The following is a 72,089-nucleotide window of genomic DNA, read 5'->3' as shown; positions in this document are numbered from 1 at the left end:
GTACTGTACAGTTGAAAATAGCACCAGATGCACTAGCTAATGCTTTTCTCTCAAACACTTCTCTATTGGTGTCATGCATTCCTGGGTCTGTGTGCAAGCCTTATAGTCACAGATTACAATGCACGGAAGAACAGGAGAATACAGTTTGGGATGTTAGGAGACCTTTCCTTCAGCGTGTGAATTGATGTGGGTGCCGGAGTCTTTGATAGGGGCATTACCAGAATTTCAGTGCGTAATGTCATTGCGCCACTTTATTGTGTCAAGCATTCATTGTTTGCAATGACGGGTGCTATACAAATGTTGTAATAACATTCCTAGACCATTTTTGAAAACGTGATGCAAAACATTCCATAACTGTTGACAAAACATTTTTCAAAAACCTTTGATTAATCGTTATAAGACCATCTTTGTGTTTGCTGGGTTCCTGATGGGTGGTTCAAACATTTCTTCCTCATGAGTTGTTTTGCTCTTAACTGCATTAAAACCACTTCTGCAAGGTGATAGCTCGACTACACCTTGAGAATGACCGTTGATGACAAGGAGGAAGTACTGGAAGCCCTCAAATCAGAGAAAATAACTTACTGGGCGGGCAGCTGTAATTAATGGCACTCTACTCTGGCATGTGGATTTCCAACATGTGATTCTGTTCTTGCATAGAAATCCAGTGGCGTGCGCAGGACATTGAAAGTGGGTGGGGGGGGGGGGCGGGTTGGAGTCTGATTAGGAGTATAAAATTTCCCCCGAATTTCCCCCGAATGACCAACAAAAGTGGGGGCATGTGCCCCCCTGCCCCCCCCCCTTTGCGCACGCCACTGCATAATCTCCTCAAGAAATGACAATTCCCCACAAACTAGGATAGCTATCTTCTCGGTTATAACATTGTCATAATAATGGTCGGACTCATTATATTTGTCATGATAACTGTTGATTTCTTGGTGTTCTGTATCAGTTATTAATACAAGCTCTGTAAATCTTTTAGAATGTTAGATGTATTTTAGAAAGACATATGTATCATGTCAATGTTCGGAGTTACACCCCAAGGCGGTTAATACTGGTATTTATAAATTACCAGCCAGTGAATTTTGACTGACGTGAAAGACCGGAATATACTGGGAAATTCTAAAGGTGCATTTAATGAGTGTAAGTAATTCACTTTGATAGAGAGTTAAAAATAATAAACAAATAAAAGTATTGTCGATAGAGTTAAATGGTAATATTTGTATTTGATAGTGAAATAATATTTTGAACTTTACTTACACATTAGAGAAATGTATAATTACATGCTTAAGGTTAGCAACTATTTAAAATTTGGTAGTTCACAGCATCTTGTTAATGGTAGTGAACTTTGCAATGATCATTTTCATAGCGAGTGTGTAGAAGAATTCAAATATCACAGATATACTTGTGTAAGTCTTGTGGTTCTTGAGTTATGTTGTAAAGAGGGCTGAAACAAGAACACTCTCATTAATGACAATAAATCAAGCAAATTTTCAAAGTATATGGTTTGTAGAATGAACTTTTGCAAAACATCAAAGTGTTATTGTTCAATAATAATTATGTGACGTTTTATGTCAAAAGGATACACTTTTGGGGAGGATCGTAAATGGAGAAATAGCTAAAAATCTGCCTGGGGTGATTTTTTCACAATTTGGGTTTGTTGCAAATTTGTGATGTTATTAATGTTAAAAATATTCTCTGATAGTTTCAGACCGGAATATAACTGGCATCTTATATTTTTGAGACATTTTTCAAGGTGATTCCTACTCTTCACATTGTCAATAATATTTCTGAAGGCCGATATCTCAATTTACAATTTTGTAGTACCATAACTTACGAACTCAAAATCTTCGCTTAGGAATGTCCGATTTCATTGGAGAAAAGGGTGTTGTGGATCAAAGTATCTCTATATTTAAGATAATTAAAAACCTCAAAATTGATAACCTGCCCAAAAGTGTCTCCTTTTGACATGACACGTCACATATGTTGATTTAGATAATGAAAATTGATTTTTAGGCTGCTTCGACCAACAATACATCGTCTACCCTTAAACAAACGAACAGAACATTTAATCTTATCAACTAAAATGTCACAACTCCAACATATTAGGATACCCTACTAACTACTTCAGACACATGGTCATGCACACAACAGTAAAAAAAACTAAGTAAAATCACAGTTGAAAAGTGTAAAAAGACTAAAACCTATACAATGTATTCCAGATGTGTATAGAGAAGTCAAGTAAAAACCAGATATTTGTGCATTACAAACTTTTAGGAATCGTGTTTATGAATTTCTCAAGCAAAACATATTTACTAATTAACCCAAACATTTTAAATATCAAAACTCGAATTTATGGAAACCTTGGGTCAATTTACAGAGATCTTGATTTATAGTTGAAAATTACAAATTTCAAATTACGAGCACAGTGATTTTTTTTTCAGATTCTGTGTGGAAATTTCTCAAAATAATTTAATTTTTAGCTTGCTCAAAATAATTTAATTTTAGCTTCATATACCATTGGGTTTTGTGGTATATGTATTTCTGCTTCATGAAATGTTACGAAAAGATACAGCACTTTCAAATAACAAGAGTCATTTCAATAGATATCATCATGGTACTATTCTTTTTATGATAATTATATGGTGTGCATTTTTGTGGGCAAAACAATTTACTGGGTGAGAATCTTTTTGGGCCGGTTGAAATGCCCACCCAGTTTCCTGATATTACCTTCCTGTAACAAGAACAAAACAAATAATGGCACAAAGCTAAAGAGACGAGGTGAAAGCGACATACAGTAAGCCAAAAAATTAAGGTACCAGTTATGTTCACCCCTGTATATCCTAACCAAAGACAGATATGTCATAATTGGAACCAGCAGCCAACATGGCCAACAGCTGCATCTTTTAGCTCGAATTTAAGACCTCATTCGTTGAAATTGTTCAAGAAATAAAGACACGACGATCCAACAACCCAAGGAAGATGCCAATTTAAAAGTTGCAGTTTGTACCATTGCATGCCCTATTGATTTGTACACAAAGCGTTCGCGAACAAGATAAGTAGCGCCGTGCTTCCATTGATTAGCACGTTAAAACTAGGGACGTGCTTTCATTGATTAGAACACAAAAGTGCAACTTTTGTTTTCGTTTCTTCGTTACGTTTTAGATCACCGTTTCTTTAATTCTCAACCAATTTCAACCAATTCAACATTAAATCGGAGCTAAAGAGTACAGGTATTGGCTGCTTGTTTTAATGTGACACATTTGCCTTTATTTAGGATATACAGGGGTGAACACAACTGGTACCTAAAGTTTTGGCTTACTGTATATCTCGGAGCATGGGTGGCTAGCACCGAGCATAATTTCAAAAAACGTAAGGCAGCAGTTTGGAGCCTGTATCAACCTAAACCTAAACCACGAGTCTGCTCTTCCAAAGAAATCTAAAGTGCAGGTCTTTAGCACAACAGTGGCATAATTATGTGTTAACATTGCGGATGTGAAGCATGGACTATGATTTTCAACCTCCTAAGTGTACATTATCTAAAGAACTGGATATATCTAAAGAAGAACCGGGTGGCTGTTACACTCGAATACTCAGAGCAGTGAACAATATCCCTTGGAAACAGTACATATAGTAATAAAGTTACAAAAAGTTGTATATGGAGACCTTCCAAGACTCACAGAGAAGATCAGATCAGAGAAAGGATGACACGCTTCGCTGTACATTGCTGCAGGAGTAAGAGCGAACCTGTCATCAAACTGGGTACTTGGACACCCAGTCACGGAGTCCAGACACGGAGCAAGAAACCCTGGACATTGCTCAAGCAGGACACTGAAAACATCTGACCTGGGAACTGCGATGCAGGACAGGAGGATATGGAGAGCTGTATCCACCCGAAATTAGCAAGTAAGGTTAAGATAAGGCCCCTGACAGTAATTTATCCTTGACTGACCCTTCCCAATCTTATTTATTCCCTGTTAAGATAAGGTTAGAGTTATTGAAAGACTGTATAATGTGATGTAAATATGCCTTGCTACCTTTTAATTATGTTAATAAAGAAGTGTGATCACAAATTCATCATGTCATGTATCAGTACATGACTGTGTGTAGTGATCGTAGTATCTATATTGCTATTCGTCGGTCGCAACACATAGTGGCGTAGAGTGATTTTCCAATTTTTCTGTTTCACATAGTGGCGTATAGGTTTAGAGCTACCTATTATTCTCTAATAATTATTCCTTGTTAACTATTTAAGGTACAGTTTTATAATTTGAACCTTAAACTTCAATTTCAAATGAAATCGGGCCACTGAGAGATAACAATGGAGGAGTATCGACTCCGTTTATAGTAGCATGTCCTTCAAAAATGTTTTGCTCGGAAATGTATTTTGTCATTCACGTACGCCACTATGTGTTGTGACCGACGTATTAAATGGCTAATTTTTATGTACGAGGCTGATATGCAAACGTGATATGCACCTTTAAAAGAAGCGCGCTGTCACTCACGTTAAAGTTTACGCCCACGTGTGGTGGCAAATTCCGTCTATTTTATATTTGAAGAACTGCCTCGATTTAAACACGATTTGCAATTCGAAACATACATGAATAACAGTATGAGGCATCAAATCCTTTAATGTTGGTATTAACAAGACATTATCAAAATAATGTACGTATGTATCTGATGATGTTTGTTTCTGCTCCTTAATCGGGTCAGAACACGTCATTGATTTGGTGCATATGGGTCCCTATAGTGGGTGTGTGTACCGCAGTCACGGTCGCCATGTGCAGCACCGAGCGACAAATTTGTGCAAAATGCACTGAATCGGTCTATATAAGTAATATCTTATTTTCGAAATCCTTTTTGTCGCAGTTAAATGAAGTATAAATCCAGCTAAATCATCTCATTTGTAAACAAGATACAAGTTTGAATGGTTGAAAAGTTTGCGAAATGTAGTTTACCAGCTTGACGGTTGCTAGAGCATTTTCCTATGCGCCGTAGAAGAAGTGACGTCATTATCGGATTAACTACCATAGCAATAGATGAATACAATGTTGGGACATCTATGGTTCAATGCATCGGTAACGCATGAACGTTGTAGTGGGGGGGGGGCGATATAGTCAAAATTGTATTCATCTGTTGCTATGGTAGTTAATCCTATTAACTATTGTATTGTAAAAAGTGTACTTCGGTTATAAATGCGCTTTTATAAATACGCACGTGACCACCTCCACGCTCCCATTACAACTTGTACACAGTAAGTCTCGAAGTGACCTTCTACATAGCAGGTGGTCTTCCTATACATTTGAATGCAAAGGCGGAACAACATGAGACTACTGTGCAGCTAAATTGTCTGTTCAACTTTGTGATTATATTGTAAACGTTTCCGTCGTTGAATATTTTTTCCGTCGTCAAATACTTGCAAAATGTTGTTTTGATAACATATTACAAATGAACCCCCACGAAGTCCATGAAATGCTAATCGTCATACCTAAATACAGTTTAACCCACTCATTTGCACGTAAAACTTACCATATTGACCAGGTAAATCTAACTGAAGGAATTAAAATGATACACAGGTTTTTTTTTCTCAAAATCACTTCCCATGGACTTGGGTGGGTTTTGAATTCATGTATTCAATTAAATGTGCTTAACAACGGGGGATTAAGGCCTTCGTAACCGGTAGATTGTTATTTCGCTGTCTAGAAGATTATCTATTCAAATTCACTCTACTGTGAACCCATGCATTGAATATGAACTGAGCTCAAAAAGAAACTTCAGTGGTGTTATAACATGGTTTCAAGCTTTAATCAAGACTTCTGAAAACCATACACTTTTGCAACTGGACTATACATACTGCTAGCTTTGGTAAAAGTAAGGCACTTATATGTGAACTTAATCATAGTAGCGACATAAGTCATTACAAAATGCCATTTAGCAAGCTGATTTTTTACGCCATTATCACACAAAAGTACATACATGCTTGACGTTTGAAACAGAAACATATTTTAATCTTATTCAATCACTAATTTTCAATTACACCTGGCGGGCTTTTTACCAAACCAAACGATATTTACAATATTCTAAATAGATAATGCATAACTTGTAATTTTGTAATACATGAGGAAATGTATAAAATATTGTTCTTTAAATTGACGTATTTTCTCGTTCATAATTAACTGATACTATCGATTTACACGTTTATTTCGGCTTCTAGGAATTTCACGGCAGAGTGATTTTAACAGATATTCTCTAGACATCGAAGTTTTAATATGCTTTTGAACTGCACTTCGCAAACTCTCTAATATGCGAGCCTACACCGCAGTACGCCAAAATGGAGTTTCTAAAAGTGTTTTTAGAATAACAGAATTTTTATTATTTGTTGACATTTTATTTGCGCCATTGTTATTATTTTTTTTAATTTAGTGAAAATGAAGACTGAAGAGTTCGTTAAATGTCTATTTAAAAATCCCAAGTTCTATGGGGAGTTTTTGTGTAAAGTGGAAATATATGTTGCCTCTTCACAAGACAAATGGTACTTGTATTATGCACTGGTATTTTCGTATTTCTATATGGTACATACACGTACAATCGGGACGCAGAAACACACAATATTATCCATAAATACCGTCTAGCACTTATAATCCCAAAATATGGTAGGCTTTCAGTCTATCTATGCTTGTCATAATATAGTTAATTCTATAATAGACGATATGTTGGAGTTGTGTATATAGTGGGGTATATACCCGGGGGGGCACTTCCATGACAGATATGCATCATGTGCCTCGGGATAGACCCCCTTTTTCAAACCGGCTTGTACCCAATGACCCCCTTTTTTGTGTTATGGTCCTACCTATTACCCAATGACCCCTTTTTAAAAATTCATGTACTCAATGACCCCTTTTTCTATTTCCTGATATACCCAATGACCCCCTTTTAATTCCCAAATTTAGATGGTATTTGTGTTTTATGAGATTTTTCACATTTTTACGCAGTTTGGCACTTATTTATGTGTACTTAATGATACTCTTTTGGCAATCCTGTACTCAATGACTCCCATTTTACTTTTTGTTACCCCAATGACCATCCTTTTTTCAAAGTTTCATACCGAATGACCCCGTTTTTATCAGGTTGTGTACTGAATGACCCCATATTTTTGTAATTGTACATTTGACCTGAATGCCCCCTACTTTTAACACGGCCGAGGCACATCCCTGCCATTTCAAATTTCCAATTTCAAGATGGCTTCTCATGTATAGCGGCACGGTTGTTTGATGTGACCATTTATTAATTTTTTCTAACAAAACATTATATTATGTTCAATTCTCGACCTTGATCATGTTGATAATGCCAGCAGTTATATTACACACATTATTTTATAGCTATTTTTTATTATAGATTCTTATTTCTATAAATTATTCATTTTTTTCAGCTTTTTTGTGGTAATTTTTTATTCTAAACTGCACATGCATGTACAAATTGATGACGCTACTTACATACCGTTTAAATTTAAATTAGCCACATGATGAGTTGTTCCTTACATCTCATGATAAAAAGTTTTTTGAAAATTTCCTTGCTGTTTGTTAGTTTTTTCTGATGTTCTAATGTCATTATTCAAGTGTCTACCCCTTTTAAAGATGCAAACAAGATTTAAGATAAATAGCGCCATCATTGTTCACCTTTCCTTTAAAATGACTACAATTTACATGCCATCGAACAACCGTGGCCGGCTGGTCTAAGACTGATACTATACTGACATTAGTGTATTTTTATAATAGCGGCAAGGTGCGGTGTTGGTTCGAGTCGATCCTCTGCTAAACTAGTTTCCTTTTTGAAAGTTACATTTTAGGGAAATTGGACTAGGCGAATTTATAATATAGCGTAGGGTGATGTACTGCAAACCCACCCCTGTACAATTGGTTGATTTTGCAGTGAAATATTGGACAGCAATGTTAAATCACAATAAACTAAGCTGCTTTATTTTGGCATTGCCAGATATCAGGCGGTTTGTTTAGTGCGGTTTGTTTAGCGACGAAGGAACATAACCCGATTGAGGCCGAGACTAGGAGCCTGAATAGGTTGCCTGAATGGGGGTGGGGGGGGGGGGCTCCATTTTAAATCTACACCTCCTGCGTGGGAGATCAGGTCAGGTCTTCCATGGGGAATATGGATTTCAAATGAAACAGTCGTAGCAGATCCAGGAAGCGGGTGGGCTGTGTTTTATGGAATTAAAAGCCTTGTGCGATTGAGGCATTCCAAAAAAGCATTAAATAAGAATACTCCGGCAATGTAATGGTGACACCAGGGCAAACAGCTCATTCTGTGCAATGTAATCATGTATCTGGTATAAGTATTGAAACTGATCACATAGAAAATCGGTTAAGACGCAAGGATAACAACGAAATGACTTGTCTCCTGTTAAGTATCACAAGATGAATGACGAAAGGATGAAAAAGGCGACGTCATTTTACCTTGTGTAGCCACGCGTGTTTTGTGCTCTACTTTTATAGTAGGCATATCTTCAGGTTTGGCATGTATACTGCGCCTATAAAGTATCCTTACACTTGGAAAAATAATCACAATTTCAAAACTGGACAATATTGGGTTAAATTTGTTTTTTGAATAGATGCACTATCTAATCCTGTACGTTATGACACCACATTGAATCCAATGTGACCTCAAGAAGTAAAGTTACACGCAATTCCATAGACGAAAGTCCAGTTTTAAAAGTGACAAACTGGTCTATACAAGGCGCAAAAAGATTCCAACAAGCGAAACAAAGAGACATCACAGTTTCTTCAATGAAGCGTTATTTAAAGCAGTTTTTATTTCAGTTTTTACTTCTCTGTACTTTTCATAACTTTCATTTTATTTGCCAGTTCTTTTATTTTATTTTTATTTTGTTCCTTTTGTTTTAAATTAAAGCCAAACGCATACATAGGCCATTCACCACTCTCAAACCAGATGTCTAGTCTCTGTGGAGTTTTGAATAGGCCAGTTTGTCACTTTCAAAACTGGACCTTCGTCTAATCAAATGCTTGTAACTGTACTTCTTGAAGTCACATTGGATTCAATGGGGTGTCATAAATGTGCAGGATTAGCTAGTGCATCTATCAAAAAAACAAATTTACCCCAATATGGTTCAGTTTGGGAATTGTGATTATTTTTCCAAGTGTAAGGATATTTTATTGGCGCAGTATATATAAATGTTCTTGGTTAGGTATTATGGTTATACCAGATGCTACTGGACCGATACTCGGACTGTTTGTATTTGTTTTATAAACGCTTTATTCGAATCCACTATGAAGTATCTTATTTCTATGAATTATTTTTGTCAATGTGTAAGCTAAAGGTTAAAAGTGATTACATACCCATGTGCTAAATTGTATGAATATTACAAATGTTGTTATTAATTTTGATAAAGAGGTTACCGTAAGGTGATTATAACGTGACGAACTGATAACGGTATTATAATAATGCCATTTTTTCTTTTTTTTAACTTTGGAAGCGCACTCACATGCTCATGTAGAATACACGATTATAAGGGACGCACTAACGTAAAAAATCGATAGTTAGCATATGCGCTTACTATCGAGCACTTTAAAACATGCAAACATGAATTGCCCCATCCACAAAAGTGTAAAGGGGTTTGAGCAAATTATCGATACACATGCACATAGTTGTACGAACAAATAAACCTGCAAATTTGTGTCTCAACCCCACCCCCCCCCCAATATTTTTAATTGGAGTCCTAGATTTTACGTGGATGCTAAAAATCAACACTAAAAGAAATTTCCTATAGAGTTTGAACTTCTTAGAGGCCTACTACAGTTTGGAACCCATTTTATCCCTTTCGTAAATAAAACGGGTCTACAAAGAATAATTTTCCACAAAATTGCCTGGTTCTATTAGAACGAGTCCTTCTTGGTTTTTTTAATCTTCCAAAATATAATGATATTGTTGCTCAGGAAGCTTTATTGATTTTTGAATTTTTGAGTGTTTTCCCCAGATAAAAACAAACAATTTTTTATAAAAAAATACAAATAAAATAAGTATGAAATTATTGATTGACATCAACGACAGCGGGAATCAAATAAAGAATACTAAAAACAATTATATGATCAAAAAGAAAATATCCTTGCATGACAGAGGACCATTCATTATTGCTGCACCTTCGATCTTTAACCAATTCAATAATAAATTATATTGGGATGGTTCTTCATTTAATAGAGAGTGGGTGGGTGGGTTCGCCCGCGCGTTCAATGACATATTGGTACCCATAATATAGGATGTATCCTCAGGAGTAAAGGTACTATCATATACTCGAATTGAAGATGTACGCGCAATCTGTGCAGAAATGCCATTGACCTGCTACCACGAAAGGAGCGTAAAGTCGCAAATTGGTAGTTTTGAGACATCCTGACTGAGTGAGTTGATGATCTTTGTTTGCCGTGAATGGTTCATTGTGCCCCCATTCACAATGGACATACAGACATACTGCTGGCTTGAACAGGTGCGTGTGAAACAAAGAACACCAGCGCAGTAGCCAGGGCGTCTCAAAACTACCAACTTTCGACTTAATACTCATTTGGTGGTAGCAGGTCTCAAATGGAATTTATCTCTGTATATCTGTTATTTTGATGATAGTGCATTGGGCATACGGGTCTGGTTTAAATATCCCATTAACTTGATTGAAAATCTTTGGAACCAGTCACGTCGGAAAATCACCACGGGATTCACATCCAAATTTATGACAGAATTGCATGTTTACAGGGTCCGCACGCGCAAATCTTAGAGGTTGAAAAAAATGCAACTCTGTACCCATTTGGATGATAAAAATTAAATAGGTGAACAAACGTTAACGCTCCGTGAACGTTTGATTTTAATTCAAGAATGCTGATTGGGTAAAGTAGTATCACGTGACATCGCATGTAAAGCGTTCACGTTTGTTCACCTAGCGTTGCCTAGTAAAAATGAGCCTTTTTAAAACCCTAACCCTAACTCTAATACTAACCCCTAACCCTAACCCTAACACCCGTAACCACTGACCCTAATTTGCATAATAGTGTCGGTCTGTCTTAAATGAGACATATACCCTTTTAAGGGTATACGAGGTATTGTTGGTCGAAGCACCCAAAAAAATTGATTTTCATTATCTAAATCAATATATTATTGAAAAATAACACTTTGATGTTTTGCAAAAGTTCATTCTACAAATCATATACTTTGATAACTTGCTTGATTTATTGTTGTTAATGAGTTATGTACGTTTTACAAAAGTGTTGTTGTTTCAGCCCTCTTTAACATAATTCAAGAACCATAGGACCTACAAAAGTATATTTGTGATATGTGAATTAATGCAATATTTGCCAAAGCTCACTACCATTCGCAAGATGCTGTGGACTACCAAATCGCAAGAGTTTAAAATAGTTGCTAACCTTAATGCATGGCGTATACAAAAAGAGGGCAGTTATTCAGGTGAGTAAAACGCGAGCAAATTCATAAAACTTTCCTACTTCGTATAGCGCCTCCTTAATGTGTCAGTCAAGCTTCGAGGCAATAAGTATTATAGTTCCTTGTTCCAAATTCAAATATCTGTGTATGCACGCTATTATAATCATGCGATGGAGGTAAATCGGTTTCTAAAACAGATTAATTTCCCAGAAATATAAATACGTCCATATTATTTTTCAGCAAAACTGCAATAAATTTTCATTTACTTAAACAGCAAAAGACCATTTCGCAGTAAAAACAAAGAAATTCATATCCTATAACATCGTATATGATCAATCAAAATCAACCGATAAATATATTGAACCCAAGTATTTGTTTTTAAATGGAGTCCTAGATTTCACGTGGATGCTAAAAATTCAAACTAAAAGAAACTTTCTATACAAAAAAGAGATTTAACTTAATATTCGGTTTGGAACCTATTTAATCCGTTTAGAAAAAAAATGGGTCTAGAAAGAATAGTGTTCCACAAAATTGCCTGGTTCTATTTAGAACAACGAGTCCTTCCTGTTTTTTTTAATCGTCCGATTGCTCGGGAAGCTTGATTGATTTTTGAATATTTGCGTGTTTTCCCCAAAAGAGAGGAATGTTAAGCAATGATAAGCAAAATATATACAAATAAAATAAAAATAAATTATTGATTGACATCCACGACTGCGAGAATCAAATAAAGAATGCTAAAAACAATAATATGATCAACAAGAACTGTCTTTTAAAAAGACTGTCCTGTTTCAAAAATTAAATGGCTAAGCTAAGGGTTAACTACTAATATCATATCTATGTCTGTGGGCAAACTATGTGAAAAATTGAGCAATTTTAATGAATTACATATCAATTAGTAGGCCTATTAACAAAATTGATTTAAACACACGCTTTCGTCAATGGAAAAGACATTGGTCCACAAACATTTAAGAATATAAGGACATTTTCAATGTATAGTCAAAGTGCAACCAATAAGGTAAGCCACGTGGGACTGGAGTATAATAAGGCTTGTTGATTTGAGGGGGGTCTGTGTATACAATAGCTACCATCTACTGCTATACTGGGTCATTATTTATGGATTTTCCCTATTACTTCTAAAGGCTTTTCTTACGGCGTTTGTGATTGGTCAGTGAAGGAGGCTGGCCATAGGCTATACTGAACTAACAACAACAAATTCTAAACACGGAATTTTAATTTAATGTTAACAACATTCTTTTGACCATGAACTCGGGATAATAAGGAGTAAAGGATGAAACTGACGTAAACAAATTATATTACTTGTCCTTTACTACTTGGGAAACCAGCGTTATATTCTTTAATAGTCCAATTTAATATGAAGTTGCGGAAATTAACAAAATCGTAATTTTGTTAAAGCCGTTTTTATTTGTCTACCAGGACCAGAGTCGACAATTGAGCTATTCCATTTAAAATCCACACCACCCCTGTGAAAGATTTAGCTTAAGTCTTCCACAGTGGGAGTATGAGTTTCAAATAGAATAGACAGTCGGGTAAATTCCATTTAAAATACTCACTCCAGTTGTGGAAGATACAGGTAAAGCCATAATACAGATGGAGTATGGGTTTCAAAATGATCACCCCTGATTAATTACAGTTGAAAAACATACTCCCTCTGTGGAAAATATTTCCAAAATCTTCCACAGGGGTAGTGTGGATTTCAACTGGAATAGCGCATTGTGCGCACGTAGATTGACACACGAATGTATGCGAGTTGTAAATTGTTTAATTCCGTAATTAGATTGCAATTCAACTTTAACATTATCGTTACCTTTGAAATTAAAAGAAACCTATTGTGGTCCAAGTATAAACTTAGACCTTGGTGTTCTCGTTGGTTGCTGACGATCGACATACAAAATTCCTTCCATTGATCCAATTAGCAAAACCCCCACACTATCGACCATTTGCCCAATTTCATTTTGTTCTACACGACTTTAATATAATTATCTCTAAAAACAAATGTTAATAGCCATTGCTTTAAGAGAAACCCATAAATGGCTGTATATCGTTAAATTCATTGATGACCGTTTCTTACATTTGCAATTGCAGAAAATTAGTCTTCGATTTATCGCGAACGTGGGTTCATAATATTATTGAAATACTAACAAAAGACCAAACTTGCCCACACATTATTGATTACTTGCGTGAAAACATCTCCACGTGCGACAAGTTTTTATTAATTGTTATTATTTTTTTTGTAAATCTTCAAACCCACCCAATTCCTTAATTTTCTGTACATGTATTCATTTATCATTATCATTAGGGACGTTTTCACAATCGCTTCCAGCGTCCAATCGTGGCTAGAGTTGCCTTACGACTTGACGCTAGGACATGCTAGCCACTTATCGATCAGAAATCCGCCATAGCTTTTTGGGGCGCCCGCTACGGCGGGCCCCTTATTTGGATTGACTTTGCAAAATGCTTCTGATTTCGCACAGTGTATTTTACCCATGGGAAAAATCATTCCGTACCATGCGTGTACAGATCACAGACAGCGATGCAATCAACCATTCAGCATTCGGAAAATCGTTGACCCAATGACGTCATTCCTGGATTACCATTGATAAATTTGAAAAATCAATAAAAAACATGATTTCTAATTGCAGATATTTACATTTGTTTGTGTAAGAATGTCAATGTCTATCTCAAATTGACATGGTATATTATAGTAGCGTTGAATGCGCCGAGGCTTATGAGGCGGGTCCGTTGCAAATTTTGTTTGTGTTCTTTTGATTTTTGTGACATTAAAAATCCATCGTTCGCATGGCCGGGGGTGGGTGTGTGGATGGGTGTGTGTGGGGGGGGGGGCGGTGTGAATAGGGATTAGCTATGTGCGCATGGATTCTGTTGATAACGACCTGCATGCAGAAACACTAATACTGCTGGCCGAGTGTACCAGCCATAGCAGGGTGTAAAAATATACAAAAAAAGTCAATGTTTATTCTCAAATATATTATGATGTAAATTGAATCATACTGCAGTTACTGTCCGTTTTCCTATACACAATACACAGTGCTCTCACCATTGACGCGCGACCTTTACAAATAGCGTATGTTAGAAGTATATTGCATTTGCCTAGTTAACATCACTGTGTGAAAAATAACCGGCCAATATTTAAACTATTCTCCAAACTTCTAGCAAATATATTTCTCTAACATGACCTAAAATTACAGCTAGGTTAGATGTTCAGAAATAGTCGCACTTTCGTAGAATATGAGTGAGGGCAAAGCATAGCTAGCTCATAGCTAGCCAACTCCCCGTGTTAATTGAATGGAGATTTGACCGGAAATATTGAGCTATATTGGTAACGGACCGCTCCGTTCTGAAGGATGCCACAAAAAAAACGGTACAAGCTACATTTAAACTATTCTATGAAATTCTAGAAAATATAGTTTTGTAACATGTCCTAAATTTTTAGCTAATTTAGGTGTTTGGAAATAGTCGCACTTTTGTGTTTTAGGAAGGATATGTAAACGACAGATAACACCAAAAATATGAAGAAATTATTTCCAAACCGTGTTAAGTCAACAATCATTATGTTGCTCATTTTCAAGAATGCTGGTTAGCAAAAAGCAGGCCATTGTCTCATTTCGTGAACAAAGGTCCACATACCATTGTTTCCTTGCGTTTCCTTTATAATCAGTTACCCAACTGAAGCTGTATTATAGCACCTCATAGCGATACCGAACATATAAAACAGACACATGTGCACAACCAGAGAAGATCCGATTTAATCAGTTGAGCTGTTTCAATGAGTGTTATCTTGGTTTAATAGCTTTTAATGGGGTTTAAGTCCTGCAAAGGTCGAGATGAATTCTACTGTAGACATGACTGCATCATGTTTGAATAATTTAACAATAATTTGAACCTGAAAAGAATGAATGTGATAGTTCGTGAATGATTTTTCAACATATTTGACTGTTGGATAAATATGGGTGCTGCAGCTTTGGAGCTAAGGCAATATGGCGCATTACTTTGAAGTTGGTAATGTGTAAATTACACTGTGTTTCGGGCTTGCTATATTTATTTAGCAACTGTTTTGCTTAAAAGTATGCCCAGCTTAGAAATAAAAACACAACTTGCTTGGTTTTGATTTTATTATTGTTTACAAATATGCACGGGATGAAATCTTGTGCGTATAGGCCCGTAACCCTTTGTTAAAAAACCAAATTAATGGACTCATAAAAACACCAAATTTACCGGTTGCGCCGTGCAGATAAATCGGCCATCACAGATCATGTTGCAGAGAAGAAGCATGTCATCGGTTGGGGGAGGCAGAGGTCATAGGCACGGAGCAAGACAGATATAAACGTTGGGTCAAGGAGGCTATAGAGATCAGGAAGAGAAGGGGCGCCACCATGAATAGAGATGAAGGTCAATATCAGCTTTCTCACATTTTTGATGAACTGCTACATCCTGTGAAAAATCCATCAAAACATCCAACAGGAAAAAAATCAACTGGCAACACAGTCAACAAGTCAATCACCAAGAAATCAATAGGTGATTGGATGACCAGTTCACAGTAGCAGTCTTCATTCAGTGTTGATAAAGATAACCGAGTGTTTATCGAAACGTACACAGTAAGTGCAATTTATAAGATCAGAAATAAGAACCTTTTGATTGATGATATCAAGGCTAGGGGCCTATATAAATTCAAAAACCATGTCCAGACGGATGGCGTAGCTTCATGGGGGCGGGCATGGGGGCCAGAGGAAGTGCCCCAATCGATTTTAAAATTTATAAAATCCTTATGAAAATTGCCGAAAAAAGCTTGTGCCCCCCGGCATCCGACCCGTTGCCGCCTCTCATTACCCCCCCCCGACTCACGATTTAGCTCCGCCGGACACGAGCTAAGCAAAGTTTCATGTCTTGACCGTGGATCGATATAAGTAGGCCTACATCCCGATCCCGGTACGCTTGTTCATTTTCTGCATGGCTGTTTCTGTTATGAACTTACACCCCGCTGAAACCAAGCGCATGGAAAACCCTTGGCTAACCTTAAGGGTATCAGGTTAAGATGCCTATTCCTTTAGAGATAGTCCGTCATCCTTGCTTCCTTGCCCTGCTAGGCTATCATATATCGGAACTCCATTTAGTTGCAAGACTCTAGGCCTACTATAGATGTTTCAGACCTCAGCCCTGCTGGGCTGCCATGATGTATTTAAGCCCTAACGTGCTGGGGCCCAGTATCAAGGAAAAACGTCAAGGCCGCAAGCCCGACAGGGCTCAGCCGGAGACGTCTATAGTGAGGACTTGCCACTAATGGAGTTCGAATATAACAAAGAGACTAGGTTGAATCTAACATGTACATGGAAAGGTTTGGATTCTCTTATAAACGCATCTATGCACAGTTTCCACCTCTATACACCTGAGCACACAATTTCGTCCTATCAGCAGTACATTGTAGAGAACACAGTCTGTATTTACTCTACACGGTTGAGTGCATAGCACCATAAGAGCTGTGTGAGCTTCTAGCTGGAAAATAGGCATCTGTGATTGGTTTTTGTCAAACCTCAAGTGTTCCGTTCCTTAAACCTTTTTTATATCGAACGAAAGCTAACACTTCCCGCTAAAACACTTTTTTTTTCATTTGGTCAACAGATGGCGAAATTCAATGTTTATAGCAAGGCGAATGTGGTAAATCTGTTGAAATCAACATATTCACGCAAAAATCTGTGATATGCCCTGAGTAATTTAATTTGATGATTTATCTTTGTTTAAGATTAAAATCTATTTTAGGGATTCCCCTTTCTTACATCAACTTGATCAAAAACAAATTGAATCATTTTGTGTATTTGTGGTGTGCATTCGTGTGAATTTGGGTAAGAGGTGATTTTGGCCTTGAGTTTTTTTTGGAATTTTATCTGTTTAAAACATTAATGTGTATTATAATAAAGCTACCATTATTTATATTGTTGAATTCTCAAGCGCATAGAGACAATTAATACGAGGGTCCTATGAATAGGCCTACATACACAATACATAAAATCGATTTTGATATCGGCCATGTGCTCTGCTGTGCATGTGGTTTCCCGCAGTGGCGGAAGTTGTATTACGAAGTGCATCCGAACTCCATTTTGAAGCAAATGATTTTGACAAGGCATTGGATTGTTCCAGTTTGCATCCTAAATCCACATTAGACCCTAATTTTATTTACAAAATCAAAAGATTAGATTATCATAACAACAAAACGGTAATCTTTTGTCGGGTCTAATGTGAAAATTACATTAAAAAATACAGTTTTACAGAATTAATTTTCACTTAATTCCAAAAAAAAAATGGCGTATATAAGATTGAAATAAATTATCTACCTTCTATAGTAGATCAATTGTGACGCAAGTTGTTATCAAAAATTGTTGTGATAGATGTACAGTTAATATTCATATATTCCATTACCTATCTGATGGTACAGTTTTTACACAGAAAATATTTATTTGAAAAACCTGCCACTCGGCTTTTTCCGGAAAGGTCACAGGGTCGCCGTGACCTGTGCAATAATTACAATTAAAATTTTTCTTATTCTAACAGCAAGCGTTTCTAGAATATATTATGGCGAAATGTGGTGTAGTCCCTTTTCAAAATTAGAAGACTAGACATTCTTTTGAAAACAAATCACTGCTGCCTGATGGGATTATAGAAGTTGACCCATTTCCGGAGGGTGTGGCCTTGCTAGTATTTACTCTCTTCAACAGGTACGATTCGCTAAACTTGCAACACCTTTATGTGTTGACCTCAAAACATGGGCTGAGTAGGAGTTGATGTGAATTTCTTTAATTATTCATAACCGAACGATACGCTGCTTCACTTTGTTGAGAGCAAACCATTGAAATTCGTCATAGGTTTGCGTTACTAATGGAAACACCGTGTAGTGTCATCCCCCTGGTATAGCTATGGTGCGAGTTATGGTATATCTTCCAGAAAATGACCGCTAAGTTATGTCAAGCCCCGGTGTCAAGCAGGCTGTGCATAATAAGCGCGGTACCTTCAAATTGAACTGTTGAAGATATACATTTTCCCCCAACGCCCAAAAAGACCCAATTTGGGGTAAAATGTTTATCTTCAATACGAAAGGTCAAAATTTTCAAATAACCAGAAAGTGTTGTTGTTATAGTTACATTTTAATGACAACACGCAAAATACAATACGTAATATTACTTACCATGACGAAAGAGTATAGTATAAAAACACGTAACGTTGTTCCACCAATGAAAGTAGTATGTGAACTTTTAGTTTAACAAAGTGTAGTAAACTTCATCCCAACATCCAACATCTCCGCGTACTGCTAAAATGGTATCTTGAGCGTCTAGCGATATTGTCCTGATACTTGTATGAAAGATGCAGAACTTCATAAAAACCTTTTCCGCGAATCTTTTCTTATATAGTTGCATGTTTTCATATATCTAAATGGAATTCTTATTCAGTGGGTGTGGCTTGTAAAGAATTCACGTACATTGATTGGTTTTCGACTATATATAATGCGTTCGCGTAATCAGTGGTAATACACGTGCGGCAACTAAGAATGCGGTTCGGCGGCTTAGATGTTCGTGACGGTTTCGATCATTAGTTTTAAACAAGGGGGATGTCCTCACAAAAGTAATTTTTTTTTCTGGAAACAAAATCAGTTTTTCTTACAAATATAATACTTAAAGTGAATAAAAATGAGAATAAAATCCAGGGCAGCAGGTCCCTCGTGATTTTCATTACCTTACTCCTATTGATGAGAATTCTTAACATTAACCCTTTCTGTGCGATACCTAAATTTCAAGCATTTCAAGCATTATATCAAGGTTTCAACAATAATTATTGAAATTAACACTTTTCTTACCATAATTTTCATGATATTTGTACCCATTGTTTGAATAAACATAAACATAAATGTGTTAATGTGTAATACTAGTTCAATTAATTATTTAAGTACACTTGGTTTTTTTTTCGCCAATGGAAAATCTCATCGCGAGATGTCTGATATTTTGGTAAAAACGTGCTGTAATGTACATGCTTCTGATTGGCTATTCGAAACATAAAGTTTCTGATATGTTTTTCCATAGACGTGATAAGCCAGCAATTTGTCTATATCGTGTTAGCGGATATACAGTAAGCCAAATAATTAAGGTACCAGTTACGTTCACCTCCTGTATATCCTAAACAAAGACCGATATATCAGAATTGGAAGCAGCAGCCAATAGCTGTATCTTTTAGCTCGAATTTAAGATCTCATTCGTTGATATTGTTCAAGAAATAAAGACACGACGATCCAAAAACCCAAGGAAGATGCAAATATAAAAGTTGCAGTTTGCCACATTAAATGTCCGATTGATTTGTACATAACGCGTTGGCGAACAAGAGAACTAGCGCCGTGCTTTCATTGATTTGGATTAGTACTAGCGTCGTGCTTTCATTGATTAGAACACAAACGTGCAACTTTTTATTTCGTATCTTCATTAGGTTTTGGATCACCGTTTCTTTAATTCGCAACCAATTTCAACAAATAAGATCTTAAATTAGAGCTAAATAGTACAGGCATTGGCTGCTTGTTTTAATTTTGACACATTTGTCTTTAAGCTTCTTTATTTAGGATATAAAGGGGTGAACACAGCTGGTACCTTAATTCTTTTGCTTACTGTATAGCTAATAAATTCAATATAATCGTGCGATGCTACGATTTAAAATATACATCGTAATATTTAGCGAGATATGGCAATCGCGATGTAACGAGTGGTCAAGTAACTCGGTCAAGTAACATTAAGTTATGATTCTTCAACTATAAAAGACACAATCTTCACTGGACATGCTGGATAGAGGAGTGGTCATCTCGATGAAGAAGCACTCCCGGGAGGACGACACTTGTCTCTACCCACTAGCTTACTTGCATCTTAAATTAGAAACTCTGCCTCCATAAATAGCATTGGCTTTTATTATAGCAGTTTTAACCTCATTTTCAAATGGTTCAACTCAGACAAGTTGGCCTCTTTTTCCAGGTACTCGATAAAATAGAAAAGTGCCTTGGAATGTAAAGGATAGTGGTTCTGGAATAAGAGCCAGGGTCTTTCTACTTAAAGAGCAAAGCCCTGCAAAGAAAAAGACGGTTTTGATGAAATATGACGATGAAATGCATATAAGAAAAATAGGATCTTTCTTTTGGTATTAGTTTATTACAGGACAGTGATGATTATCATTAATAAAAACACTGTAGACTACCAGTATCACGCAGTATAATCATGATAATGTCAGTAATTCCATAAGGAATTAGTCACATTTACAAGGAACATTTACGTGTTCTTTTTGCATGAATGCTTGAAAGGGACAACATTAATTCTTGTACATAAGTTTTAAAGAATTCAGTATTCCAAATATATCAGGTCACCTTCCTTTAATTACATTGTGAATGTTGTGTTGTTATTAAGGGTAGACGAGGTATTGTTGGTCGAAGCAACCTAAAAATCGATTTTCATTATCTAGATCAATATATTATTGAAAATTAACACCTTAATGTTTTGCAAAAGTTCATTCTACAAATCGTATACTTTGCAAACTTGCTTAATTTATTATTGTTAATGAGTTATGTACGTTTTACAAAAGTGTTGTTGTTTCAGCCCTCTTTACAACGCAACTCAAGAACCGCAGCACCTATAAAAGTATATCTGTGATATTTTAATTCTTCTACACGTTCGCTATGAATTGAGCAATGCAGTTTTTGCCAAAGCTCACTACCATTCGTAAGATGCTGTGAACTACCAAATCACAACAGATTAAAATAATTAATAATAACCTTAAACCGGACGGCAAGTACCAAGTGGTTGAATTGGAAGTCCAGATTACTCAGAACTTGACTCCGATTTTCAGCGTTTAAATGTACACAATTGAGATACAAGTGTACGCTTACCGCTTCCAAGGTGTCTCTCCAACTAATATTTTGTTAAAAACCTCGCTGTATCGTTTTCCCCATTGTATCAAGTGTCTATCTGTCTGCTGCTGTCACTGACAATAACAGCACGACGACGACGACGATGCTGCTGTTGCTGCTGCTGCTGATGATGATGATGATGATGTTGATGGAAACGCTTCAATATGCAAATTTTCCTGTTCGTTGCGCTCGAAACATAATATCTAGGCCATTTAAGGTTTGCAAATTGGGATTCTAAAAATTTGGCATGTGTAAAGGGGGGGGGGGCAAAGTTTTTTGGCGGGGCAATCGATTTTTGGCAGGCCGAAAGGGGGGGGGGAGCAAGCGATTTTTGGCGGGCCGTTCGGAACTTTTACGCCTCATAATTATTGCACAGCCCCTTATGATGATAACGACGATTCATGATGATGATGAAGTGATGGCAAAGACGATGACAACGGCAATGATGATGATGACGTGATGGCAAAGACGATGACAACGGCAATGATGATGATGACGTGATGGCAAAGACGATGACAACGGCAATGATGATGATGACCATAATTATTATGATAGGGATGACGACGGCAATAATGATGATGATGATGAAGATGATGATGATGATGATGATGATGATGATGATGATGATGATGATGATGATGATGATGATGAATGATAATGATGTGCCCCTCCAAACGGAGAAAGTTCAAAATTTTAGCTCGCTTCGCGCACATTTAAACATCGTTTTAAGACCGAAGCTCTACTTGATTATACTCAAATAAAGGACTTGATTATACTCAAATAAAGGACATTTTTATTATTTTCGCCTAGCATCATGCTAGCGAGTGATTAACCTGGCTAACTCTTTTATTATTTCAACACATAAGCCCATTGATGTCCCAAGAGGTGCACATTGACCATTAGTCTATTGTATTTGTATTCCAGGCTAACTCCTTCATTATTTCAACACATACATAACTATGTCACAAGAGGTTTACATTGACTATACAAAGAGTAAAACGAAGAATAAACACAATCAGAATATTAGAACAGATCCGGTGATTATCATGATTTCCAAACCGATTAACATAATACTCCTTGATGAAATGCTATCCCCTTGACTCTCTTTTATGCCTATATACTGTAAATTATTTTAGTTTGAACATTTGGAAAAAATAAATATCTTAAAAATATACGTCTAACCAACGCTCTGCAGGGTCTATTGTTCTATTGTTTCCGATTAGAGCGCTGACATATTGGAAAATGTTGCCAATCAATATTCATGAGAGTGTACATTCAACGTCCAGTTTGCGAAATTGGGTGAGTTGTGTTTGGTAGGTGTGAAATACATGTGACTGGGCGTTTTAATTACGTAACGAATAAAGGCATTGACATTGTCGAATGGCTGCCCAGTGCTGTTATGTGTTTAGTTATTATATAGGCCTAATAATTATTATTAAATGTATTTATCATTCCTTTCTTTTCCCTTCTCTGTACTTATTCTTTCCTAGGCCTACATTTTATCACTCCCTCGCTCTCATTGTCCCCTCTCTCCCTCCCTCTCTCATTCCCATAATTTTCCTTATATTTCTATTTATCTACTTGTCTTTATTATCCCTTCCTCCAGCCCTCATTCTCATTCTCCATATCCACTCCTCCCCTCTTCCTCCCTCCCCCTCCCAAGACTTCTCACAGAGGTGAATCTGTCCCTCCCCAACCCCCTCCCCTCTTTGGGTACGCCACTATTTCTATTCCAATCTCCTTAAAATAAAATTAAATGGAAATTTCTTAAAAACAACCTTTATAGGCCTATACTTATACTTACATGTAGGCCATATACGTATAGCGATTACCATTATAGTGTAATATAGATATGGACTGGAAATGGCAGTCTTCATACATTTTAATGTGTAATCGATCACCAAGAGCATTCAATTTATTTAAATGAAACACCTATCGTCAGGTGGGTGGTAAAGATGATTGCATCGACAGCTAAAGCCTCCTTATAGTCTTCAGACCCACACAAGCACACATTTGGGATACATTGAGTACAATGGTACCACTTTACACATGACTGCCCTTACACATGACTGTAGTATGGTCACTTATTGATACTCGCCTGTTGTGTAGAGCGTTAATATGATGCCAGGTCAGTGACCAATTTAATGGCGGAACCTCTTTATTCGAAACAATGGTACCACTTTTATGAATAGCCTGTCGCAACTTCTAATCGGCATCAAACGAACAAAAGATTATATAATCTATTGCGACTCTATTTCTATTTAAAACCTCTTTGCGTCTAACCCTCTTCTTTTGTTCCATTATCTATTGCATTTCTTTTGTCAACCCTCCGTTTAGCATCACTGTTGTATACGCACCCACTGAGTGCTCAACATCTTCTGACAAGGAGGAATTCTATTCATCTCTATCTGACCACCTGGATGGTATGAAAAGGCACAACATCCATCTCATCCTCGGCGATTTTAATGCCAGAACAGGAACAGATAGTCATCTTTCCCATCCTTGGGTCATTGGTCCACACTACTGCCATGATTCAACCAATGACAATGGTGAGCGACTGGTCAACACTTGCCAGGAGTACAATCTCAGACCGGCTCTCAGATTCCCCCAACCCAGGAACCGTCTTTGGACTTGGACCCATCCAGCTGGATGAACCCATACACAGTTAGATCACATACTAATAAACGGCAAGTGGGTAAATTCTCTCCGCAGCTGTCGAGCATACAACTCAGTAGAAGTGGATTCCGATCATCGTATTGTCCGTCTAGCTGCCAGTCTGCGAACTAGGAAAGGAAAACCTTGCAAGAGACCAAAATTCAACTTAGAAGTTGCAAGATCCTGATACAAAGGAGAAATTTCAGCTGGAGCTATCAAATCAAACAGATTGCAGGTCTTGAGCATGGATGACACCACGCCTATCTCTGATAGGTATAAGACCTTTTTGAGGCAGCAGTTCGTGAAGTTGCTGAGGAAGCTATTGGAAAGCAAAAGCCACGCGGACTGCCAAGTTGGGTATCAGGTGCAACCATCAGACTTAAACTTGAAACGGATGGGGCCAAAAAGCGGTACTCCATTAAGTCTCGTAAATCTAGAGAAAGATGGAGGAACTTGAACACCAGCCTTAACAACTCTTATAAATCTGACGAGCTTGCTACTCTCAATAAGCAGATGGAAGAAGCTGGCCGACGAGATGCGGGAATTATACCACCACCTGGAAAATTATTCACTTGGTTTCTGAGAAGAACTCAAGGAAAGGGGTAAAAGTCAAAAAGAAAGATGGATCAGCTCCAACCAGTGACCATGAACTGCTTGAGGAATGGAAGGAATATTTTAGCTCATAGCTTAACAACGACAGTGGCACAGCAGCTTCAGAACTTCCTGCTCCTGTTATCACTGAGCCCCAACTCGTGAAGAAGTAGTCGAAGCAATAGCAGCCATGAAGACCAACAAGGCAGCAGGATTGGACTGTGCTATAACTGCTGAAGCACTTCAGGGAGGAGAGGATAGCATGATTGGTATGATTCTCGAATTCTGTATGGAAGTATTCTCAACGCTGACACCGCCAGGTCAATGGGTCACGAATGTAATCATTCCACTACCAAAGAAAGGTGACCTCTCTCTCATGACAAACTACCGAGGTATTTCGCTTATGTCCCTGGCCGCAAAAGCGTATAACAAGATCCTTCTGAACAGGATCCGACCTCACATTGATCCTTTACTGAGAAGCAACCAGGTTGGCTTTAGATCGGGTCGTAGCTGTGCTCAGCAAATACACATTTTGAGGAGGATCGTGGAAGGCTTCAAGGAGTACCAACTTCCCTTAACAGTCACTTTTCTTCAAAAAAGCCTTCGCTTTTCGGTGCTGCGGCATTATGGAATACCAAATGTTGTGGTCAATGCCATCCAGGTGCTCTACAAGGACTCCAATAGTGCTGTTATGGTAGATGGAAGTATCCAAGTAACAACTGGAGTGCTTCAGGGTGATGTGTTGGCACCATTCCTGTTCATTATCCTGGTAGACTAGCTTCTGAAGAAATCAACTTCTGGAATTGACGCTGGAATTGTTACCTACCCACGCACAGTGACATCGCCCCGATATCTTCATAGTAGAAATCGCCATGGTAGGTTGAATCCACAGCCACCTATGACCATTTTATTCGGACCTTATGAGATGCATATTATTAGCGAAGTGACTTGACTAAGGCTACTGACAATCCGGGTAATTGATTTCTCGCTCTGTGAGCAAGCTTGTATACGACATTGCGGTCAATGGTTATACTCTCTCCACTTGAGTGAGTGCTGCTATAGCCTGCTGTGCGCTGTAGTCCATATAGGACCAACGCAATATAAAATTGAGAGTTTTGGTCAAATTTTGACTTCAAAGCGCACGGCCAATTTTCAAAGCGCACGCTAACGACTATAATATCTGTTCAACACGTATTTTCAAGTGTATGAGACCACATCTGGTTTCTTGAGAAAAATTCATTTACGGGAGATATTCATCATTTTGTAACCCAGTATCCGAAGATTTTCGTCTGATATCAAAATCGTGCATAGCAATTCACGTGTATGGATCCCGTGTGTTCATTTTAATGTCTCTGCTGCACCAAATAATTATTAGCCAGGCGATGTCGGTGTGCCACGTCGGTCAAGCAGGTATCCTGCCAAGATGCTGAATGACCTGGATTTTGCTGATGATATTGCCCTGCTGGAATCTTCCATAGCCCGGGCCCAGTCACAACTTACTAGGACTGCAACTGCAGCATCAGATCTAGGCCTTATCAGCGCACCTAAGACAGAATATATGACTGCAAACTGTAACGCCCAACCATCACTTGAAGTCGATGAAGTCTATGGTAGTACCATCAACCATGTCACAGACTTCGTGTATTTGGGTTCCAAGATGGGCTGTAGTGTTGGAGACCTAAAAAGAAGAAAAGCACTAGCCTGTGCAGCTTTCTGCAAACTGGAACACCTTTGAAGAAGCCCGTCCCTGCCAATCGAAACAAAAATCAAGCTGTCTGAGACAACGTGTGTTACTGTCTTTCTGTACGGGTGCGAGTCATGGTAATTACCAAGGACATGGAAAACAAGATCAATGCCTTTGCCACATTTTGCTACAGAGTCATGTTAAACATAAAGCGTGTGGATCAGATTCCAAATGAAACCATCTACAACCTGACCAACACCACTCCACTGGCGCTGGTTCCCGTAGTATTCCTCATTCAAACTAATTCAATGAACGACCTCGGAGTTACCTGCATGACTTTGGCGGGCTATTTTGAAATAGTCATGGTTGCACAATGCAGGTACTTCTTTTGAAAGTCCTAAACAAGGTATAGGAGTCGCTGGTAGGATATGCAGCTTATAGAACACGGATAACCTCTATTATCTCCATCTTAATACTAATTACGGCGTGTCCGTCCGTCCGTCCTCTGTCCGCGCGCTATCGCGTTCGCGTCCTCGCGTTTCGCGTTCACGCGGTGCACTATCGCGTGCTCGCGGTGCGCTGTGCGCGGAGTACAGTGCGCGCATCGGAAAAGTGTAACTAACAGGTGCATCTCATCGGACCTTCCCCAGAGCAGCCAGCGCCCAGACAAACGAGAACCTAGACCAATGACTTTGACTCGCGTAGTGAAGCCGACACTGCTTAGCAACGAATTTGACAAGGACGCATACCCGGACACAAACAAGCAGACATGTTCGCGTCTATGGAACATGTTGCATTTGACGCGGCGATAACGGCGCAGTAATCACGCAAACGAGCGCGTCAAACATATATGCGATATTTCTTCGCGCCTAGTAACCCCGTCAATCCGTCAATATCACCTTGGATACGGGGCTTCACCTCCCGCTGTGGTAAAGTATGGGCAGTAATAGGTCTAGGTGGTATGTCTATGAGCCAGCGCACATAAACGTTAATCGAACCGGCGACCTTCGTAATACTATCACGACCCGGGATCACGACGCTCTAGTCAACTGAGCCACAGAGGCACGCTGGAGAATTCTCGCGTTTCACAATACGATGCGCCTCCAGCGGTCGCTGGGTCGAGGCCAAAATACGCAGTGCATCATGGGAAAATGAGCCGACATCCAAGGCCCGCGTAATACGAATACATTACAATACAGGGACATGCATCATGGTTTAAATGTCATTATAATGATGTTACATGCGAATGCACACTAAAACATTTTCTATCTATTGATCACAGGGAATCCTTCGTGGAGCTGTTTTCAACATATTCATTATATACTGCGCCAATAACGTATCCTTACACTTGGAAAAATAATCACAATTTCCGAACTGAACAATATTGGGGTAAATTTGTTTTTTTAATAGATGCACTAGCTAATCCTGCACATTATGACACCACATTGAATCCACTGTGACTTCAAGAAGCAAAGTTAAAAGCATTTGATTAGACGAAGGTCCAGTTTTAAAAGTGACACTTTTTCGGCTGAAGCGGTCAGGTTCGTTTGAAAATCCCACCCAACCCGCCCAGTTTGTAGCTGGGGGAGGGTTCGGTGGGTCGCCCCAGACCAGTGGTGTTTGGGGGCTGCTGGCCAGGTTTATACGCAGTCCCCGTTCCGGATGTGGGGGTGGGCTGGCAAGATATCTTGCAGCGTGTGCTCAGCCGGGCTCAGGGGGATCAGGGTCTGGACCTTTTCTTTTTTGTTAGTTTCAATGGTCGTGTTCGGGAAATATTTGGAGGTGTGTTGCCCCAGGTGGGATCCACCATCCAAATCATCAAATAATATGTCCAGAATCCGTTCCCACCTTTTTGTTCCTCATCAATGGTATCTCTGTAGATACTCCTACATGTCTGTGCATCAGTGTGGTGCTCTGACCGTTTCAACTATTTCCGCAAAAAAATAAAAGTTAATTGGGTAATATCAAAATTGGCTGTGTGATGAGTTGTTTTTTCTCTCTGTGCATGTAGACCCTCTGAGGACAAGTTTAAATGAGGAAGTTCAATACCTTGAATCACGTATATTTGTGATGGCTGCTCTGGGGAAAGATTAAACTCAAAGACCACTTCTGCAGTAAACGGGTGTTTTATTTTACCAAGATTACGATTTTAATTCTACGTCTTATTGTAGTTGAACACATTTAAATGAGGAAGTTCCATACCTATGGGATGCAATAAGCAGAAAATCACAATGAATGTACATCAGTGTCGTTGTTGTTTTCAAACGTGACGTGAGTTCCGAATATTAAAAGCTTTATCGCTCTAGCACTTATCTGCATGTGACGGTTTTCTCAAAAACACATAATTTCTAGAACATGAAAAGGGACTGATCTGAATACTTTCTGAATAATACAAATAGTAAATGAGCTATAATGAATGAAAAGGCTTATTAATAATGTACTTTTCCCCCTTTAATTTGTTAAAAATCAATGCATAATGGCCAGTGTACTTTTATTTTCCATCTATTTGCCTTTGCAACTTGGTCACATTGTTTCTAGTATATTGAAATGTTTTATATTGTCTAACCGCCATCTTATTTGCATATTTCCCTAATTAATGAGCTATTTTACATAAATGCTAATATAATGTGTTTAACATCATGAACATGTCAAACTTTACATGTAAAAATACCAAATTTAAAAGGAGCTTTCAGTTTCAACATACTCTTTATCATGATCTCGATTCGATCCCAAGGGGGATGATTGGTCAGTAAATATCATGGCTAGCGATATTAAAGGGGGGCAAGAATATTTTGGCAAGCCAAATGGGGACAAGCGATTTTGGCAGGTCTAAGGGGGTGGGTGAATTTTGGCACAAATTTACGAGGCACCTTTTAAATAACACGATCTAAAAAGGCTTAGGAAAACACTACACAAACATCCAAAATAACGCAAAAATTTCCTGCGATCATAATTTTTGCAAACCCTGGCCAATTTTGTGCCTATTTTTGCAATTATAATTACTGTACTGCAACTACTGTACTGAAAATTCAGCAACTCGAAGCAAGTAATTATTGATTTATTGATCAAATATTGGTTTCCCTCATTTTTGACTGTAACTCCACAACTGTTGTCTGTGCTGAAATAAAATTTCCAGTGCAGTAGTTGTAGTCCTTGCCCCTATAATATACATTATTACTTGTCCCCAATGCGCTATAATTTTTGAGAAAAATGCAAAAATAGGCACAAAATTGGGCAGGGGTGTAGTACCCCCTTAATCTGTTAACAGACGAATTAGAGTGTAGTCTACTTCCAAATGAGACCTATAATTTAGTAATATAAAAATAGTAAACATGAGTATGTCATGTGAAACAGTATTATAGTTGTTCAAATAGCAGATGAAAAATTAAAGTAAATTCATTCAACCCTTTTCCAGTAAATATACATTCTATGGGAGAATTTTTTACCTTTATTAAGGGCTGGGGTATGAACGTTTGGACAGTATTTATTTTGGGACATCAGAGCACATCAGACATATCGAATTGCATTCTGAATACGAAGAATGTCATTCTGATATCAAATAATTTTGATTTTTGGAAATTCGCAATTTAATACACATTTTATGGCAAATCATTAAAAATTGATATTTTTGATATTTAACAGTACTTGAAGTAAACTTTAGAAATCTGATGATTTATACTTAAAGTGTATGTAGGTGGGATGAAAAGCCGACGATCAATTGAAAATTTTGACCTTTCGTATTGAAGATATGGATTTTTTCCCAAAACACCAAAAAAAATTAGGTCTTTTTGGGAAAAAATCCATATCTTCAATATGAAAGGTCAAAATTTTCAATTGACCGTCGGCTTTTCCTCCCTGCTACATACACTTTAAGAATATAACATTAGATTTATATAATTTACTTCGAGGACTGTTATATATCAAAAATTTGAAAAATATCAAATTTTTATAATTTGTCATAAAATTTGTATTATAGCCTATTGTGATTTTCAAAAATGAAAATTATTTGATATCAGAAAGACATGCTTCGTATTCAGAATGCAATTGATAGGTCTGAGGTGCTCTCATGTCCCACAAAAATACTGTCGAAACGCAATAAACGCTCATTTTAGATCCCTTAATAACTTAATTAATTACTCTGACAGGTGAGGATATGTTTGCTTTGTTCTTTGACACGTCGTACATGGTTGGTTTGAGGGCATGTAGGGTAAAGATTAAGGTTAGAGATAGTGGTATAGGTTAGTGATAGGATTACGGTTAGGGTTTTGGCTTATGTTTATTAGGTTATAGCAAGTATAGTGTTTGTGTGTTCGGATTAGAATTAGAACAGGGATTAGAGTTCATATTAAGGGATGAAATCAAAACTCGACTGGCCGTTACCAGCGGTTAACCGGCTCCAACCGGACAGAACCGCCTGGAACCGGCGGTTGAATTTTGATCTCATCACTAACGACTCTTAGGTCTGTATGCACAAACGAGTTAGACCGGGTCTAAAGTTAGACAAGGTCTGTTAAGTGGAATTTAGTCCCAGGAGAAAGGACATTTTCCTTTACATTTGCTTAAGTTATTTTATATTATTTTTGAACTTTGCATAATATCTTTTTTTTAATACCATCATGTAAGCGCAGAATACATCACTTAGAAATGTTACCGGCTTAAAAATATGGAACGTATAATGCGTCACTGACCTATATTACTTGGCCTATATACTAGTATACTAGTACACGATATACCAGATATAGGCCTATAGTATTCAGTTTCCGTTGTTTTGTAACATCATTTTATAACACTATTTTCGACATTCCTATTTATTACTTTAAAGGACAACGTTATATCAATTCAATATGTCCTAGATTGCTTTGTACAGACCAGACAGTCGTGGGAATCACATTGACACATTTGGGGGAAATTCGGTCGATTCGGTGACAAAAGAAAGTTATGCGCCATTCTGGTATTAAGGGGGTACTACACCCCTGCCCAATTTTGTGCCTATTTTGCATTTTATAGAGCATTGATGGCAAGGATGATGGGAGGGCGAGTTAGGGCAGCAGTAGTTCCCTCGCTTTGCATCATTGAGGTCCCGGGTTCAACACCCGGCGCGGCCCAAGGACTCATGTGCACTTGGTTTATCCCGATATCATGCTCGCTCTTGCAGGTTTTCTCCGGGATCTCCGGTTTCCTCCTGTATCGCAAAAATCGGTGATTAGTTGTTTGGTTATCAAAAACTTCCTTCACCCAATGGAAATTGGGGAGCTGCACAGATAATTGGTGGATGTTACAATCTAAATGCGGATAGGTGTGCGCCGTTCGGCCACAACTGGCCTAGTTGATGCGACCTGATTGTGATGATTCACCATTGCAGCGAAATTACAGTGCTTTGAGTCCTCTAAGATTTGGAGAAAGGTGCTGTATAAATGCAATACGAAAGTAATTCACTGAAATTCACTTTGCCCCTCCCCTCTCCCAATGAATCCCCCCCCCCCCTCGAAAAAAAATCCTGGTGCCGCCACTGGATCTACCCATGAGATCACACCACATTTCGCCAAAATACATTCTAGAAACGCTTGCTGTTAGAATAAGAAAAATTTTAATGCTAATTTATTGCACATTCTAGGGAAGCGTGGTTACCTTTTAAAATAACCGAGTGAGAGGGTTTTCAAGAAAATATTTTTCCTGTCAAAACTGAAGCATCCTCTGCATAAAAGAAAATATGAATATTAACTGCACATCATATATAACGATTCGTGATACCCAATTGTGGCACATTTGATGTCGTTTAAGAAGCAGAGAATTTTATTTCAATTTTATATACGCCAAAATATTATTTTTCTTTAGCAAAAATAAGGATAGAAAAAACGTTGAAAATCCTATGTGAATATTACATTAGACCCGGCAAAAGATTACTGTTTCGTTTTTATGGTAATCTAATCTTTTATTTCCTGAAAAAACATTTGGGGTCTAAAATGGAATTTTTATGTAATTGATAAAAACATCGAACGTGATACAAGAAAATGGTAGGTTTTCCTCTATAGTATTTTACTGACCATGGAAATGTACTGAGACACAAGCACGTGTCAAAATCGATATAATGTATTGTCCATACAGACGCCCAGTTATCACTGTTTATTATTGGATTTTTTTTGTATAAAACACGCAGTTAACTTAATTGAGCGCTAATAATACACATAAATGTTTTAGGCAAATAAAATTCCAAAATATGGTACGTTTTCTGCCTTTGCTTGTCACGTGGTAGGCCTATGTTGAAGTTGCGATTATACCTTCAAATAAGTTTCAAATGAATTCCAAGAAGACAAATGGCCGAGTGGTCTAAGGCGCTGGGTTCATAGTGTATCCAAAGCAGTCCGCCGCCGCCGTGAGTTCGAACCCCGCCTCCGCCAAACTTTAATGAAGTAAAATTAAAATTGAAATTTTACTTTAAAAAAATTTCATATTGGGGAAATGTGACTGGCAGAATTTATGTATGGCGTGGAGTGGTGTGCCATGAGATATCACACATCTGTATTGCGACATTAGTTGATTACGACTTAATTCGATTTACGTTCTACCTTGATGTCAAATAGCGCCATCATCATCATTATAGTTCGAAATTTCGCTTTCTGCATGAATACCAGGAACCACATCAGTGTTGAAACCAGTGGCGTAGCCAGGATTTTGGAACCGGAGGGGTACAACTCGTAAATGTACCGACGGAAATATTTCTTGCCGACGAATGTTGTGATTTGTTGACCCGAAATGTGTTGCATGGTTTGAAAAAGTGAAGAGCAAAAAAAAAAAAAAAAAAAATGAAAAAAAAAGAAAAACAAAAAAGGATTTTTTTTCTTTAACAACATAAAAACACGAAATATATTATGTATAATTCACAATTTTTCATCATTTTTTTTTTTTTTTTCTCCCCTTTTTTCTGTCACCCTTGGTATAAAATAATCTATTGTTAACCCATTTTTTTCACCAACGCCTTCAGTCTACCGACGGCCTTATGAAGCGACGACCATGACGAGCGGGGGGCACCGGCCCCTCCCCCCTGGCTACGCCACTGGTTGACACGAATGTCGACTAGCCCGGGGTAAGAAAGACAATAATTTATATTTCAACAACTCCTCCTATACCTTTGTACAGGAGCCAACCGTTGTTAATTCGTGATGAATCCACACTTTTACTGTAGCGTATACGCGAACGCGAGCGAGACTACGCGTTACGCGAGATCGCGTAAAATTCGTCATGCCTGGAACCTTTTTGCGTATGCAAGCTTACAAGTTGAATTCAGTATTTTCAGATAGCGGCTAAATTTTGCCGTTTTATTCTGTAGTTTTATTGATGATATTCACAGAGAAATCATCGAAGTTTTTGTAAGGCTCAGTGACAATGATTAACTGACATTTCCCCGTGAAATAATCGTGAATTATACGATCTTTAGCTTCTTTTCGTTGTTGAAAGGGATTCAATCATGTTTCACCGTTGTTCATCACCGTTTAACAACTCGCGTCCGGCGCGTCTGCGTGGTTTACTTCGCTCGGGCAGCTAAAGCTGCCCTCGCGAAATAAACCACGCAGACGACGCGGCCGCATCGTTGTTAAACGGTGATGAACAACGGTGAAACATGATTGAATCCCTAAATCCATAGCAGTGGCGTAACCGGGGGCATAACTGGTGTTGCTAGCGCCCGGGGCAAGAAATTAAGGCCTACCTAATTAATTTTGGTTACAAGCGCGCGAATATTTTGACCTTCATCGCTTGGAGGGCGCAGAATCGATACTGAATTGGTCAATTTGGCCCCCCCTAAGAGTGCCAGAGTGGCGCCCGGGCCACGTTGCCCCTACTCCCTCCCCCAGTTACGCCAATGATCCATAGGTCTTGTGGTTCATGAGTGAAACATTCCTCTTGTATAACAGCTTATACTTATCTCAATAGTTGAGTGCAAGTATCGATAGGTTATGCTCAGAGGATGATTTAAGGAAGCCCCATCATGCACTGTAAAATTGTTATCACGAGAGTTTCAACTGCCACTTTACTTTTCAAATCCCATTGAATTCTGTGCAAAAGATGTTGTTTTAGAATTGCGTGTGTGTCATTATTACTTGGTCGATTTCAGATTAAAAGTGATGTATCATGCATAAAGGATGATTCGCAGTAGATAACATAAAATCGACCAACATTTTGAATGTGTTATTGTAAATCTACCAAAAAACGTTGACAACGTAAAGAAATCAGCAAGTTTAAAAAACCCACCTCGGCTCACTTTTTGAAACTTGGTCCCATTTGTAAAAGGTACTGATTTAAACTTTATCATATTTATATAAATTTAAAACATTTCCAGAAGTGTTATGTATCTTTAATGTGCCGATGCGATATTAATTTGTAAGCTTTCTGGAACGACCTGAAAGGTTATTATCTTGTTCTTGCACGGTAAGCCAATATCCTATTGTGTTTTGTTTTATAATAATCATGATTAATGATTGAATTAAACAAATAACACGTAGGCTTGTAATCTTGTTGTTGAAATAAAATAAAAACACTGATTTGCTGTTGGTGTTTAAAATGGGACCAAGTTTCAAAAAGTGAGCCGAGGTGGGTTTTTTAAACTTGCTGATTTCTTTACGTTGTCAACGTTTTTTGGTAGATTTCTTTTCTTTTTATGAATGTAGCCAAGCAGCTCCAAGCTTGGAAAGTCATCAGGTTAGGATGTGCTCCATAAAACAAATAAAACGAAAAATAGATGTTTGAAGTTGCAATTCTGGATTCATGACAATAAATAATTAAACAAAACTTTATCAGTCGTTTATTTTAAAACTTGCTTGTCACACGTGACTGTAATTTTAAGAGGCGTACACAATGATCAATATACATTTTAATATATTTTAATTATTCAAGGCAACGTAAATATGTAAAGAAAATGTAAATATAAACAAGACACACCCAATGTTGACAATGCCAGAGAGACACAGAGAGTAAGTCCGATTTAGGCCTACTTCAAGTCGGAACTGGTAAATGCGCATTATATTTAAGCCTATACTACGGAAGCGTCTAAATGCCCCGAGTAGGCAATATAATCGTGTTTTAATGTTTGTGGTTCTTTATAGCCCTGCGGGGCAATCTAGTTGGATATCAATATTGAGCTGCAGTTGTTGTTGATCTTTCGCGGTTTGTGGTCTTAATTTGTTGGATATCCATATTTCGCGGTTTGTGGTTCTTTATAATCTGGCTTGTTGGATATCCATATTTCGTGGCTTGTGGTTCTTTGAAGCCCTGTGGGGCAATAGTTGCATATCGAAATTCCGCGGTTTGTGGTTCTTTATAGCCCTGCGGGCAATCTAGTTGGATATCAATATTGAGCGGCAGTTGTTGTTGATCTTTCGCGGTTTGTGGTCTTAATTTGTTGGATATCCATATTTCGCGGTTTGTGGTTCTTTAAATCGATAGGCCTGTTGGAAATTTGGTTGGATATCCATATTGCGCGGTTTGTGGTTCTTTGTAGCCCTGCGGGGCAATCTAGTTGGATATCCCTATTAAGCGGCGGTTGTCGGCGATCTTTCGCGGTTTGTGATTTTAATTTCCCTTATCAAGCCCTGCCCTCTTTCGGGAGCTAGGTTATAGTTTAAGCTTGTTGGGTATCCATATTTCGTGGTGTGTGATTCTTTATCCAAATTTCGCGGTTTGTGGTTCTTTATAGCCCTGTGGGAAAATCTAGTTGGATAACAATATTCAGCGGCAGTTGTTGGCGATCTTTCGCTGTTTGTGATTTTAAAGGGGCATTTCGTGATCCACAGCCTCATCCCCCCACTTTTCTCAAAAAAAGTTGAGATTTTTATATCACTGAAAACCTCTGGCTACATAATGTTTATGTACAAAATATTTCTTGCAGATTAATTCGTTTTGCAAAGATATCGTGAAATTTGAATTTCGTTCTGGTGCACCAGAACGAAATTACAACGCATTGTCTATGGAGCAGTGTAATACACATAATCATGCATAACTGGCGAACGCAAAATCGGAATCAACTGAAATTTTGGGAACAGGCTTTTTTCGTGGATATGTACTGAAAAATGTCATAAAAAGAGGATGCTACGATCACGAAACACTCCTTTAATTTGTGACAATTTATAATATTTATTCCAAATATAATTTCAGTCTGAGCTGTGAACAGAGCCACTGATAAATGTGTTTTAAATGACGAAGATATCATGATAGTCAGGCATGGTGAAAGCATCTGGATGGTGAAAGTAGGCCCTAGGCCTAAATGTGAATAAAAAATCAAACATGTTTGTTTGATGAAAAAAATATAATAATCACAATAGCAATGGATGTTCGAAATGGTGTTATTCTTGATTTATGACAATATATTGGTTAATAAAACATTTAAAAAAAAGGTGGTGGAAAGTTTCGAACTCGGGCAAAACTTCATAAGTGGATTAGAAGTCCATGGCCTTAACCACTTCGCCACGGGGACGTCCCGATATAACGACGGGTGAAAGTGGAGTATTTATTAATATGAATGTATGCTGTGGTCCGGAAAGAATAAAAGAATTGTGAAAAACTTGATTTTTCGGCGAATGGGATCCAGAATTTGTATGTAGGGTATCCAGGAAAATGCTAGGGTATATTTTGAAAGTGAATCTCCAAAAGTAGTGCGCCCCCGGGGTAGTGCGACAGTGACAGCCATGTATGGCTGTAGCAGTGACGAAAGATTCTGGATATCAGTATGATTAGCTATGATTTTACACTAATTTTGGCTATGAAATACCGCGTGAAATAATAGAAGAATGTTTGTTTATTATCAAACAATCGGATTGACTGTAAGATATGTGTAACTTTTTGAATTAATGAGTTATTAAAATATTACACTTTGGACAGTAAATAAGATTTAGCATGGTTTTAGATATATTTTGTACCCAGCGAAAAATATCACAGAACAATAGCGTTTTGTTTCGTGTAAATATAGTCCGCGGTGCATCTGTTTATTCTTTTTTATCAGTCGTTTTTTTTTAAAACTTGCTGGTCATGCTACCGCTTGACTCTAATCGTGTAAATATAGTCCGCGGTGCATCTGTTTATTCTTCTTTATCAGTCGTTATTTTTTAATACTTGCTGGTCATGCTACCGCTTGACTCTAATTATGTCAGTCCAAATTGTCATGTTTACTCACACAGCTGTGCTAACCGCAAGTTGACCCCAGTGGAGAGCTGATGGGTAGTGCTTAAATCATCCTCTGAGTTATGCTACCTCCTGATCATTCACTGCTGGATAAGTCACTGTTTTGTTGTATAGGCCTATACATGTACACTAGGGTGATTCACAAAAAATGAAATTGGTATTTTCAACGGGACACCCCCTCATTTTGTTCATTTTGATAATAAAATCATACCTGCAAAATATGAAAAAATTCAAAAAAGTTTAGGGGTGCTACCGGTCAATGAACTTTTGTACACAAAGTCAATGGGATTTATGAGCCATTTTCTTTACAACACAAAAAAGCCATGTTAATTTTCCCTGATTGTGCCAAAAATATTTGATCATAGTGTGAGTAATGTCCTTAAAATAAATGCTAAAGAAAATTGTAAAAATGTTAACCCGCTTTCCAGAAAATTGCATTTTGTGAAAACTGTTACATTTGGGGCAAGGCAGTTGCTGGAACAGCCAAAATATTATGGTACTTGGCTAATATAAAGTTGTGTTTATGGGGCTCTAGTTCTTTCTTTTTTTTTAAATGTATGTAGGTTTGTAACTGTAAATTATGTTATTCAAGTGTTGAATGTGTGTAGGTTTGTAATTTTATGTAAGTGTAGTGTAATGTTTAATGTGTAATCCAGTAGTAAATGTGTCTTAGCCACTCTAGCTCTTGTCACAAGTACCTTGCACAAGGTGTAGTTTTGAACTGGCCACTATCCAATGTTGTGACCCCAATTTATATACATTTCTTTTCAACCATGGTGAATCTAATCCTTCCTGTGGTCATTCAATTCAAACAATACAAATCTTCATCAGGTATGGCCATAATGACCACCCCTGATACAGATGTATGGATTTTGATAGTTACTATTACATAAGATTTCAAAAGCTGGTATCACCATTGGGGTAAACTAATATGTGAAGAATTTTAATCTTTTTTTTTTTTATCAACAGTTCAGTTCAATAAGGTATAAATTTGGGGTGCCTGGTGGGATTCAGGGGATATCCCAGGGTATTCTTTTCTTGAGCTACACTCCCTCTGTCACTTTTGAAACATTTTTTATTATTACAGTCAACTATGAACTTTAATTTGGTAAAAACCCATGTTTTCACAAAGTTAGGTATATCATTGAACATTTACTTCAGTTTTGCAAGCCTGGTAGACTTTTTAGGCCCTGAAATAAGCGTTTGAAATTTTTGACAAAAAATCCCATTGACTTTGTGTACAAAAGTTCATTGACCGGTAGCACCCCCTAAACTTTTTTTCATATTTTGCAGGTATAACTTTATTACCAAAATGAACAAAATGAGGGGGTGGCCCGTTGAAAAATAACAATTTCATTTTTGTGAATCACCCTAATGTACACTTTTAAGGGACCTGTTCAATATTGATTATGTCGTTATGATAACCTTTTTCATTTAATGACAAAATATGTTCTAGACGCGCGTACTAGATGCATTTAGTTGAAACTTGCAGTGGCGTAACTAGGTGTTCTGGCGCCCAGGGCTAAGGATATATAATGGCGCCCCTTCTCAATTCTTGAAACAAGTGTGTGCGGAGCGCGCGAAAATTTGCACAAATAGGGCATCACTCATTAATTTTGGTTATAATGTAGTTGGATATGCCTATCGGTCTTAAATTGATCTTTCAAATGATATTGTGCTCAATGAAATGCGTGGAAAGCGCGCGAAAATTTTGACTTTTATCGCTAGGAGGGGCGTAGAATCGATGCTGAATTGGTCTATTCGGCGCTCCTAAGGGATACTCCGTATTGTCCACAATCTTCGATGTCCTTCTTCCGTTTCAAAATCAACCCGCCCGATTTTGGCATATTTAAGCATGAGTTACTATTGAAAAAGTTACTCTTTTTGGCCTGTCAAAATAGCTCAAAATATCTTCCCCCAGAGGATGATTTAAGCACTTCCCAGCAAGTCTTGCGGTTCGCACAGCTGTGTGAGTGAACATGACACCACTGCCCGCCCACTGCATACACACGTGCATGGTTAAATTTGAATTTGGACAGATATATTTACAATAAAAACACCTTCAAAAGTTGGTCGATTTCACATTTTATTTTATCTACAGAAGGTGTGAATTAACCTTCATGCATACATCACTTTAGATCTGAAATCGACCAAGTAATAATGACACTCGGGCATTTCGAAAACAACATCTTTTGCACAGAGTTCAATGGGATTTGAAAAGTAAAGTGGCAGTTGAAACTCTAGTGGTAGCACTTTTACAGTGCATGATGGGGCTTCCTTAAATCATCCTCTGATCTTCCCCTGATGATCCGGGGTCCAAACCTCCCCTTACAACAATTCCTTGTCATTCCACATGAATAGTGAAAACAGTAGCACTGGGAATCAATTCAAGCTCCACACGATATTAGCATGGGCAACAAACATTATTTTTAGATACCACCAAAATCATGCTATATCACTTGATAATAATGTATAAATTTAGAAAACAAACAGGCAAGTGAACCTCCGCCCGTATTTCATATTTATCTGTGCTAGTATGTAAACTATTCTGCACTGAACAAATCCAAATGTAGTTCGGAAATGTACAAGTATGCTATGAATAAGACTACAAATGTCAAAATAATGTCAAAATATTGTTTAACTATGAGGAAACTATTTCAATTCTTCCTCACGGGCACTGCAACACATGGCTTTCATTTGAGGATAAATAAAGGTGTTTGGCTAGGAAAATTGTATTATTTGTTCAAATTGAAAACAGAGTTTGTATATCATGTTTATATATTTGAATGGAGTTGGCGTGCGAGCTTTCTGTCGATCAATTTCAAATTATGTCAACAATTTGAGTTCATTGTGCATATGCGATATTAAGGTTAGCAACTATTTTAAACTGTTGCGATTTGGTAGTTCAGCATCTTGCGAATGGTATTGAGCTTTGGCAAAAATTTCATTGATCATTTCATAGCGAGTGTGTAGAAGAATTTAAATATCACATCCTACTTATGTATAGGTCATGTCACTAGGATTTAAAATCCATGCTAGGATCCAGAACATGCTCATCTAACAGGGAACATTCTTAAACCCCAGTACATTTGTAAATTCATTGAATGACCTTTGAAGATTTGGGTACAAAACCTCATACTCTGCAACTTGAGCATGTTGAGGTCAAATTTTGCACTATGATTATGTAATTGAGGTTATTGGACTATGACATTGGGATGAGGCTCTTGTGGTCCATAGTGTGTGGTTCTTGAGTTATGTTGTAAAGAGGGTTGAAACAACAACACTTTTGTAAAACGTACAAAACTCATTAACAACAATAAATCAAACAAGTGTTCAAAGTTTATTATTTGTAGAATGAACTTTTCCCCAATATATTGATTTAGAAAATCAAACCTCGTCTACCCTTAAAGTAAAGCCACGATTCCTCCGTGATACGGAAAAAATCACAGAATTCGGGGTTTGCTGACGGAAATTTGAAAATGCCACAATATTGAAAAACCGTGTAAAATATCTACATTTTCGGTTGATCTGCAAAATAAAACAAAGAAAAGTGGTTATTTAGCAGTAATCAACCATTGATGACGTTCAATTTTAATGGTGATGTTGAGGGGAGACTATACAGTAAAAAGGTACATGTAAGACAAAACACACTTTGTTTTCACTTTTCAGTGCTTTATAGTGGAAAACGGAAAATCACGGAAATCGTACAATTTGTAACACGTTTTTTAAATTTTGTAACACGGAGAAATCGTGGCCTTACTGAAGTAAAATAACTGGATAGACATTACATTGCGTCCATGTTTGATTTTCATAGAAACTTTTATCTGTGGCACAGTGTCATCGCCCCGATATCTTCATGGCAGAAATCGCTATAGGTTGAATCCACAGCCACGCATGGCCATTTTGTTCTGACCTTTGAGATGCATAATGAGCCGAGGGACATCCGACTAAGGCTACTGACAATAGCCTGGTAATTGACCTCTCTGTGTGTGAGTGATCATGTATACGCCATTATGAGGTCAATGGTCATATGCTTTTAGACTGCTTGCACGAGTGAGTGCAGCTAGCCTACGCTGCACTATAGTTCGGCACATATAAAATCAAAATATTTTTGTTAGTTTTTGAGTTCAAGACGCAGTGGTTCTTTCTCAAGACGCAAGCTAACGACTATCATATCCGTTGAACACATATATTCAAGTCCAAGGAACAAAATCTGGCTTCTTTAGACTAAATCAATTACGGGAGATATTCATCATTTTCTATCATGATCCCGGTATCCAAAGATTTATCGTCTGAATATCAAATCGTACATAGCATATTCACGTGTGTCGATCCCGGGTATTTATTTCAGTGTCTCTGCTGTCTAATGTAATTATTAACCAGGCGATGTCGGTGTGTGTCACGGATAGTTTTGTCTTTAATTCATCTCTCAATACGTCAATAGTTATTATAAATGACGGACTTCAACTTTAAAAGCTATAGTAAATAGGCTATTCTCTGAAATTCTGTCCATTACTCTATGTCTAATGGAATTCTGCGTATGTGCACTAGTCTACACCAGGCACAATAAATGTTATTGTAAACTATTTTTGCAAACATTTTTTGCCAAATATTTTGTCAACACTTAAATAACATTATGTTAAAATATTTGCACCCAGCAAACAGAGAAATGTTCTTAAAATGTGTTTTTCAAAACGTTTTAATAACATTTAAATGTCGGGTTATATAAAGGTCATGAAAACGTTTTTAATACGTTATTGCAAATATTTTGGGCAAGCATTTTTCTCCGATATATTTTCAACCCCAAAATAACATTCTGTTTAGAATGTTTTGTATCAAGTTTTCAAAAATGTTTTTAAAACGTTTTTATACCCTTTATATAACCCGACATTTAAACGTTTTCTGTAAAACATTTTTGTTTGCTGAGCAGTAGATTATTAAAAAATGATTTTTAATGTTATGAAAACGTTTTATACCCTTAATATACCCTTTATATAACCCGACATTTAAACATTTTCTGACAACCTTTTATAACCTTTTGCGAATGATGTCGAAAACGTTTTGTGTTTGCTGGGCAGTGGGGGGGCAGGGGCCGGTGGTAGACGGAGGTCGTTGTAGACTTCTCCGTAGTCCACTTGCCAATTGTGCACTACTCTGGCTATTACATTTAAGCTTAAAACTCTGATTTAATTAATGAGTGCACAATTGATAGATTTTCACAACTGATCTTTTCAGTCACCGTACGCCCTCTGTTTGTTAGCTTCCCAAGTTAATAAACTGGCAGATTCTAAAATTAGAATTGTTCAGTATTGAAGTGTCATTATAATCACAGTTATAATTATGCCATTATGATACCGGTATGTTGCATTCAATAATATAAGCCTACGTAGGGCCTATACTTTACTTTTACTGTCACAAATATAATTATATAGCCTAAACTTTTTCATAACCATTTTATACTAGTATTTTGATGTAGGCCTACTAAATATCAGTATAATTTCGAGTTCCACTGAATGCGTTCATCATGATTAATAACATTTTTATTTATCAAAAATCGACTATGGCATAGTCTAAGGTCGTTGGTGATAACAAAAATTGGGTTATTTCTTACCCAGGGTGACAGAAAAAATGGGAAGAATGATAAAAGAAAATTGTGAATGAAATTGAAATTTTGTGTTTTTATGTTGGTACCGCCTATAATCCTTTTTTTTTTTTGCTCTTCACTTTTTCAAACCATGCTAAAAAATTTTTTGGGTCAACAAATCACAATTTCCGTCTGCAAAAAATATTTTCGTCGGTACATTTATAAGTTGTGCTCCCTCGGTTCCAAAATCCTGGCTATGCCACTGCGCTTACATCCATGTTACATGACAGTACACCAAACCATCAATGATGAGAACAATGCACACTGAAACAGCAAAAAACATTACGGTAACTCTTATAACCCCTGTCAACTCTTCAATTCATTACTCCAAATTATTCTGTCTTTCTGTCTTTTCTGCTTATTACCCATGCTAAGAAATACACTGCAGTTGTTATAAACTCACCTTACATGCACATTTTATTTTAAAATAATTTTATATTAATTCGCAATGTATAGTTTACTATAAGTAGGCCCTAGATAGTGGCAAGCACATTATAAAGGACTGATCTATGGGCTGCCATGAGGGCCAAAAGGGTCTCAAAACCACACAAGGGTCTCAAAAGTACAATAAGGTCTCATAAACACAAAAAGGTCTCAATAATAAACACACAACAAGGTCTCAATAGTATAATAAGGTCTCAAATACAGAGAAAAGGTCTCAAAAAGAGAGAAAGGTCTCAAAAACAGAGAAAGGTCTCATAAACAAAGAAAGGACTCAAAAACAGAGAGAGGTCTCAAAAACATAGAAAGGTCTCAAAAACTGAGAAAAGTCTCAAAAACTGAGAAAGGTCTCAAAAACAGAGAAAGGTCTCAAAAACAGAGAAAGGTCTCAAAAACAGAAGGGTCTCAAAAACAGGGAAAGGTCTCAAAACTGAGAAAGGCCTCAAAAACTGAGAAAGGTCTCAAATACAGACTTATGTAGGCATCTTACCTACTACTCCATTATATAGTAGTCTGCAGTGTGTGTTTTCTCAGTCTTCAATCGTTTTGTTGAATGTAATTTGATGAATCAAATAAAAAAGATAGAAAGTGGCTTCACTTTACTTAGTTACGTGTCATTAACAGTATTGATAATTAATAGAGTAAGACAATAATTTATTTATTTTCTATAAGTGCATGTCAAAACATGGGATACATTGTTCAATACTAAAGGCCTACACATATAAATTATGCCCATATTATAGCTGGCCCTAAAAAACTTTATTTTCCATCCGATTTTTCCCGTTGAAAAGACAAAACTGATGTTTAAGATAGCAATGATTTCATCAATAACGTTTTGAGTCATTTTTATCTATAAAACGATACAGGATAGGACAGATAATTACTCTAACTTCAATATGGTCCATATAATGAAGATTTTGATTCTACAGCATATTAGATCTGCGGGTTAGATCTGTTATCAACATCAATTATGCACTAACAGGCAACCAAACATCATGCTATAATATCATGATCATGCTCAGTGGTCAACACATCATGACCATGAAAATGCCACTGATATGACCTCATTGGTGATATATTTTTTTGTAAACCATGTTGATATGCTGTAGAATAAGTTATTGTTATATGTAGGCCTAACCTATAACTTTTAAAGTCATAATTAATTCAAACATAACTTTGGCAATACTCACTCGTTTTCGTTCGTTGAAAGGGCAAAACATACTTGCTTTTCTTTACAAATCGAATAACAATAATTTTAAAAAATTCCACCACAAAAAGTAAAATAAAATAATTCATACCAATACTAATGAAGTTATCTCTTGAGCATATAAACCCGATCTATGAAACAGATACCAGCCCCGAATGGGCTGGCGAAAAGAAACTCGTTATAATCATCCTTGCTGTTCAACAACCTGATAATTTTGGATTATTCTGAAATATACATTTTCTTAATTGGACTTTGCTTTCTCATTTCATAATTTTGGATTAAAACCTTTTCATAACATTAGAAAATATTTTTGATAACGTTTTTGTGTTTGCTGGGTCCAAACCCAAACCCTCAAACCCCAAAATCAAAAGTTGCAATTTTAACGATTTTCAATCGGAACGCATCATTGTATTGGACTATTCCAGAAAATAAGTGCACATCCCCTCTCAGAGGAGTAACTTTTCAATCAAAGAAATGTCTGGATTTCCACGTCTGCTTTCTGAATACACAGTTAAAACGCTGTTGAAAAGATCGCTGTTTAATAGCAGTTGCTCGAACGGTTGTGCAAGAGTTGAACAAGGTTGTTTAAAAATTATTCCATTTGTTTAAACATGAGCTGTCCAAAATGTAAAGATTATAATTAAAAGCTATGTAAAATCCATTTAAACAAGGTTGCTTAATAACGGTGACGTCAATGTCACGTGTCAATGTTCGCGCTTGCCTCCTTCGCAGGCTTTAATTCTTTCGTCGTACCTTCTTATTACGACGATAACGTCTGTGGAAAAGAATGTGTTCGCGCTGCAAAAAAAAAATTTGTACGTTCTTTTCATCATGGCAGACGAAGCGGTGTGTAAGTTGCTGGGGAGTTGGAAATTTGGAAACCTGATTGAAACGTTTCGAGGTAAGTCTTATCATTATTTTTGTGAGAAAGTGGAAGTTATTAAAGCATAGAATAAGTTTAGCAATTCAATTTTCACTAACTGTATATCGATCAAGAAATATGTACGTCGAAAATTCCGTTACGGCTAGCCACGGACATGCGGAGCAGTCATGTATACGGCCATGCATAGGGTGTGTGTGTGTACGTGTATGTATTACAATGTATACAGTGTACGTATTACATTACAACACTGTACATCATTATTTAAGCTTATTATTCATGTTATTTACTCAGTTTACCCTGCGCTATATTTATGGATGGGTGAATGGTAAGAATGTAACAAATGGTTAATGTACCGGTACTCCTAGTTCAGGAACCCAGGGGGGGGGGGGCTAGGCTAACCAGTAGTTAGTAGTAGTAGTAAGGCTGCCTAACCTAACATCATCACACACACACAGCCTAGCCTATTGTTGCTTCAATAAAAACTTGGACAAGGCATGTACATTTGATCGTGTGTCAAGCGTATTATGCGGTAAAATACGCACATACTACGCGCAACATTAACCAATCGCACAACGCGATAACGATATTAATGCACGCAGAACGCTCACGATTTCGCTGCTGTACACTTCTTCTTGTTCATGAATTATTTCTGGCAACAATAGCACCGCCGCTGGTCAGCCATTTTTGACATTTCCTTTAAAACCAATGCTTAAGATAGGCACCGGAGTTTTGCGCGGTTCGCGCAAAAGCGCACATTTTCGCGCATTTGGGTGTCCAAAGCGCATTTTGGGTTCCATCGAGAATGTTCACGATTTTGACCCATCGATAAGCTTAAAGTTAAAACTTACGATTTTATGCCCCAAATCGGCAGCATTTACAAGAAAATTCACGCAATATTGGTTCTAACTTCACTTATGTACGGTACATCAAAATACAAATAACGATCATTAAACCAAGCATAATGTGTCGCGGAAATGCTACCCTTGCTTTCGACATTTCGATTGACGATTTGTGATGGTCGCCATCTTTATTTTTTATTTTTTCCAGAAACTGGAAATGAACCGGAAGTCGGTCGTAATTGATTGACATGCCATGTTTTACCTATGTTTTTTCGTGTTTTGCATTGATAACAGGGGATCACGCATTTTAGCGCATTTTGACCTATTTTTTGGCGCATTTTCGCGCATTTTGAAAAGTGGCCAGCGCATTTTGCTGTTTTAAATCGCGCAAAACTCCGGTGCCTAGCTTAAGAGTTTGATGAAAGGCTGAGGCTATTCGCTTTGTGACGGTACGAATAAGAATTTTTACTTTCTAATTTACTAATTCATACCGTGACTGTACAAATAAGGATTTTTACTTTCTAATTTCTACCGTGACAGTACGATTAAGGATTTTTATTTTCTAATTCATACTGTGACGGTACAAATAAGGATATTTATTTTCTTATTCATACTGTGACGGTACGAATAGGCCTAAGGATTTTTACTTTCTAATTCATACCGGCGTAACAGTACGAATAAGGATTTTTATTTTCTAATTTGTACCGTGATGTTACGAATATAAGGATATTTCAGATTTATTTTCTAATTGCACTGCCGTGAAAATTTTTTTTGACAACTAAAAAAAAAAAAAAGGCTGAAAACTGGCCTCATCGCATAGAGCTATGCGGCAAAAGTGATTTCACAAAGCTATGCCCACGGGTTTCTGAGACGAAGCCGCCTAAATTAAAAAATCTCTTCCTGTTTCATATAACTGACTGTATCTTGAAAAGTTTTAATTTGATGCATGCAAGATTATACAATTTTAGAAAGCATACATTGTCAGGATTACAAATGTGCAAAGAATCAACTGATATACAGGGTGTGCAAAAATATATACAGGGTGTTCCAAATGAAAAATACATATAAAGTAACAATCATGAAACACCCCATAAAATCTACATAGTATGTTATTTAGAAAAATGAACTACATATTTGAGAAGTACAAGACATGGCCTCTCAGAATATATACAGTTTGCAGTACATTTATGCAGGCCATCTTGCTATACAGGGTGCAACAAAAATCTTATTTTGAATCATTTGATTTTTAGAAAATTTCCCTTTGAAGAAAGTTTTGGATAAAACTAGTATTATTTGGTATATATTTATCCAGATGAATGTTTAAATATGGAAAACGCAAACAAAATGACCACTGTGACACCACTGTCGAGTATCTAATCATCATATAGGGTGTTCCAAATTTCAAGGTCTGATGAATAATAAGGCATGCCAATTGTACAACACTGTGTGTGGGGTGTAGGTGTGTTTTCCACACAATAATAAGATCAGTTCAATGTAAAGAGTTTTACAAGTCAACAAGAGTTAAAAATATACAGGGTGGTACCTAAAATATTCATGCACGCTTTATGCTGAAGCATACAGGGTGTTCAAAATGCCTTAATTGTTATCATGTTATGCAAGGTAGTTAAATTTGCAAAACGCATACACTAAAATTTGAAAGTTGCTTTCTTCAAATATGTCCTGGTTTGCTATACATTGAAATGCTGCAGAGTATTTCTGCATTAGGCCGTGTAAAATTAATATTTTGGTTCTTGTCCCCTCCCTCCTCAATTTCTGGGATTTGTCAGATTTTTTTTTTTTTTTTTTTTTAGATTTTTCAATTTTTTAGACTTTGGAATGATTTATGAAATCTTCATACATATAAATAAGTTTATTAGAGAACAAGCATCACTTCCAAGTCTTTTTGTGGTACTCTAGGGGTTTATCCTCAGAATCTCACATTTGAAAAAAAAAAAAAAGGGCCTCATCGTTTCCTCGAGCACTGTTGGAGAAGACCGAAAACTACTGACAATGCTAATTTTACATTGGAAAAAACAAAAAACAAACAAAAAACACCTCCCTCCCTCATCAATTCATGAAAATCCTCTGGACGAGAACCAAAACATTAATTTTATACGGCCTTATCTTCAGTACGGTATTCAAAAGAAATTCATCCTTCACTAGGCGATAGTTCTATCGCACAATATATTGAACTTCCATATGGTGGATTTTATGTACGGTACCGGACAATTGACACAGAATAATATTAATTAATTATGGCAACTAATTAAACTTTGATCTGATTTCAGTTTGGTAGAACTTTATACTGTAGTGTAGGGCAACTCCAGTCCAGGGATAGTGACCAAAATCAAAAATAAAAGCTGCATGCACAAAGACATTTTGTATGCATAGACAATATTTTTCATGCACAGAGCAAATGTTACATACATCTGTGCATGTAAAATCCTGTGTTTCGAACACTATTCCATGCTTGGGAGTAGCCATGCAGTAGACCTACTTTCACTATGAGCAACCCAATACATATCAGGCTATGAGAAATCTGGTGTCACGTACAAACATACATGGTTAGACTTTAATGGAAATCTGACTTCCACTTTACTTATTTTATTTTTTCCAGAAAATGAAGTCGGTCTTACCAGTTTCAACTTGCTGTCAGAGGACACTTTAAAGGTTCTTATTCCTAAAGTGGGAGTCTTTGTAAGGTTCATGGAGCGCTTCAAAGTTTATCGTGATGCCTTGGCAAGTGATGGAGACGAAGAGACACCCATGGAAGAAGTTGTGAGTTTGAATTTATACACATGCTACAAATGTTACAGAAGATTAGATGGATTAACAAACCTCTTTAAACACCATCGGTACATTCATAACATTCGCATGGATACTTCAGATAAAATTATTTGTGTTTTGTGCCATTCATCTTATAGTGTATACAGACCTTACAAAAGACACATGCTAGCTCAACATCCAGAAACTGAGCTTGATGTTGCTAATCAAATTCAAAATGAAGTTGATTATATTCAAAATGAAGATGACTTAGATGAAGTTGATATCCATGATGAACCTACTGATGATGATGATTCAGATGAAGCTGATGCATCAAACAGTGAGCCAGATGAAATTGATGTAGATGAATTAACATTTGAGTTGGCGGCCTTTATTGCACACATGAAAAAGAGGGGTCTGTCAACATCTGGCATGCAAGTTATGACCCAGCATGTACATGATTTGATTCATAAACACATTGATCATGTGCAAAAACAAGTATCAACCCTTCATGACAAGTTTACTAATGGCAGTCTTGATGACCTATCATTTGAAGAAGCAAACCAATCTTGTGCTTTGATTGGGAAGCCATTTGAAGACCTAAACACAGAACATAAGCAGAATAAGTACCTGACCAAAAGGGGGCACTTGTACTACCAGTTCCTGAAACGTTAGGATATGTTTACAAAGCCAAGTTAAACAAGTTTGGGAGAATGGTTCAGGTTAGACAAGATGTAACATTTCAATACATTCCACTGTCTAAATTGATAAAAGTGTATCTTGAGCAGCCAGGGATGATGGAGTCTATTTTATCATACCAAAAGGTTGGGGAAGACAATATTTTGGAATCATATAGAGATGGGCAGTTTTACAAAGATTTTTTTGATGAAGAAAATGAACTAATATTTCCCCTACTAGTCTACAGTGACGACTTCGAGCCAGCCAACCCACTTGGTTCTAGAAGAGGAAAACACAAACTGGCTGCATTTTACATCCAGTTCCTCAATATTCCCCAGAAAAAACAAAGCAGGCTTGACAATATTTTGCTTGTGGCACTGGCAGAAACAACACGGGTAGCAAAATATGGAATTGATGACATCCTCAAAGTACTCGTAAATGACTTGGAAAAGCTATATAATGATGGGGTATATATCGACAGTCCTGGTGAGTTCCAAGGACTTGTTAAACCGAAGTTATTCCAAATATGTGGCGACAATCTTGGTTTACATCAGCTCCTTGGATTTGCTTGTGGTTTTACAGCAAACTACCCATGCCGTGTGTGCAGGGCTCCAAGACAAATTTGCCAGGAACAGGTAGAGGAAAGAGAGGACTTGCTAAGGACTATGCATAATTTTGCATTAGATGTTGAGATCGCTAACCTGTCACAAACTGGAGTGTCCAGAAATGGCATCTTAAATGAACTGAGCTACTATCATGTAGTATTGAACTTCATGCATGATTCTATGCACGACTTTTTGGAGGGTGTAGTTCCCATGGAAATTAAGTTGGTGATAAATTGGCTCATTGACGAAGAGCGATTTACATTACTGGAACTTAATAGTAGGATTGCGGCTTTCAGTTACGGTTTTGTAGATAAGCAGAATCGGCCTAGTCCTATTACAGCATCATCTTTAGCAAACCCTAAGGGTAGTAGCGGACAGACTGCTTCTCAAATGCAGTGCTTGTTCATGAATCTTCCTATGATGATTGGAGATAAGGTAGATGAAGATGAGGAGTGTGATGTTTGGGAATTGTTATTAATCCTGTTGGACATATATAAACTAATAATAGCACCGAGCATCAGTAGAGAGGCTACCTTCATGCTCAAAGCCAGAATCGGAGAACACCACGATCTATTTCAGCAATTATTCCCCGACCAACCTCTTACACCAAAACAGCATCATATGATACACTATCCGCGAGCAATACGAATGATAGGTCCTCTCTCGACATATTCATCTATCAGGTTTGAGGCAAAGCACAAACCTCTGAAAAATTATGCAAGAACCTCTAACAACTATATAAACATTGCAAAAACTGTGGCAAAAAAACATCAAATAGGCCAGAGCCATGGCTTTCTGCTGAAGCAAAATGTTACTGTCAAAGGAACCGAGGTTTTCGGTCAAGAATTGTGTCCAGCATCAAGATTGACAGATGAGGAATTCACAATGCTTGGGTGTGCTCTTGATTCAGAAATCGTAGTTGCTACTGCAGTGGAGGTAAATGGCTACAGGATAAGACCAACCTCACTTGTACTTACAAAATGGAATGAAGAAAACCCTGAATTTGGAGAAGTAGAAAAAATCGTTTTGACAGAGACTACTATTAACTTGTTAATTAGGCCATTGGAAACATTACGTTTCAACCATCATCTCCACTGTTATGCTGTGAAAACAACTGCTGATCTTGGAATAATTCTGAAAAATGCAGAAGAGCTGGGAGACTTCAGACCAGTACATGTAGTAAAGTCTTATTGTGAAACGGATCACAACGACTACATTTCCGTTCGTTTCCAACTTGCGTAGGATCATGAGGAGGCGGTTTCTGCAAGTTTGCAAGGTGCGTAAGTGACATGGTCTATTGCCATTTGGTCTAATTCCCGTTTCGTCTATATTCAATTGGTCTATTACCAGAAACGCTAATCGCCATTTAGTCTAATAATCATATAGTCTAATGTCCATTTAGTCTAATATTGTTTGGTCTAATAACCAGTAGACTAAATGGCTTGTTAGACCAAATGGTTTGTAGACCAAATGGGTATTAGACCAAATGGCTATTAGACTTATTGGTTATAGACCAAATGGGTATTAGACTATATGGTTGTTAGACTAAATGGTTTTAGACTTATTGGTTATTAGACCAAATGGTTATCAGACCAAATGGTAATCGGTAATGGGTTTAGATTAAATGGATATAGACGAAATGGTATTAGACCAAATGGCAAGTCTCCGGTGACATGAACTTTAACATGCACAATTTGCAAGTACTTGTGTACCATCAGGCTTGTTGTTAGGCTTAAAAATGTGTGTTGCACCATGTACACTGTAGATGCAAGTTTGCTGATATTTCTGAACAGTGTTTTTGTTAAGAATTTCTATTTGCGTAGCAAATCAGATTGTATCACTTGATTTCGGTTGAATTTGCAATCTTTAGTGCTATAGTCTATGGCATAAAAATGCTACACATTAAAAGTGTGTAGCAAGTTGATCAATTTCAGGAGCAATCACATTTTGCTACACGACACTAGTTATCACAAACACTATTCCACTATAAGTATAACTTACAAACAAGCTGCTTGTTTTCAAGGTATTTAACCATTAATTTTAAACTTTGTTATTGTGTTTAGATAGCAGGTGTGATCCCCAGTGAAGAGACAGAAAGTGTAATCTCCAGTGAAGGCGAAGAAGAAAGTAAGCCGAAAGCCGAAAAAGAAAGTAAGCCGAAAGATGAAGAAGAAAGTAAGCCAAAAGACGAAGAAGAAAATAAGCCGAAAGCAGCGAAACGGAAAAAATCATTGTTCGTAAGTGTTAATTCATAAATGCACTCAAAATAAAATGGAATTCTTTTTCAGTGGGTGTGGTTTAGCTTGTTTTTATGTGATTTGATTGGTTTTCAACTATCCGAGGGAGTCCAATATATAGTAATGCAGCCTGCGCACTGATGAGTGCTAATAGCGCTGTGACTTCCGTGCATTTGCAATGCATGTACAATGTATACATGCCCTTCACTGTAAATGCGCCCTTACGTTACTGCACGCCCCACAAGAGTGTTAACAAGTTTCTCATTTTAGGTACAGGGGAGTTTGTGTTTTATTTCTAATAATGGTATATAATGGGTCAAAGTTCATTTTAACTAAACAAGAATGAGAATAAAAGACACAGCTTTTTTATTCTTTAAATATTGGGCAGTTCAGGAGCAGTTCCAATCAAAACAGTAAGTAGACACCAAAATGCAACCTGCACTTTTTCCCAGCACTCGACAGTTTGATATTTGGTCCGCCACCAGGACAGAGATGTAGCTTTAATCAGCAAGTACTGAATTGTGGTATATATATATATTATATATGTGTGTGGGGGGGGGGTGTGTACTGTGTGTGTGTGTGATATAATATATTTAAAAAAATCTTTCAATAATGTATTTTGTTATTGTTCATTTCAGGATATTAGAGGCATTCTGTGTGAAGCTCCGAGAGGCAGTGAAATTGTTACTTCAATGGAGAAGAATCAAATGGCTACCAAACATGAACGTGGAATGGTGGTTCACACCCTAGTAGGCCACATGATGAAAAAGTTTAGTGACTAGTAAGTATTTTCCTCTTAAAGTTTTTCCACTTAGACCTAGTCCGACGTATAGGACTCCATCACTTTTGTCACAAAACCTGAACTTGAATCTATGTCTGTAGTAAGTACAATACAACAGATCCTGATCAAATAAACCATGATAAATTCCATTACTTTCTCAAATTGAAAGTGATCTGGGTTGTATGTGTATGGTCAGGAACTGTGGTAGTAGTAAAACACATGACAAAAGAGATGAAGTCCTAAACTTTGGACTACCTAACCTAGACCAGTCAGTGATGTCAGTGCATCATGTCTGCTGTTTGCATGTGTACCTTTGCGAAATCTAAAATGGATTTGAGGAAGGCTGTCAAAATCTCACCCCCTGCAAACTGATACGTGTAAGTTGTTAAAAATGCTATTTAAATTTTGCTCAAACTTCCTTGACCTAGGTTGTCTTTAGATACTATGCATTTTAATGTACAATACCGCTAGTGAAAGTGCAGGATGGTAAACAGGACATTGTACTTGTAAACTATCTGTAATTTTTTCCTGGGGGGGCAGTCAACTGAGTCAAGTATGATGTTGTACACAATACACATGTGTGACCAAAATGTGAGTGAAAAGGGGTGTTTTTTTCAGCACTAGGAGAGTTATTGGATTGTGAGTGACACGTTTAGGGTATCAAAAAGACTGATTTTTAGGAAAAAGGGGGTACTTTTCACCAGGATTCCACAAAATTTGTACGTCTGTGGGTGAAATTTAAACTTTTAAGGGGGTAAAATTTGGAAAAAGAGTGCACTTAAAACTTAATTAGGGTGTAATTTTGAGTAAAGAAGAACTCGTTTAGGGGGTGTTTTAAATCTTTTTTGGTCAGGCATGTGTACAACACTCATACTTGTCTCCCCCACCCTTTTTCTTTCATTTTCTTTCCAGTCCATCAGCTACTGTGAAAGAGTCCCTGGCTAGGGAATTTGTTGAGGAATTCCCATTCCTGAAGGATCCAGAGGGCATAACAGGATATGTAAGTTTTAGTCTTTTTGCCTTAATCAGCCAGTTTCTACATAGCATCATTTGACATAAAACGTTTAAAAGACGTCACAAAGGCCACAACGATGACGAGCCGGCCGCTGCTGATCAGCGCCATCACAATGAATAAATATATATTAATGGGCCTTCAAATCAAAGTTAACCATTATACTATTGATTGGTGCCTGTTTCCCTAATTACTGAAACTGTGATGGTATTTCAAGCTAGCTTGATGAAATCTGGTATATTTTTATTCACAAATATTCATAACATATAATTTATTGCTTAATTACTAAAAACAGGAGGCATGGTATATCAAAGGCGAGAAACACAGGCCAGCAAGTGGCTACTTTGAGGCACGACTGAGGTATGTGAGACCACTTATGAACGGCGATGGCAAAATAAAAAAACCGAAAGTTGAGAAGAAACCAAAAGTCGAGAAGAAAAGAGTAGGCCTACATAATGATGATGATAAGACGGACATGATCTCAGGTAATTAAGATTGTACTCAAACACCTTAATTTTGTCATTGACCTACATGGAAATCAGCACTTGCTACAACCTGTATCAATCTATATAATTGGAACCAATCATTTTTATGTATGCATTGGCATTGAATAGTTTTATGGTTCAGGTTACTTGTAGTTACATTATATTAGAACCTTCATTTCATGACAGTTACTGCTATACATGTCTTACCTGTGTGAATCCCATCAGAATGATAAAAATGGGTTAGATGTTCAGCTCAGTCATTGAGAAAAGAGAATATGAAATACACTGTATCGATGTTATGAAATACTAGTACATGTTAGGGTGCATCTATAGCCCCCCTATTTTTAAAATGTTAACCCTGATTTTTGTCCATAGTATAAATGTGTTCCACTATTAAAATAAATACCTCACACAAAATTTCATTGAAATCGGACCTCGTCCTATGGGGCCACCGGCCATCAGAACATTAATGATAAGCTATAGCAGCTATTTTGCTTCATATACTTTGTGTGGCTAATTATAGCTGCCATATTCTCAATACTGCTAAGTGCATCAATTTAAAGATTTTTGACCATTTCCAAAACATTTGCATATTTTGTTTGTAAATGGCAGCTATGTTTGCAGTCTTGATTGCTGTATCAAGTAATAGCTGCCTTATGTAAAAGAGTTTTACAATCCTAAAATGCTATTTTCAGCACTCACTATTACATTCATTAAGAAGTTCAGTGCTTCTTGAGGAGTCTGGTTTTAATCATCAGTGTTAGATTTGCGCTTTCCTGTCAAGTACCATAAGTGACGCTTCAAAGCTGTAATTGCACTTGAAGAAATGACTGGATTCACAGCCTCATAGTCATACATGAGCAACTTGTGAAACAGATTGAGGTCATGCCATATGGGGCATCAGCAGCTGAAGTGCAGGTCAACCACCATAAACTTTAGATCAGAGTGGCGAAGATAACAAATTCTCTCACTTTCGGCACTTGATGGGTGGCTGTTATGGTACCTTGTGGCAGCTGTGAAATCTGGGCTTCAAGCAAACAGATCTTTACTGAGTAAAATAGCTTTGCCATCCACCTGGCTTTGTGGAGATCTCCAGGTTGCTTGGATTTATTTGACATTACTGCATCATCGCTTCCTAAGAAGAGGATGCACAGCTCGACAAACTCAAGATAATCATCTCTCTGCTCTGAATGTCATTTATATGTTTGTTGACCTTTGACCTTATTTGGTTGACCTTTGTTGACATTGAACTCTGTTGACCTTTGACCCTCATCTGAATATCCAAGAAACAAATCCTACCACAGCAGAGTGTTAAAGTTAAGTTTCATATGGCCCTCTTCTTTCCATTTATACATTACATGCATTATATAGGGTGTTTTTAGAGTGCAAAGTTCCCTTTACTACACGTTTCAATGGACAAGCCCATTTTCGGACTTCCAAGTCTGTGGTGGCCCCATAAGACAAACTCCGAATTAAATAAAATTTGGTAGGGATTAGTTTTAGGACAAGTGGAACATGTTAAGGCTATGGACAAAAATAATGAAAACTATGGGGGCTATAGATGCACCCTAGTACATGTTGTATCCAAAACTTGGCAAATGTTATGAAAATTTGCTAAATTAACTGCTTATGACGATGGAGGATTGTTGGCCATACTCGAAGTTTACCCATCGTTTATTTCCTTACAGCTTCAAGCAAGTCTGCAGTCACCTATTGACTATTGTTGTGAATTTATTTGTATGTTTTCAGAAAAAGAAAATGATAACCATATCAGCTGGTTAAAGCATAACACAGAGCCAGCTAACATGGTGATGGACAAAATGATGAAGACTGCCAGGCATCGAAAAATCTGGATAAGAGCTGATCCAAGACCAAACACTGCAATGATATTGGACAGATATCCAAGACTATTTGACGCAGGAATGGTAAGTAAGAAACAAAATGGTTAATAATGCCCTTGTCCTTTGTAGCTGTGCTATGACCATTTTATTGTTTAAAAAAAAGATGTCTTAAAATTGGTTTGCACTGTACATAAAATGTTTTAAGACCAAGTGCAAACCTGCAAGTAAACATGTTACATGAACCAGGCACAAGTCTGTTATAAGGTGAGCTAGCTGTAGTGTAATCTTCAATGGGAATATGAAAACTAAAAATTGTGATGGACTAAAAATCATTTGTGTCGTAGTTAGCATAATTTTTAACTAACCAGGAGCCTATTTCACTAATCCTTGCTTCTAGTCATATAAACTGTCAACAGCACATTATTCCAATGAACCACTCATAAGTTTTGGGCCTAGTAACGAACAGCACAGAAGACCATAGTCTGTTTCACACATACACAGCTAAGTGAAACAGGCTTCAGATGTAATGCATTTGAAGAAAGTTGATTTTTTTATCTGCATTTTGTTTCTTAGGTGGAACAGGATTTTCGTGAGACCATCTGGGCAGAGGCCGATGTCTTATTTGAGAAGTGGCCAAATACCTCAAAACGGGTATTGGAGTATGCGAAGAAGATGCGGCTGAGATATGAAGAGATTCTAAACTTGGAAGTTGAGGATGAGGAGGAAGAGGGAGAAGAAAGACAAGAAGAGGAAATGAAGAAAGAAAAAGTGTTCTCTCAGAGTAAGTCACTGATTATTTAAAGATGTTTCACAAGCCAAAATAAGAGGATTATAGTCAAAATATTTCACTTTGAAAGGCTTAAAAACCCTGAGGAAATGTTAAAATGTGCAAAAAATTCTGTTTGGTCTGCTTACCTAAACTAAGCAATGACATTTTTACACAGGGAGGTAAATAACATGCTAACTGGATGGGCTCCAACCAGAAAGACTCCTTGGCAAGTTGAGAGGGGTCAAGTATATTTTGGAAAAAGAAAACTTACACCCATGGACTGTGAACTGATACATTCACATATGTATCCTTTATGATGATCTTGAGTTTACAATACATTTGCCATATTTATTTTTGACTTAAGTCATCCACACCATCGGGTGTGATGGCTTCTGCTTCAAAATGGTTTGCCAAGTTCTCCTATCTTGTGATAGGCTGGTAGCTTCCGAGATGGAGTGTAGGTGTTTTTCACTGAGGTCAGCCTTAACGCAGTCTAGCACGGGTCTGTTTGCTGTGAATGGTTCCATTGAGTCTGGTTAATCCCATGATCTTTCTGAGACAAGTCATCTCGAAGGTGAGGAGTCTATTTTCATCAGCCTTCTTCAATGTCCAGGTCTCAGCACCATAAAAGACAATTGAGAGAATTAGTAATTTATATAGGTCCATTTTTGTTGTTCTTGTAATGTTTTTAGATGACCAGATTTTGTTCAGTGTTTGCATGACTCCCAATGCTTTTCCAATACTGTTTTGTAAGTCATCAGAGCAAGATCCAGAGCTGGAGATTGTGCCTTCCAGATAAATGAATTTATCAACTTGGTTGAGTTTATCTTGATGTTGATTTTCTGGGGCTGCTTGGCAATGATGAGTTGAACTTTGGCAATATTAATTTTGGGGCCAAAGTTGGAGCTAGACTGGTGTACAGCATTGACTAGCTATAGGTATTGCAGGTCTTCTTCACTGGTAGCTAGGAGGGCAATATCATCTGCGAAGCGGAGGCTGTTGATAAGATGTCCTTGGATATCTACTCCTATGGCCGATTCTTAAGTAGCGTATAACATTTCCACTTCCAGGAGAATGTTAAAGTTCTGGTGGGAGTACGCACCCCTGGCGAACACCAACAGAAGTTGAGAACCACTCAGTCAGCTCTCCATTCACCCTGACAGCACTTGCAGATTGATTATACAATGCTTGCAGGAGATTGATGTACTTGGATGGATAGCCAAAGAACTGCATGTAAAATTGCATGAATTTCAAAAGGAACTCAGAAGATTTATGAAATTTAATTACTTGTGAGTGCTATATAATATTTAAAAATGTAGTGAACACACCTTTTTTATGCATATTTTCAATGACAATTTGTTTCTTCTTGTTACTTAAACACAGGTGAAAAGGAAACTCTGGCATTCAGTGTCCTTCCTCTCATTTTGAGGGGGAAAGCACATGGAAAAAGGGGAAAATGCAGTCTTGCTGACAGCTTCAAATCCTTTATAGATACCAAGCCTGTAAGTGTCCATTCCATTTTATCATTTAAATTTTGACAGTGAAAAAAAGTATAGAACATGCTTAATCAATTCAGGGCTAGAAATTTGGTGAGAATCCTAGAAGTCATTCTCGCAAAGATTCTCCCCCAGAAGATTTTGCGAGAATCCAAATAGATTCTCGTAAAAAATTGTGTGATACATTGTTTATTTAGATTCTTGCAACATGTCACAAATTTCATTTTGGCAAGAGTTCCATATGTACCCCTCTCATATATACAAATAATTTTATTAAATATGCTGTTTATTCCATTTTTGATTAAAAAAGGCCAAAATTAAAAAATAATTTGTTACATGTAAACATATGAGGGGGTGCATATGGAACTCTTTCCCAAATTTCTACCCCTGAAATTTTACACAAAGAATGATAAGATACCACATTTACATTTTCTTTCATTTGAAGTATTGATAGTGAAAGAAAACTAAGTTCATATACCTACGATCTGAAAGTGCATGTGATTGGTCGAGAGCATGATTCAGCTGGTCATAAATATCGTATATGCCCTGACGCTGGCGTAAAAACATGCGGCATTGGAATTAACGCGATCTACAATTTGCTACTTTCATGGAATTAAAATGGGGAGGCGACTCCCAATGGGGTTATTTGGGTCCCTGACGACAACAAAAACAACCAAAGAGCAGTTTGCGTCAATTTGTAAGGCCATGCGCAGTTGTCTGTAGGCGTGAGCAGGGCGCCAACTTGCGACTGGCTGAAACCTGGGTGCAAACATGCATTCCGAGCAAAACCTGAATACCTTCAATTAGAGCTCCATGAGATTTCCCGCCAAAACTGGGAGTCGCTGTTCCCCTTTTTAATTCCATGGCTAGCTACTTCCAAGAACATGCATGCTTGAGCACGGACGCCTTACGCAAATTGTGGGCAATTAATGTACGTGTTGATTTGGGCATTGACCTCATGAGCTGAGCTCCCGGCTGTGCTAATTCTGCTAGTAAGCCAACTAATTTCTCTCAATTCTTGTTACTTAAAATGGGAAAATCTTGTTTTGTTTGTTTTAATACTTGTCAAAATGTTCGGTAGGCCTACTGGCATGTATGAACGGGGTTCATGCATAGGATTTCGGGCATGATTATGGCCTCGGCCCGGCTCGGGCATAAACAACGATGATGCCCTCAATCCTATGAATGAACCCCTAATTCACCTACCTCACTGCATCTTGTATATTTATTGCACTTTTCCCACTTTTTATTCCACATTTAATACAGGAGGGGACAGGCATCGAGTTTTATCTGCAAGGGATAAAGCAGAGTCAACCCTACATATTGGTAATAGGATCCAGAGCAAGTCCATTGCAGGTGTTTGTACTCGTGGAAAGACGGGCTATTGAGTTCAAAACTTTGCTCAAGGCCGTGGATTACTGTTTCAAACTGATATATGTCTTGGACATTGAATATCAACATGCCTGTTTCAATGTATGGCAGTTCCTGGAGGTTGCTCTTTATGGAATTCCATCACAGGTACCCATTTCTGGATGTGTGCGCGAATTGCGGACATATTTGTCACAGGAACAATAAAATATTCATATGATGCTTGAGTAATAATCTAATATAGCCTTTCCAAGATGAAAATTTGGCCCTTTTTTCTAATATCAGAGAAAATTGCCATTTTTTCCATACTTCCAAACTTGCCTGGCTTATGGTATTGAAAATATAGAACTAAATACCAATCTGTTGCTTGATATGGGAGGGACAATGTATGATTTAAGAATACCAATCATTAAATAATCCATAGCTTTGTTCAATTTCAGGGAGATGAAGCGTGTGACGTTTGTGACCATTGAAAAGAATGGCCCTTATAAATGTTTTAACTGGGAAAGTTCATGCAAACATATTATTAGAAACATTGAAGTTTTGCATTATGAAGAAATGTTTTTGTAGCAGTGCTTCTCTTAAAGAGATTGCTGATTGAAACTCACAATTTTGCTTGAGTCGTGACAATTTAATAGTTATTATTAGAGAATGAAATGTGTTGTTGTCAATGAACTTATAATAGGGAATCGGGAGTCACCGCCATATTGTTGTCGCTCATGGAGTCAAGAGTTATTGTACCTCCGGATTTTTTCGGCGAGAAGTGCGACTTAGCACAACTTTTGTTGCTAAGTGCGCCAAGCAACGCGCAAGAAAGGCAGCGCGCGCAACAGAAACTCGCATGGCGTGCTTCGCAACAAAAGTTGCGCCAAGTCGCACTGGTTGCCAAGAAAATCCGGAGGTATAATAACTCGCCCTCCATGACCAACAACAAAATGGTGGCTATTCGCATAGCGTTAACACGGTGGTAAATTCCCTATTATAAGTTCCTTGGTTGTTGTACAAACCTGTACTGATTGGAAGGTAGTAAAACTTGACAGCTTTAGATCATTTTTCATAGATATTTGAAGAATTATAGTTCAAAAGTAAGTTCCCATGTTACATTGATAAAACAGCATATTTATTTGTAACCTGGGATTTGTAATGGTTTGGATGAAGTAAGAGAAGAAAAAGAAACAGGTTTGTCCAAGACAAATCATAATACCGGCCCCTGGGTACCCTGGCACTACCGGGAAATAGTCGGGCCATAGCGGGGAACTCGTCGGTGTGCTGTGAAAGGCTTAGACAAGTATGTATACTTGTTTCAATTTTCCCCGCGGTGTGCATGGGAGCTGAGAATTTGTTAGTGACTGGTCGGGAATTTGGTGGGGAACTAGTCCGGTACATGTCAGATGTCACAGTTAGAGATCGAGTAAGTGACGACTTCCCCTCAGTGCCCCGGGTACCCAGGGGCCCTGATTACAATGAAAGAAACATAAAGGTGTAAAAGCTTAAGAGCATAAAGGGGTCCACTTCGACCCAAGATTTTTTTTTTTTCTTTTACATTGCTGGGCCTGTTGGCCCATGTTTTTGTAATTGACTAAATGTAGGATTTAGCTCATGTTGGACATTGATGTTACAAATCCAGGTGATCATGCATATAAAACCTGTAGCATGTTGTTGCCAGGTCCAACGTGAGACTGGTGATGGAAACAATTTTGATTGGGTTGTGACAATTTAATAGATTAGAGAATGAATGTGTTGTTTACAAATCTGTACTGTTTGGAAGAAAGTAAAACTTGACAGCTTTAGATTGTTTTTCAATATTTAAGAATTTAATTACGGAAATAAGTTTCCATGTTACATTGATAAAACAACAGGTTCTTTCCATGTTACATTGATAAAACAACAGATTCGTTTGTAATGGTTTAGATGAAGTAAAGACAAATTGTAAATGTAAAATCTTATGAGCATGAAGGGGTCCAATTAGACTCAGGATTTTGTGCTTTGTAAAAATATTTTGGCCTCTTTTTTTTTTTTTTTTTTTTTTTTTTTTGATTGACTAAACGAATATAGTAGGATTTAGCTCACGTTGGACATTTGCTATAAATCCAGGTTGCCAGGTGATCATATCTTATTCTTAAGCATGTTAGAAATCGTGGTTGCCATAACTTGAGCTAAATCCTGCTGAAAGATATTATAAACTAAGATCACAGACTCTTAATTTGCTCACGTGTATACGCTATAGTAACTCTGCCATCTTAACTCGTCGTCATGGACGCAGAAATAGTGTACCTTCGGGCATTCACCGGTTGCTGGTGTTCATGCGAACTTGGGGCTTATACGCAATGTGTGTATGCGTGTTTTAATTTCATATGCAAAATTTTGAAGACGCGCATTTTACGAAGCCGTAACGAAACAATCCGGTGGTACACTATTTGAGGCTACATGGGCGACGCAAGGTGGCGGCGAAGTCTGTCATCGTAGTTTATAATATCTTTGATCCTGCCATAAATGTTACTTGCAAATTAAAATTAACAAACAAATCAGTAAAATAAGCTGCATTGTTTTTGCACTAATTAACATTATGTTAGCATGAGGTGCACACTAGAATGATGCAAGCTAAAGTCTACAGCTACATGTATTTTGCTATTGAATAATATTATATGCACCTGCTGTGGTAATGTACTTTATTTGCATTTTATTGAATGTTATTGAATATTACATATGCATTGACTTTGTTTATGCACTTTATTAGCAATTATTGAATGTTTTCATTAGATAATGCATTAAACTGGTATTGATATGATATATGATTGATTTCAGCAGTGTCTTTTTTGTGCTCAAGAAAATATAGTCCGCCTTTCTTCCAAATGAATGAAAAAGGTGCACACATCTTGTTGGAGACGGCACTTTAAACAACAGCATTTAATCAACCCTGCTTTTTAAACAACCACCTTTAAACAACCCCCATTTGGATTAAACAACCACCATTAAACAACCTCCATTTGGATTAAACAACCACATTTAAGCAACCCTATTTTTTAAACAACAACATTTAAACAGCACAGGTTGTGTAAATAAGAAATTAAACAAGTTGTTTAAAATGTTAAACAACTAAATGTTTAAAATGTTTAAAATGTTAAACAACATGGGGTTGTTTAACATTTTAAACAACCAGTTGATTAGGTCAGCCCTTATACAGCGGTTGTTTAAAATTTTAAGCAACTTGTTTAATATTTTTTTAACTGTGTACGACTGGGATTCCAGTTGCAAATGTCACTTGAAAAAGCCTGGAATTCTAATTGAATGAAGGAAAAAATCACGGAAATGTCCAAAATGGGCTCTCAAATTGAGGATTTATGATTTTGAACTATTTTCCTGCTGGATTTTTTCGCCTTTGGACACTTTAAAAGTTTGGATTTCCAACAGTCACGACTGGACAAAAAGTCCAGAAATCCGAACTCCTCTATAGGGGGTGTGCATCTATTTTCTAGAATAGCCCATTACACACAAGCACCACGGGCCAAACAATAAAGCACACGATTACATAACAGGCACAATCACTGACAATTGAATCGTTAAAATTGCCACTTTTGATTTTGGGGTTTAAGGGTTTGGAGGCGCATATCTTGGTCAGTTCTTGCTCGATTTTCACGAACAGGGTGTTAAATGAGAAAACAAAGTCTAATTAACAAATTGTATATTTCAGAATAATCCAAACTTATCAGGTTGTTGAACATCAAGGATGACTATAACTGACGAGTTTCTTTTTGTGCCTGGTGTATATGGTCACATGCATGGATGATGGGAACTGATTCTGATGTTCATACAGCGGCCTTTTTACAAGTTTGGTATTTGCCCGGGAATTTGTTGTTATATAGGCCTATAGCCTACAAATTTTATAGCCTTAATTAAGTGTGTGGTCTCGTCTCAAGTTGACTGAGTAACGCCATGTTGGATTTCGAATTAACGAATTTGAATATACGCGGTTGCGTCGCAGGCGTACGGACACTCGTCCCTCTAAGACAACATGGCGTTACATAGGCTTAGGAATCTGGGGGCTTGTGGGGGATGGAATACCTTTCAGCCTCCCCCCCCCCCAATAATCCTAGGTGAACTTAAAAAATTGTGATAAAATAGAGGGAAAAGGGGTCTTTGTGACCTATATTTTGCAAATTTTCTGACTGCGAGAGCGGAAACCCCCCTCGCGCACCCCAGTCTGGCCCACAATTTTTTTTTAAGTTTCAGCCCCCCCCCCATGTTGAAAATCTTCCTAAGCCTATGCGTTACTCTCAACTTGAGACGAGACTCACTATTACATATATAATAAAAGTAAACTGCAGCTTGAATGTATAAACTAAGGGACAAAATCAAAACTCAACTAAATCCAGAGTTTTTCGGCCAAGCTATAACTGTAGGCCTATATGTATGATCAAAAGTTTCTCAAAAGCTTTAATATGCAAACCATTTGCTCTATATAATTTGCCAACATTGAAATTCGTGTTATTGGCAGGAAAAGAAGTAAATAGACTCATACATGTTACTAGTATGACACGTGTCTAGCAGTTGTGTATCTATATAAATCTTAATAATGTTCAGAAGGAAGCTGAGGAACATAGAATGTATCATACTGACTGACAATTTCTTGTTGGAATGACTCCAGTTAATTTGAAGTGACGTTATTGTGCATGATACATACAAATACAAAATGTATGTAACCTTAACTTTGTTGAACTTTTAAATGAAGTCGATATGAACATCAATTATTAATTCTTTCTATGCTCATTTATCTTTATTCGATTCAAACTGCAAGTCGATCCGCGTATTGATAAATAACAGTGATGTCCACAGAATTAATCTCTACAATTCTGTGGTGATGTCAGTAAATGATAGCGATGTCAACGCGTTGAGGCAGTTAATTCGCGCTCGCAACTAAGCCGCGTCTTTAAGCGCTTGCGTGCGTACGCCAGCGCTTTGAGCGTCCACTCGCTACTTGAAGCTGCGCACTGACTACATTTTCAGGTATACCAATCGTGTTTATTGCTCGCTTACCGCGTGCTTTATCTAAAAGTTGTAGAATAGCCCAAATCGTATGTAAGTCGTTTCGGTGGAATTAAAAGGGAAGCATCGCCTGGGGGCGCTGCTTCAAAAAAGATACGGTGCTCTAATATATATAGTAAAAAATTCAAACACTAGCAAAGGTTTCCCTTTGGCTCAGAATAAAACGAATACCGAAATAAGAATCTTTAGATCACCCGAGGTCATCCAGGGGTCATCTAAGGTCAAATTAGTAAAAACTGTCATATGGGCAAGAAACTCGGTCAACATTTCACATTTTTGGAAGGCCATTTCGGGCAGGGATCATTCGAGGTCAAGTTATTAAAAATTGTCGTATGGTCATGAAATTTGGTGGGTATAGTCGCCATCAACCAGGTAATTGCGACAGCTGAGAACCGCCAAATACAAGTGACCGCCTAATTTGTTTTTATTTTGCTATATCACCTAGCACAAAAATATATTCCGTTTTTCTTTGATCCAGTCGTTCAGTAAAACAAAAATCTAAAATATACATTTGGTTACCATGGTTACGGAAGATGTCTACTTTGATATATGACATCTTATTTGTGAAAGATTGAGCAAGAAACGACAGAGATTTGGTTTAGACAGTAAGCCGAATCGGCATTGGAAGTTTGCAATGCATTGTGGGACAGTTTTTGCAGTTTTGGGGACACTTTGCCCTCTGACCTACTGGAAAACTTCAGAAAAAATTGGTTTTTGTGGTACCAAATATAATCTGAAATATTTTACAAGAATGAAAACAAACCCCAAAAACATTATTATTGTATAATTTAATTATTTAAATATTTTAAATGCTAAAAATTATGACAATAATAAATTAGTAATAATTACAGCAATGTCCCCGATATGTCAGAGGTCAAAGTGTCCTAAACCTGCTCTCAAAAACTGGAAGTTACAATAACGATTGGGCTTATAACGGACATTTTGCCCTCACATCTCCGTCGTTTTTTGCTCAATTTTAGTAAAATGTCGGGACTGTTGGGTGTAAAACTGAAGAAGACATCTCCGTATAATCATTTCATCTTTTCTGGTATAACAAAAATATATACGATCATTCGCATTTTTTTTTATTGCACGACTTTATATGAAAAATGGCCCTGCTTATTAAAACGGGAGTATTTCCTGTAAACCTTGGACGAATGTATATTAAGTGTAATTTATCGCGTATACTGCGTTGAAGCGCAGTTGTCTCTGATTGGCTGCTGAAGCGATTTGCTGTGGCCAAGCCCGGTGGCCAAGTGACATTTATGAATGAACTTGCGTCGTGTTTGCGTTGTTAGCTCCGACTCGGCAACATCACGGTAGTCTTCAAAGGTTTACAAATATTTGAAGTCACTTTTTGCATGTTTTGTGCTATATGTGTACACCTAAAATGACGTGACTCGCAGATGGGGAATCGGGAAATATATCCACTGAATTTATCAAATCATAACGTTATGCCTTACTATTATCATGATTATATATTACTATTTTGTTTTATACCACTATACACTAGTGACAAAAGTGATATTATGAATGACTGGTATGACTTTCCTTTCACACCTTGCGGCTAATTACAAACATAATACACATACAACGAACCACCAGAATATTCGCCTTATTTACCAAGTCCTAATTCAGGAGGGGGCTCTCATAGGAAGCAACAACAAGAATTTTGGCAACAGTACAATGGCTTAGGGGTACCACCAGAGGTACCACCATCATCGACATCTGTTGGAGTTCAAGTTCAAATATGTTCAACGTCTATTTGAAATAATGTCTACGGGGTATGAAGGTATCAGCACTCTCCTTTTGGGCCCATTTATTTTGTCTCGATGTAGATCAGGTTTAATCACGCACCATTAGGTGATGCGTAACGCATGTGATTGTGTCCTGACGCAGCGCGTGTACTCAAGGTCGCATTTATAACCAGGGACCTAACCAAAGCTGGACGCAATACATACATGAATGAGCCAAATCTAGGCACACACGATTCCTGATCAATCCGCATCCAGATCGTTGTGTTGATATCCCATATTGTAGTCTATTAGTCATAACGTCATTGGCGTACGTCAATTTGTTTGATTGGCAGAGAGAGGTGTTATAATATTTTATTCTTGATTGACAGCAAATTTGAAGTGTAATATTGTGAAAACATGCGAGTGTTCCATAATACCACGTGGCAGATAGTACAATTACAATTTTCAATGAATATACCATAATTTATATGAGTTTTAATCATGTATGCCAAAAGTTTAATATAGATCCACCTATAAATAGTACTAAACTATGAGAGTCCTCGTTTGCGGCATTGAAAAAAGCACTTTTCATTTAGGAGACAAAAAACACTTCGTATTTGGCCAAAATGGTGTCAACATCATATCAAGCGCCGACAACTTTACGGCGCATGTTGATTGGTTACTTACTATTACCATGATTACTGTGTGTTTACACAGTGTGATATTTACTCCAGTGATTGTTTTGGGTTACATACACTCGGTACAGTACAACGTTTATATTATTATGGTTGCTTAGCAACAACAATCAACAGAATCAGTGATTCTTTCTTAAAGGAGTATTTCGCCGGGGTATTTCGTGATCCCAACATCCTCTTTTTAAGACATTTTTCAGTATTTTATCCACAAAAAAGTTTATTCCTAAAATTTCAGTTGATTCCGATTTTTGCCTTCGCAAGTTATGCATGTTTATGTGTATTACACTGTTAGGCAAAGTAAAAAATAAAACATGTTTCTCGTCCAGGTTTTGGAAAAATTGGAGGAGGGGGTGCTTTTTATTTTTTATTTTTTATTGAAAAAATGCCCTAAATTGCCCTATTTAGACGCTTTTCACCCTTTTTTATAGCGTAAAGATTAGAAGCTGAAAAAGATGAAGAGGCTCTTTTTATTTTGTTGTTTTGAGATGTCAACCCCTCTGGTCATCACAAAATACTTCACAAATGCTTCTAATTATACTACTGTAAAGGCTTATAAGAAGAAGTTGCAACTTCTTTACAAAAAGTTATGACAGAAAGATTGCAAAATAAAAAGAAAAATCTTCAAAAAAGGAAGCGGGAGGGGACGAGAAACATGTTTTTTTTATTTACTTAGCCTTACACTGTTTCAATCGTTCTGGTACACCAAAACGTAATTCAAATTTCACGATATCTTTGCTAAACGAATTAATGTGCAAGAATTTTTTTGTAGATAAACATTATGTAGCCAGAGGTTTCAAGTGATATAAAAATATCAACTTTTTTGGAGAAATGGGGCCGGATGAGGCTATGGATCACGGAATGCCAAAAAGCAAGTGTGCATGTATTCGTGTGAATATTTTAGTTAAAAGGGCATTTGGTTATCCTAGCTCTCTCATGTTAATGTATGGTTAGATATGCACGAAAATAGCTCATTTCCAAAATTTCGGTTGATTGTACCATTCGAACATTGCACTAAAGCGTAGTCCACATTATACATCATCATCTTACTATAAATAGGGGAATGTTCTCGCCGCTCACCCCCCCCCCCCCTTGATCGCGAGTCCAACACTATCTCGAGTCAGTCTTTGACAAAGACTACTCTGATTTAGACGACATACTGATGTGCTTTTTCAAAGAGAGGGCGTGCTTATAGTATTGAGATGCTGGTTGCTTCTCAATCAATCTTGAGCTGTACCGCCAGGCCCATAACCAGGATTTATTGGGGGCTGTATGGTTTTTGAAAAAGTGGACCTTTCTTCAAATTTTTGACCTTTTTGGGCGGATTTTGAAAATGTGAGAGATATGAAAAGGACCCAAAATATGAATATAAGCCCCATGGTTCAGCTACTCGGGGGGGCACTTAACACAAATGACCATACAGATATGTTCCCGCGGAAAGACCCCTCTTTTTTAATTTTGCAGCTCCGAAATCAACCAGAACATGCAGAAAGCCAAGAAAGACCCTTAATTTTGACTGTTTCCAGCTCCAAAAGTCCCCATGATTGTAGCTCCAAAAGATCACTTTATAAAGGTACGCCGTCAGCTCCCAAGACCCACCACCTCAAAATTCCGGGGGAACATACCCACCAAATTTTTTTGATGTGCCCCCCGGCAGCTATTGTGCGGTAACCGCTGTAGTTTAACCGATGAGAAACAGCAGATAAAAAGAGTTCAAACAATAACCGATTGAAATCAATATTATATTGGGTTGGATCATTCGTCTATTAAGCAAATTGACCAGCTCTTTTGTGAAACCTGTACCTTTCACCTTGGCTACGTGTGGTAAATGATCCATAAAAATATGTATTTTCTTTATGGATTAGGGGCCTAATACAGATTTACATTTGTTGAGTAATTCTAAAAATAACTCTTACTATAAAGGGCCCAAGTCACGAGAAGGTTAACCTGAGTATAGACCATCGCACTGAAATGATAGGGAGGTTGTTGTAACTAAGGTTCAGGACCTCTTTAAAAATCCCTCGAAAATGTTATATACATGGAATTCCTTTACAAGGCCCTATGTCACCTGATCGATAACGCAAAGTATCCTTAACAAGAAATGTCTTTAAAAAAGACAACGCAGTGATTAAAGGAAACATGCTGGATTTGCCTCGGTTCCGGAGCCACTGATTTAAAGGTAACAGGTTTTAAAGGCCCATTCGGCGATTTGCTCATTTGGACGATCGTATCGTGAGTCATCAAAATTCAGATTTTGGTACCTTTGCATTGTCATAGATGTGCTAACATAGTAATTCAGCTGCGGAAAAAAGGTAAGTTATGTTAGAATATCTCCTGAAATTCAGTGTTATCCTAGAATATCTACTGATATTTTCCGTTATTTTAGAGATTGTTTTTTTAACAATATTCTTGTGTTTCTTAGGTTTTTAGGACGTGTCGTTATTTTGCGTTATCGAAACAGATGACATAGGGCCTCGTCAATGAAAATTGCCCAAATGAGGGTGGGGCATGATGGGTGGGTTTTTCGGGGGGGGGGGGAAATAATATGTTTGAAATTGGCCATATTTTACCCCCCTCAATTTTGAAGCACTGAAAATTAAGGAAAGTACCAATTTTTGGCTTCAACTTTTCACTTTAGTACACATTTCAATGGAGAATGAATAATTCACATGCATGCGTTTTTCCGGAAAATCTTTCTCGTTTCGATTTTTGGAAGCGGAAATACCATAGGTATTACTTTTGGACTTGGAGATTAAAAAAAAAATTCCCCACCCTTCCAGGCAGGTGATTTTACATGGATATTCACCCGGCATATCTCAAGCAAGAGGCCCCATGTCACCTGATCGATAACACAAAGTATCTTTAATAAAAATTCCCGTTAAAAGGGAAGGCCAGTCTCAATGCAGAAGAGGTCTTGTAATTAGTTTGGGTCACCGTCATTTTTAGGATCACGCTTACATCCATGTTACACGACAGTCCACAAACCATCAATGATGAGGACATGCACACCGAAACAGCAAAAAACATTTCTTACTCCTGTCAACTCTTTAATTCATTACTCCAAATTGTCTTTTTGTCTTAAAAACCAAGTTATTTTAGAACATGTAGAATATCTCCTGAAATTCAGTGTAAGAATATCAACTGATATTTTCCGTTATTTTAGAGAATGTTGTGAATTTTTGTGTTTTTTTACAATATTATTGTGTTTTCTTAGGTGTTTTAGAATGTTTCGTTATTTTGTGTTATCGATCAGGTGACATAGGGCCTTTTACAATAAATAGGTTTTCAATATAAATGAAGATACATAAACATGAAAGAGACGAAACATATCAATTTGTAAGCGCTCTTTTTTTTTTTTTTTTTATAGTTCATTGAATTTACAACCGTATGACAAACAGGTGAAAATAGTAACTTTTTGCACAAGATTTGCAATTTAAGGGGGTACTACACCCCTGGCCAATTTTGTGCCTATTTTTGCATTTTTCTCAAAAATTATAGCGCATTGGTGACAAGTAATATATGTATATTATAGGGGCAAGGACTACAACTACTGCAATGAAAATTCAGCAACTCAAGGCAAGTAGTTATTGATTTATTGATCAAATATTGGTTTTCCCTCATTTTTGACTGTAACTCCACAACTGTTGTCTGTGCTGAAATAATATTTCCAGTGCAGTAGTTGTAGTCCTTGCCCCTATAATATACATATTTTACTTGCCATCAATGCTCTATAATTTGGGAGAAAAATGCAAAAATAGGCACAAAATTGGGAAGGGGTGTAGTACCCCCTTAAAGAAAATTGACTATTGCTCAGTCAAGTGACTCGACTTTAGTACATGGACAATATAAGTGTGCTTTTTCATTTAATGACATAAAATTTGAAAAATATTGTAAGGAACACTTGAGGTTTTGACTATTAAACCCTACATTTTGGTCAAAAAATGTGCTTGGATAGGTAGTTTTCATCAGATTTTCCACATTCGCCTTGCTATAACATTGAATTGTGTTATCTGTTGACCTAGTGACGAAAGGTGTTTTTGGGTGGGTGCGGCGTGCCGCACCCA

At 37.4% G+C, this 72,089-nt stretch overlaps 1 protein-coding gene across 3 annotated transcripts; it reads left to right on the top strand.

Moving 5' to 3' along the window:
• Positions 1 to 45,611: 45,611 nt before the first annotated feature.
• Positions 45,612 to 63,665, top strand: LOC140166148 (uncharacterized). Of its 3 annotated transcripts, XM_072189538.1 has the most exons (10): positions 45,612 to 45,698; positions 49,137 to 49,297; positions 52,629 to 52,802; positions 53,441 to 53,583; positions 54,496 to 54,583; positions 54,891 to 55,080; positions 56,830 to 57,005; positions 57,495 to 57,702; positions 59,074 to 59,192; positions 60,453 to 63,665. In XM_072189538.1, exons 1-10 carry the CDS (start codon positions 45,629 to 45,631, stop codon positions 60,759 to 60,761), a joined length of 1,638 nt encoding a protein of 545 aa, XP_072045639.1. In that variant the 5' UTR covers positions 45,612 to 45,628; the 3' UTR covers positions 60,762 to 63,665. The 3 variants fall into 3 exon arrangements, with proteins under 3 accessions (XP_072045639.1, XP_072045638.1, XP_072045640.1); XM_072189539.1 differs by lacking the exons at positions 45,612 to 45,698; positions 49,137 to 49,297 and adding an exon at positions 51,712 to 51,841; XM_072189537.1 differs by lacking the exons at positions 45,612 to 45,698; positions 49,137 to 49,297; positions 53,441 to 53,583; ... (4 more) ...; positions 59,074 to 59,192; positions 60,453 to 63,665 and adding an exon at positions 49,319 to 51,841 and having other exon boundaries at positions 52,629 to 52,737.
• Positions 63,666 to 72,089: the final 8,424 nt, after the last annotated feature.

Source organism: Amphiura filiformis, chromosome 12, assembly GCF_039555335.1.
Source record: "Amphiura filiformis chromosome 12, Afil_fr2py, whole genome shotgun sequence".
In the NCBI taxonomy this organism is placed as follows: domain Eukaryota; kingdom Metazoa; phylum Echinodermata; class Ophiuroidea; order Amphilepidida; family Amphiuridae; genus Amphiura; species Amphiura filiformis.
Note: the sequence above shows the minus strand (reverse complement) of the source record. Positions and strands in the feature narration are given on the sequence as shown.

Coding starts and splice junctions, on each gene's coding strand:
- LOC140166148 (XM_072189537.1), top strand. CDS start 49,996: ATGGTTCAGGTTAGACAAGATGTAACATTTCAATACATTCCACTGTCT.